Source organism: Eublepharis macularius, chromosome 2 (genome assembly GCF_028583425.1).
Source record: "Eublepharis macularius isolate TG4126 chromosome 2, MPM_Emac_v1.0, whole genome shotgun sequence".
In the NCBI taxonomy this organism is placed as follows: domain Eukaryota; kingdom Metazoa; phylum Chordata; class Lepidosauria; order Squamata; family Eublepharidae; genus Eublepharis; species Eublepharis macularius.
In genome coordinates this window covers 96,764,412-96,836,500 of record NC_072791.1, presented here as the reverse complement: position 1 = coordinate 96,836,500, position 72,089 = coordinate 96,764,412, and the positions used below count along the sequence as shown (strand labels likewise).

Here is a 72,089-nt window from a genome sequence, read left to right as displayed (position 1 = left end):
AGGCACTGCCGGGAGGGGAGTGCTGGATTGAGGACATGTGAGAAGATGGCAGATGTTGGCAAATGGGGCAAGTGGTTCAGTGTAGTACATCTACAGCAGGTAAAGGTCAGTGAGGCACTGCAGGGGGCTGGCAAGAGGTTGGGCTGTTAAGGAGCAGCACCAAGACAGAACCTATGCCCTCTCACACATGCCACTTTCTCTCCTCTCACTTTTCCGTAACAGCACCCACCCAATTCCCAGTCTTCTCCCCCCTTCTTCCATATACTATTGTAAAGTTACTAGTTGCCACACAGCTTCCTTCCCAGCATTATTGTTGCAAAGGTGGAGGGCAAGGAAAGAATGTGAGCAGCTAGAAAGGAAGAAGAGAAAGAGAAAGGTGCAAAGGGCAGGAGCTGCCATTAGGGATGGCTGGCCTATAGCTCACTTTGGGGTTCCAACCCAGAGGTTAGAAAACACTGCTGTTTAGGATGCTTTGCTGACTTTAATAGTTGCAGGGTGGAGCTAGTAACAATTTGCACTTTTGGCCTTCTGGGTGTTGGAATAGGTGACTCAGCATGCCTTGGACATTGCGGGTGGGGTGGGGGACTGCATATCTCAGTGTGTGTATGTATAACTCTTTTGATAGTAAGCTGCTTCTCTTTGTCTAAGATGGAAATGCCTCCTGACTCCTCCTCTGTCTCTGTGTCTCTTGGGAGATTTCTCTCTCTCTTGCCTCATGGTCTTCCAGGAGAAGGATGTGATCCTCTCAGCTTCTGCCATGAAGGCCTTACCCACAGACCCACATCTCAGCCTTACTGCCTATCTCAGGCTGTGGTTTAGTGATAGGGAAAGTGACTCTTTTGATTAGGACTCTTTTCCTCTTCTCCAAGATGTTGCTATGGATGGAATCAACTTCAATAAAACTAAATTATATCTTTCTATAATTTGTCTGAAGATTAATTAATGCACGTTTGGGGTTAAACGCTTCTGACTAAGTAATTCTATTGCTACCATAAATGAAATACAACTAATTCCTAATACTGGGAAGGAGCAAAAAAATGGAAGCCATCAGTTTTTTTTTTTAAAGACCAGTATGGTTGGGCTTAATAAAAGGAATTGCATGACTTTTGTTGTTGTTTTGCTTTTGTTTTTGGATTTTGCTATGGAACAGTAGCTATCTACTTTTTGTCTACTTTGAGAATACTAGAATGTAGCTGATGAAGGTGGACATTTGACCTGGGGGAGAAAGAACATAGAAAGCTTCACTAGGAACTAAAGTTTGACTTACATTAACTCTTTATATAGTGCATAAACTAAAATTAATTTCCAGCAGTGTTAATATACTCTGGCATGAATAGCACAGGCTAACCCTACCTTGTCAGAGCTCAAAAGCTAATCAGGGTTGGTCTTGGTAGTAATTGCATGAGAGATCACCAAGGAAGACCAGGGTTACTATGTAGAGGTCGGCAGTGGCAAACCACCTCAATGTCTTTTGCCCTGAAAAGAGTTCTAGAGAACTTGAAAGTTTAAACTCTATGTTGTATTATTTTGGATGGTATTAATAAAAGATATTAGATGACTTTTTAAAAATGTATTTTGCTATGGACCAAGATGGTTACCTTTTTTAATAATAAAAACCAGTAATTGGCCAAATGAGGGCCACCTTTGAGGGATCACCTGTGTGTCAGACTATGCTACTTCAGAGTTGATAGTCTGGTTCACTCCCTTCAGCAAGAAGACCAAATCTTTCTATTTCCAAAGGATTTATTGTGAAAGACAGCATTCATCTCTGAGCATACACATTCCAGGATAGAGATCCTGGCCGACCAAAGAATTGACAAGAATAACTCATGAAAAGAAAATGGTTACAGTTCACACTCCCTAACCCAGCCTCCCCCCCCCCCCGAGTTCACATAGCAAAGCTTCACAAAGACACGATGTGCTGGCCAAGGACGAGTAAACTGATAAGAGAGTTTCCTTTCCCATGGCAGCAGCTCCCAGCAGGTGTTGAGGTCTGGGGAAAAAACTAAATACTACAGAGTTAAACATGGCTTCACTCAGGTTAAACAGGTTCTGACATTCTGGCCCCTTTAAGACCTTTCTCCCCCCGGTTTGTGAGGGTATGCTTGATGAAATTGTTTGAGGAGTCTGGGTGTTTTCACATGGATAGCCTCTACCCATTCGTTGTACCCTATTTCAAAGTCTTTCTAGCGAACTAAGTAAAAAAGCTTATTATATTTAATTTTTGAGTCCAGTATTTCTTCCACTTCATAATGTACTTGATCATTGATTAGTGTGGGAAGGGGAGCAGCGGGAACAGGATGCCAACGGTCTGGCGCAGGGGCCTTTTTTAAAAGGCTTATATGGAAGGATGGGTGTATGTGGTGAAGGTTTTTTGGCAGAGAGATTTCCACAGTTACTTTGTTGATTAGTCGTTTAACAGGAAATGGACCCAGTTTTTTACTGGCTTGACTCATTCGAAGATTTTTCGTTGAAATGTATACTTTGTCCCCTGGTTGTAATTCCCATTCTTTCGCACGATGGCGATCTGTGTACTTCTTATAATCTGCTTTGGCTTTATTCAGTGCTGTTTGTATAGCCGCCCATTGTAAGCTAAGGGAAGTCCACCATTGTTGTAAGTCCCCGGAGGGTTGTTGTCCTGGGGGCAACTCGAAGGGGAAAGCTTTTCCATCATATCCATGTACAATTTTAAAGGGAGTTTCCCCTGTTGAACTGTGGACTGCGTTGTTGTATGCGTATTCGGCGAAATGAAGAAGGTCCACCCAATTATCTTGTTGGAAATTAATATAACACCGAAGGAACTGTTCTAATATTTGATTAGTTTTTTCCGATTGTCCATCACTTTGAGGGTGGAATGCTAAACTGATTCCTTGCTCCATCTCCGTTAATTGAAGCAATTCCTTCCAGAAATTGGCAATAAACTGTCTGCTGCAGTCGGAGATCACCTTAGAAGGAAAGGAATGTAATTTAACAATGTGTTTCATAAATATTTCCGCTAATTTCTTGGCGGTGGGTATGGTTGTGCAAGGTATAAAATGTGCTTGTTTGGAGAAAAGATCTACAACCACTAATATACAGGAGCAGCCTTTGGAGGCAGGGAGATCTGTAATAAAGTCCATAGAAATTACTTCCCAAGGTCTGCTTGGGGTTTCGAGTGGTTGCAAAAGTCCCGGAGGCTTTCCCTTCCTGGTTTTAGCACTTATACAAATAGGGCAGGAGGAAACATATTGGGAGACATCTCTTCAGATGCCCGGCCACCAGAATTGTCTTTGTATTAAGTGGAGAGTTTTTAAATAGCCGAAGTGGCCGGCTGTGTGAGCATCATGACAATGCTGTAAAACTTCTTTTCGGAGACTAGCCGGTATGTACAATTTATTTTCTTTAACCCAGTCTCCGTCCTCCGTTTGAGACATTCTCGCTTTGGGCGCTCCCTCCCCTTCTTTTTCCATTTCGCTTTTCACTTTTGCTCTCCACCCCTTTTCGATTTCTTGCTTTTGCGCAGATTGACTGTGAGTGGTAACCACTCCCCCTAATTGGGTGGGGGTGAAGACAGTATCAACGGTTTCCTCCTTTTTACTTTGATGTTGGAGCATGAGCAAAAGAGCGTCCGCCAGAAAATTTGTTTTGCCTGGCAAGAATTTTAGAGTGAAATTGAATTTGGAAAAGAATTCTGCCCAACGAAGTTGTTTAGCATTAAGACGTCTAGGACTTCGCAGGGCCTCTAAGTTTTTGTGTGCGTGTGTGTCCAGACTTCGAAAGGGTGCTGAGCCCCCTCAAGCCAGTGACACCACACTGTGAGAGCTACCTTTACAGCAAAGGCTTCCTTTTCCCATACATTTCAATGCCGTTCTGCTTCTGTAAATTTTCTAGAAAGATATGCGCATGGCTTGACTTTCCCGTCCTCCCCCTTCTGTAGAAGAACACGCCCAATAGCTGCATTGCTGGCGTCAACCTGCACAATAAAGGGTCGGTGTTCGTCTGGGTGTTGTAGGACGGGTTCTGAGGTAAATTTGAGCTTGAGTTCATCAAAGGCTGCTTGGCAATGCTGGTCCCACTCTAATTTAGTAGTGGGTTTCTTTGCTTGATCTCTCTTCCCTTTGGTTTTCAAGAGTTCAGTTAATGGGATGGCTATTCGAGCAAATCCGTCTATAAAGTCTCTATAGAAATTGGCAAACCCCAAGAAAGATTGCAATTGTTTACGAGTACGAGGTGTCTGCCATTCTTGTACGGTTTTAATTTTGGCAGGATCCATTTGTAGTGCCTTGCCTGAAGATGCGGTAACCCAGATAGTCTAATTCGGACTTATGGAATTCACATTTGGACAGTTTTATAGGGAGTTTGTGGCACATTAACGTAGTTAGTACCTCCCGTACTAATTTGACATGTTCTTCTTTTGTTTTTGAATAAATTAAAACATCATCTAGGTACACGACTACTCCCTTGTACAAAAATTTATGTAGGACTTCATTAATCATGGACATGTACACAGATGGGGCGCCAGATAAGCCAAAAGGCATGACCAGGTATTCATACTGCCCTAAAGGCGTGTTGAACGCTGTTTTCCATTCATCCCCTTCCTTAATTCTGACATGGAAGTAAGCATCTTTCAAGTCCAATTTTGTAAAGATCTTACCTTGCGCCACGACGTTGAGAAGATCTCTGATGAGTGGAATAGGATAAGCATTGGTTGCTGACACTGCATTGATCCCTCTGATATCTGTGCAAAGTCTTAAGCCTCCATCCTTTTTTACAAATAGTACAGGTGCTGCATGTGGGCTATTTGCTGGGCGGATGAATCCTCTTTCCAAATTTTTGTCTATGAATTTTCTTAATTCCTCTCTTTCCAGTGTTCTCATAGAATATAGTTTGCCTTTGGGTAGTTCCTCTCCGGGCAAAATTTCAATGGCGCAATCTGTAGCGCGATGAGGGGGAAGACTGTCAGCCTCCTCTTCACTAAATGCTTGCTGCAAACTTCTATACTCCTTGGGGATACGGTTTAACTCCTCTTTGGTTAGAAGTGCCACATCCATTGTAGGAGGTTTTGTTTTTCCCCATTCGGGTTGCCATTTATGAGGTTTGCAATTCTCATGGTGAACGTCTATTATTCCTGTCGCCCAATCTATATGGGGGTTATGATCCCATAACCACCAACTGCCAAGGATTAGGGGATATTTGGCTGCTTGACTGATTACAAAACATCGTTTCTCCCAGTGAGTTTTTATACCAGTAGGTACTGGTTCAGTCTCTAACATCACTGGAGGCATATTGGAACCATCCATTTGCTCAAAAATAATAGGGTTCTCCAATTCTTTAGCCTTGAGACCTAAACCATGTACTAAGGCTGGGGCTATAATATCTCTGGAGCAGCCAGAATCAATTAACGCCTGTACACATATATGTGTCCCCTTTTTTGGGTTTACTAACGTAACTGATGTAAATAAGACAGACTCTTTTTCTCTCACCTCTCGAGGGGAGTTATCTTGCCTGATCTGCCAGTCGGGTCCGCTCACGACAGATCCATCTCGTTTCCCGACTGGGGACTGGCTGCTTCCTCCTCCTCTTCAGTAGGTTGCACGTCAAGCTCCATCAGAATTTCTTCAGCCTCCAAGCCTTTTTCAGGTTGGTTGCGTCTTGGCATTCCCCTTCCTTGGCTTGCTCTTGGGGCTGGGACAGGTCGTGTCTGAGCGGAAGGCAGAGGCGGAGGCAGGCGGTTGGGGCATTGCGCTGCGAAATGCCTGCTTCGGCCGCATTGAAGGCACAGTCCTTGTCGCCAACAAGTATCTCTAGATGCATGGGTCGGGGGTCCCCCCCTTCCTCCTTTCTGGATTATTGAGGTTCTCCGGGTCCCCATAGCTTGTTGTTGTTCTACTAGTCGCACTTGTTGGATACGACTTTCGACTTCACAGGCTAGCTGGATCCAACCGAGAAGGGTTGGCGGGTCGTCTTGCATTAATGCCCGATCTAGCAATCTGGGATTCATGCCCCCTTTGAACATTACTATCTTAGTCCCTTCATCACAATGAGAGCATTTGGCTGCTAATTGCCTGAATTTAGCAGCATATTCTCAGACTGGTTGCGTGCCTTGCCGCAACATTTGTAACTCCGTATGAGAACGGTCCTCTTCCAGAGGATCTTCATATTGTGCACGTAATGCCGCCATAAGAGATTGTAAAGTGTCCAACTCCGGGGCTCCGGAGTCATACAAGGTTACATACCATTCAACGGCCTTGCCTTCTAGTCTCGAAGCGAAGTGATCAATGCAGCTTTCTTCGTCTGGAAATAGGTGTCCCCATCTATTGAAGAATTGAAGGGTTTGAACAATAAAAAATCCCAATTTCCATGTATCTCCGTCAAACATGGCTTCCAATTTAATCCATCCCCACGGTAACTGGTTCATTTCTCCTATCCGGCAACAGCTGCAGCGGAGAAGGTGGTCGCAATGGTGCTTGTTGTATTCCCCGTGGCGGTCCCCGCGGTACCCCCATTGATCTGGGCCTTGGTGGATTCCCTCGTGGCGGTGCTCCTGGGGGTGCCCCTGGGGGTGCTTGTAATGGCTGGGGCTGCTGAGTTACCAACTGTCTGGGTGTTGGTGGAGGCACTTGTCTTGGAGGTGGAGGAACTTGCTGTCCTGGAGGAACTCTTTGGTCTGGAGGTGGCTGTTGAATCCTTGGAGTGGTGGACGTTGATGGAATTGGGGCCGGAGGTGTTGGCAAAGATGTTTGAGCCACTTGCGCAGCGGTGTGCTGCTGTTGCAGGGCGGATGTTGCTCTCAGTGTTGGGAGACTAGTCGGTTGTTGCTGCGGCAGTGGAGAAGGGTGCACGCTAGACCCCGGCGTGGATTGCATAGCTACCGACCTCAGGGCATGCGACGGTGCTTGTTCCTGCGCTATCGATAGCGAGCGTCGGGCATGATCCACCGCGGCTTGTTCTTCTCTCTGCCCTCTCACCAACTCATCGATAAGATATATTCCTCTTCCATCGCCTCCATTCGCCTTTCCATGCGGCGGTTGTATTCAGCAATTTCCCGCACCGCTCTGCTCCCTCCTCATGAACTGGCCTCTGAGGTCGATCGTGATGAAGGCGGGACAACATCCGACGGCCCTGGTTCCATAGGCCTCTCTTCGCCCTCGCTCGAGTCTTCTTCTTGGGGACTCGGCCCTAGGGTACCATCCGGAGGTATCAGGCTTGACGCAGTGTCTTCCTGCATACGTTGTTCCTCTTCTTCAGTCATGCCGGCTAATATTCCCTTCGCTAGGCCGGTGATGGCCGAAATTCCGGTATCCACCGCCCGGGTCCAATATTCTAATTGCTGCGTACGGCGACGCTCCCATGCTCTGGCTGAGTTCACATCTGAGTAATCCCAACTCATAAGTTCATGTCTAGTGGTTTCCCAATCCTGGAGGCTGTCTTTGCCCCGGGGATCCCACTCTTCTAGGTGACCCACCGCTACATTCCACTTGTACCAAGGCTGTGTACTAGCCCGCGCTTCCTCGGGCATTCGGGTAGCCCGTCTTAGATCCCATATGATGCTGAGGCCCTCTGGCTCCGTCGACCCGATGGTGCGTCGAACATCAATCATGGAGCGAGAGAACATGGTCCCTGCTCTTCTCTCCCGCGCTTCTCTCAGCTGGGAGCCCCACTGCTTCGGAGTCGGCAGTGAAATTAGCTGATCCTGTTCTGTAGCCCCTCGCACTTTTGGTCGCGCTCCGGCTATCCCTGGATCAGGTGGTTCAGCTCCTCCATCCAGCACCGTTCCCGCTCCGTCCTCAGGAACTCCCTCTTCAGGGACTTCGTAGGGTGCTTCACTAGGTAATACAGTAGGGTCTGGGATTTCCCCCGACCCACTCGCTGGTAACAATGGTGAGAAGCCTTCCTCCTCCTGGCCAGGGACTGGGAGGTCCAGTAAGGATTCCTCGGACTCCATCTGCCCCGGGTGAGGTGGTTGTCGACTTCTAAGGAATGATTCTTGTCAAAATGTCAGACTATGCTACTTCAGAGTTGATAGTCTGGTTCACTCCCTTCAGCAAGAAGACCAAATCTTTCTATTTCCAAAGGATTTATTGTGAAAGACAGCATTCATCTCTGAGCATACACATTCCAGGATAGAGATCCTGGCCGACCAAAGAATTGACAAGAATAACTCATGAAAAGAAAATGGTTACAGTTCACACTCCCTAACCCAGCCTCCCCCCCCCCCCCGAGTTCACATAGCAAAGCTTCACAGAGACACGATGTGCTGGCCAAGGACGAGTAAACTGATAAGAGAGTTTCCTTTCCCATGGCAGCGGCTCCCAGCAGGTGTTGAGGTCTGGGGAAAAAACAGAGTAAATACTACAGAGTTAAACATGGCTTCACTCAGGTTAAACAGGTTCTGACACTGTGAGGGGTCAGATGAGGGGCACTGGGCCCAGCCTTGACATCTTTATGTTCAAAAGTCTTGTTTGCAGAGCCTGTGCATGTTTATGGGTAGTATGCACATATTTATCATCTGTACTGTGGAAATTGAGATTGCATTGTATGGCAGGCATATAGAGGTAAGTCCAGTCTCAGTAGACTTCACTCTTATCTTTAGGAATAATTGTTCTTTTTATATAGAGCCATTATTGTACATTGAATTTGAAAGAGTAACTTGAGTAAAAAAATAGAAAGGTTTATCTTGCAATCTTAATTGCTGGGAAGAAAACATAGAAAGGGAAGAATAGGGAGATCTAGCTGGGTTCAGCAGTATTCAGTGGCAACCTATGTATGGAGAAGCTGGATCTTTGGATCTACTCTTCTCTCATATAAAGAAGGATCCAGAGACTATACAAAACTTAACCCCCCCCCCCCGCATGGTTCAATCACCCCACCCAGTGAAGTAGGACTAAACTGAACCAGCATCTAAAAATCTCAATTGCTCTTTGAGAAGCAAATACAAATGGTGGCCAGCAGTGCCCTTTTCATAGTGCAGTCCTAAGCAGTTACACCTTTCAAATTCCATTGGTCCATTGGGTTTAGAGGGGTTTGTTTAGGATTGCACTGTTGTGAAACTATCATCCCTTCTAAACTCAGCTGATCGGGCCATATTGAGGTTAGATTACTGCTATGTTCAGTATGTAAAACTGTCTTTGAAGATAACTCAAAAGCTTCAATTCATACAAAATGTGACTGCCTGATGACTGGGGAAAGGCTCTATGACCATGCAGTGCCCTCTGGGGGCAGGGGAACATCAGGAGTCTATGGTGTCTTGAAAACACCAGCTCAGGTGCTTCTTTCTGGAGAAGGGAGCTCTGACTCTCGAAAGCTTACATCCTGAAAATCTTGTTGATCTCTAAAGTGCCACTGGATTCAAATCCTGCTTTTCTACCGCTGACCAATAGGGCTTTCTTGCACAGATCCTTTATTGGAAGTTGACTAGTTAGAATTGCCAGGCCAAGCCTGGCAACCAGTGGGAGGGCTGGGGGCACAGACATGGGGGGAGAGAATGTCACCGACATCATGACATCGCTTCCAGGGAAAACCTGGAATTGACAGCAGGCAGCTCTAGCAATTGCCAAAAACTCTATGGTAAACCTGTCACACCTGCAAAGCTGCTAGTTTTTTCCTCCGCTACCTCTTGGAGTTGCAGTAGTAACAGGAGGTCAGGGTGGGGAATCTCCTGCCCTGACCAGTGGCTTGGCAGCTCTATCCAAACACCTGAATGTGTGGCTAACTTCACTCACCCCAGTGTGACAATGCATTACATGGGAGAAGAGCTCCCATGGGGAAAGGCTCTATGACCATGCAGTGCCCTCTGGGGGCAGGGGAACATCATAACTTGACTCCTTGCCTGGGAAACCCCCTGAGACCTCACTTCTCTGCTTCTTCTGGCTTTTTCCTTTCTGCCTCTGGTCCTGTACCCTCTCCCTCCAGCCTCCTACACTGCTCCATTCAGTTGAACCTTGCTGGTGGGCACAGGGATGAGTCCTTTCCTGCCAGATGGATTGTTGCCAAGTAGCCCACCACAGAGCACACAACACCAGTGCTTAAAGCACTGGTTATCAATTTGCTACTGGGTTCAATTCAAAGTGCTGATTATTGACCTATATGATCATAGCCCACATATCTGAAGAATCACCTCTCCTGGTATAAACCTATGCACCTCTTTTACATCCATCCAATAGACCTTGTTTTCTGATTTTGACTCCTAGATCACCAGAAATCTGCTGGGTATGGAAAAAGCAAACCCAGAGTGTTGGACCCGCAACACACTGAAATAGTCGCATGTGTGCTACAATGCTATGGTGACCATGAAATCTGGAGTGCAGCCTGAGAAGGTGATCTTAGGACTAAAGTTGCATAACACCAACTAGTTAGTTCATAACACACTAAAGAATGTGAATGAAAAAATTAAAATAAAGAGGTAAAAATGCTTGGGAGTCTTCAACACTAGATATGAGACCACTTCTGCCACTAGTAAGGTAAACTGATGGTATGCCAACAAGATCTCTAACCTGTCCCTGATACTGAACACAACGTACATATAATCACAATCAGACAATCTCTGTACTGGGAAATTGCAGAAGGAGAAGACTCATGGAGGGCTACCGCAACCCACTCCCCAGTCTCCAGTTCAGGGTTGATAAAGGACTACATACCAGCTGGGACCAATTGCAATAGCAATTCAGCATCATTTACACTTGCAAGTCTCAATGTCTCTCCAGTATCAAACCATTAAGAATCATTATCTTATTTTTCACTGTCATGGAATTACACAACATCAAGTTTGCAGAGATGTTGAGTCTCTCCATCCCTTTTTTAACTAAAGAAATATCCATATCTCACTAATACAACAGGCTAATAACCAAACCAAGTTATTCCATATGCCTCATACCATATACCTCCCCCCCCCCTCTTTTAAACCATCCCAAGCTAACTTCAATCACAAGCAATCCTTCAGTTCTGGGGGGAGGGCATGGGTCTTTAGTCACAGCATCTGCTTTTCATGAAGAAGGTTCCAGGTTAAATCCCCTGTTTTTTCTCTTAAAAGGCTTCGGTAATAGGTAATGAGACAGTGCCCTAACCTGGATGGTCTAGGCTAGCCTGGAAGCTAACCATGGTCAGTCTTGATTAGTACTTGGATTGGAGAGCACCAAGGAAGTCCAGGGTCTCTATGCAGAGGCAAGCAATGGGGCAAACCACCTCTGAAGTCTCTTGTCTTGAAAACCCTACAGGGTCACCATGCCAGATGCAACTTGACAGCACTTTTCACCACCAATGAAAGAGAAACGGGATCTTGCCAGTCAAAGCAGACAATACTGGTGTTTAGGCAGACGGTCTGAATTAGTATAAGAAAGCTTTATGTATTCATTCTAGTGAACAATCCTAAAATATTTCTTGCCAGACACTGGATTAACTTTTCAGGGGAGTGTCTTGATGGTGATGCTGGCAGAAAAAGAGACCCAAACTTAGTAGAAAATAACATACCTTTGAATTAACCATGAGATTCTTATTTAGCAGTTGTTGTCACTTGTGAACTTATACCACAGTATGAACACCATCAGTATCGCCATGAAAGACAACAAGTGAAATAACATTATTAAGATTTTAATCACAGTAATCTTTTCATGATTGGTGGAAGAAGAAATAATTATGCTTTGTTTTGTACTCAGCTAATTACCATTAGTGTTGTTACCTTCATCATGGTAACATATAGTTTAATTTTGTGAACTAAAGGTTTTGCCACACTCAACTGTTTTCCCTGTTAAAATGAATCATACAAGCTCCTCAAAACCTGTTGATAATTTTGACTCGTGTTTAAAATCTGATGTTGAGTATTTCTTACAGATCAAAGGAATATTGGCAAAGAAATATTAACCAACTAGTAACACAATTTTTGCTGTGTTCTAGCCTTGCCAGTTTTTCAGTACATTGGCCACGGAAGAATGAAGGCCATGAAGAAAAATGTAGTCTTCCATTGTTTTTTATTTTCTGCAAGGAAACTATCTTGCAGTCTTGCATGTCCAACTTATATCTGGAGGGATTTGCTTATAAAGATTATAAGTTGGGGCTTTTAAAAAAGTGTCTGTACCTAAACTGGAAAAAAATGCAGTTAGAGAACAATGTAGGCATGTGTTTTTAAACTACTGTTCATGTAGTCTGGTCAGGACTGTGTGACACAGTATACAGTGTTTTGTCATCCAAGGAATGTCTTTGATCAAGAGTTTATGCAAGAAGGGGGGAAAAAGCCATGAAACCCTAATCCGTTCCCACAGTCCAGTAAACGTGAGCTGGACAAACACTGGACAATAGCAGTAAAGCTTGCTGTTGGAACAATAGCAGCAACTAAAAAAATTAAAGGGCTGCTGACTCATAGTTCCTACTTTCAAGAAATATTCCATGTAATATTGATTAGTCCCTGGATTCTGAAAGGGCCTGAAGAGTATACATTTCAAGTATACCTACATAATATTTAAAGAAAGCCTTCAGTTATGCTTCTAAACTAAATAAAAGCAACAATAATTTATTATCAGTCCCTATATTGTACAAGATGCAGAGACTGTTTAGGAAACATACAAACACTTCCTAAGCCAAGATCTTAAATTTAGGCAGCCGTATTTGAAACTACAGGTGGCGTCACTGCTTTTAAAGTCCCAGTACAGTATTAAACATATCTAATTTCTATTCTTCACAGAGTTTTCTTCTTTTTCAAACCAACAAGATTAATTCTGTTCCCAAAATTGTTCAAGAAGGCTTGATATGTAAGGAATGTATATTTATTTGACAGACTGGAAGTACTAGTGTTTTAAAAAGCAAAGAGTTTTTAAATGAAGCAGATCAGGGTCCAGTCAGAGCCTAGATGGGAAATATCATAAGAATTCTAGGTAAACCATCTTGAATCCATGAAGGAAGAAAGATGTCTTATAAATGCAATGAACAAAATAAACAAATAAAACATAATGGGGAGAGGGGATTCCTAACTGGACATAGGTCCAAGATTGATTAGCAGGGGGTTGCCTGACTGCTTCTTCCCTTGTCTCTGATGGCCTTATCAATGGCTAATGGAAGCTAGAGAAAGAACACTGATGTGAAGCTGGGGCAGACACAATAGAAAAGTCTCACAAGTAAAATCACAGAGTAGTGTGAAATAGGGAAAGAAATGCTTATATGGAAAAACCAGCCATAGGAATACAATCAATACTTGTACTCTCATTTCCATTGTTTATGTACTTTGTACTTTGGAATTTTCCTTGAAGTACAGAGTGACTTTTTTCAGCCTATAGTAAGTTGTCGACTGAAGCAAGCAGCATCTAGTCAATCTGCATTCTCACACTAACTTTGTACTTTATAATATACGTAATTTTCCCAATGCACACAATTGTGAGTAGGGATGTGCAATTTGGGTTCATTATTCCTTTAAAAATACCAAATTTTACCTGATTTGATAAAATTCGGTATTACTGAACTCAAAGATTTGGTATTTTTTACCAAATTTACCAAATTAATTCAGGATAATTCAGTAAACTTTGGTAAGAGCAGCTGAGCTGTCCCTTTACTAAGGAAAAGCAAAGGAACTCTGTTTCCTGCCTTTTTTACCAGATGGGAGGTAGGAGGGAGGGGGAAAGAGGCACAGGCAGAAAGGAGCGGGGAGGGGGGAGCGAGTGGCCAATTTGTTCAGGAGCTCTCCGTCTCTGGCCAATGGGATTCTCTAGAAGAAGAGTGACTTTAAAAAATTTCCCTGCAAAGAGTTAAATAGGCAAGCTTGCCTCTGAGTAGCATCCATTTTGTGTGCTCTGGCTGCACACAAACAGTGATCTGAGACTGTTACCAGAACTGCTCTATTTGAATGGGGAATTAGCTAGCAGTCTGGAACAAAATTTAGTGCAGATCTTTTAACCAATATATACCGGGGTCCCTCTCCAGACACTCATGTAATAAAGAGGCAGACTAAATAAAGATACGTGTTTTACTAAATAATGTGGCGTATGCCTGAACTAGCACATGCATACAAGAGCTAGGTAAACAGAGTAGGAAAACAGAGACAGTTGCATTAGTGGGATAGCCCACTCGAGAGCGATGAAGTTGGGTATACTCACAATCCTGACGTGGAGCAAAGATGTGGCAGCGAGATGAGGTGGTCTAATGCCTGCACTAGATCCGAAATAGAGTGGCAGCAAGGAGTCTGGATAGGAATGGCATGTGCACCATATGGCCTGGGAGACCAGCTTAAATACCCCAAAACGTACCCTGGGGCTGGTGCAGTTTATAGTGGTTCTCACGGGTGAAACAAAGGTTTTAATGGCTCTACAACTACCCTAGATGGGCCACTTTAGGAATCTGATTATATTATTGTGACACCTTGGGAAGAGGGGACAAAGGAGGGAGAGGGAGATCCGGGCATGTTGAATGGATATTCCAGCAGACAGGGCTTGTCCCGACGTCATCAGCTCTGGAATGCGGAGGCTGCTTTGAGATGCATTCTCTAAGTGCTTGGGATGGTCAGCACTTAGCTTCTTCTCCGGGGCGGCTATTAAGATATGCAGAGCAGGGTGAGGCTTGCTGCTGCAGATGTGGTCTGCTCGCTTCTCTGGAATGGCTTCTCTCAGCAGGCTGCTTCTCTGGGTCTTCTGGCTGCCTGGGAACATGACTGCCAGCTGGGCATGGCTGGGGCTTGCTAGCAGGCTGCCCGGTAGTGAGGGCAAGCTGGGTGACCGGCCCGTGGGAGTCTCTAGCCGGGAACTGGCCAGGGGGTGCCTGGTCAGGCTTGCTGGAGGTTTCCCTGGCTGGCACCTGGCTGCTAACAGCGCGGCTTGGGCCCGGGTGAGGCAGGCTTCCATGGAGGCAGGGAAACAGCATGTACAACACAGTCCATAGCAGGAATAGGGCACAGGCACAGTCCGTGGTCGATAGCAAGCAGGCAGGAAACTGACACGTGAAGCAGAGTCCAAACAGGCAGGGAAGTCAGGATACTGGCATGGGCAGTGCTGCCCAGACAGAGAGTCCCTATTGTAGTTTTAAACATGCAGGAGATAGACATATGTGTTAAAGTGTACACGTGCAAGGCAGTCTTTGGTATAGCAGTAAAACAGCAATGCAGGAAACTCTAACAGAGTTCATGGCAGGCCTTGATGCAGGAGAGGGGGGCTCCTTGGCAACAAGACCCTGCCTGCTGCTGCCTGTAGATTCTTTCTCTGTGGTCTGGCCTACTTTGAACTTGATGTGGACTGTGACTGGATCCTGCTGTCCAGTGGATTCCTGCTGCTGCTGCTTTCTGAAATCTGCTGCTGCATCTGCTCCCAGACATTGTAGGACAAAGGGGGCTCCACACTGCCCTGCAGCTGCAGGCACTCCAGGAAACGCCTACTGTGAGGTGCTTGAGCCAGACATATTGTGTCTAGGTTGGGCAGAAGGAGATGGCTGAGGGTGAAGGGGTAGAGATGTGGAGATTACCACTTCCATAATCTCTTCCTCTTCCTCCACCATCCTTTCCTCCTCTCTTGCCTGGAAAGGCCTGCAGCTGGCCTCAAAGGAAACTGCGGAAGGCTCACCAGTAGTGGGCCCCTCCACCAATTCCTCCAACATCCTCTGGTTCCCTAGGGTGAGCACAAGGGATGGAAAACTCGCATCCCCAACCCCCCCCCCCGAATCCTCATGCTGCCCTTCCTCCCGCTGCTGGGCCTCAACAGCTGGAGGAGGGGGAGCATCAGCAGCAGGCCCCTGCCCAGTGCCAGTTCCTGCCTCAGGCACCTGTGGTGAGGGTGGAGTTCCTGCAGCTGCCTCATGAAAGAGGGCCTTGTGAAACCTCTTGTCACCAGAAGCCAGGCTGGTGAATGGCAGCTGGGCTGAGGTGGGCCTTCTCCATGCAGGAGACTGTTCCAGGAGTGTGCATGCTCGTGATAAGGCTGCAACAGGGCTCACATCCCGGCTGCAGCCTCTCACTAAGGAGTCATACTTATTGGTGACCATATGCAATCCGCACATGAAGGGCACCTTCACTGAGCTGACCAAGCACCTCACCGGTGTGAGGTGATGGGAGAGGGGTCCCGATTATACAATATAGCAAAAATCCTAAATTATGGAACAATGGATGGCTACTATGATCTGCTAAAATCTAAACCACTAGATTTTATCTCAGAGTACTGATGAAATGAATGAAAAGAAAAAAGCTCTATAAGGATGACATTAAAGCAAAATTATCAGTAACATACAAGCCCTTAATTTTGCTGAAGGTTTTTACTGGATAGTTAAATCACTAGGCATGCAAATATCAACAAGATATGCCAATTCTAAAAAAAAAACAATATGAATGAGCATGAATGAAAAAGAAAGCCAACAAATTCCAACTTTTAAAGCACCAGAAGCACTTTGGATTCTCAAGGGTACAAGACAATTTACATATCTCAGTAAAAGTACATATAATTCAATAACATAGAAGAAAATTTACACTGAGGTCCAAACTACATGCCAATTTTTGATCAGAACTCCTGACTTTCCACTCTGACATTAAAAAGTAACCACGGGGAGGGACTTGGATCATAGTCACAGTATTGGGGAAGAAATGTTAACTAGTTCCTTCCACACCATTTTCCTACAGAAATCACCCACCCTGCTGTTAACTATAGTGGGTAAAAGAGTGATGTGTCATTTTTTCCTACCACAGCTAATAATAGCTCACATGATGAGGTTACTATCAGAAAGATGGCACAGTAGTTAAAAATAAACCCACTACTAGAACCACTGTCACAAATCCAAGCCTCCCCTGCTGCTTTTTTATATTAAAGAAAGTATTTGTCAATCTGGTTACATATCTCCCATGTGCAGTTAACGTAAGATGCCAACAACTGAGACATCAAGAATGGATGGGAAATTCCTGTGCCAGATTTAATGTCTCTGATAATAATGACTAAGAATATTCATAAATGAACAAGTATTGAATTGTGGGTTTGTATACTGTTCATTCCATGAGTCTTACAGTTTAATATTTATTTTTATTCTTCTTTATTTGTTTCTCACCTTTCTCACTCAGACTGGCTTACATAATTCTCTTCCATTTTATCCTCATGACTACCCTGTGAGGTAGATCAAGCTGGGAGGGTGGGACTGGCCCAAGGTCATCCAGTGCGCTTCTATGCGGAGTGGGGATTCGAACCTGGGTCTCTGTCTCCCAGATCCTTGTCCAACACTTTAACCTCTACACTATTCCTGTTCTGTAACTGGTAATTGTTGAACTTTATAACAGAGATCATCCTAACACGAAAGTTTGAAGTTATTTCCTCCCTTCCTAAATTTGTCCTGGATCATTCTCAATAATTAGGGTTGTCAGGCCCCCTCAAGCTTCCAGCGGGGGGCTCGGGGCTGGCTCTTACCTCTGCCCTGCTTGGGGGTGCGCACGCACTCCCGCAAAGCAAGATGACATCACTTCCAGGATGTGACATCATCACACTGTGCACGCCCCCCCCAGCGCACCCACTCTGCAAGGGCTTGCGTTGGGGGCTGCTGTGGAGCACAGGAATGCTCCTGCACTCCACAGCGGCCCAAAACACACCCACGGATCGGGCCCGTGTTGAGGCGCTGCAAAGCGCAGGAGCGCGCTCCACAACACCTCAAAACGGGCCTGTTTTGGCCCGGATTGGGCCCATTTTGAGCCGCTGTGGAGCACGGGAACGCTCCTGCGCGCCACAGCACCCCAAAACGGGCCTGATCCATGCCAAAGCGGGCCCAATCCACGGCCGTTTTAGCACGGATCGGGCCTGTTTTGGGGTGCTGCAGTGTGCAGGAGCACTCCCACGCTCCACAGCAGCTCAAAATGGGCCCAATCGGCCAAAACGGGCCCATTTTGAGGTGCTGCAGAGCCCTCAAAGGGTGCGTGCCCTCCTGCTGGCCAGGTGAGTGGGGGTGGGGTATGGGGAGCAGGGGATGCCCCGCCCACACCAGGGGTCTGGCACCCCTATCAATAATAGAGCCAGATAGTTTGGTCCTAGTATAATTGGAATGGTTAGACAAAATGGAGTAGGCAGAAAAACAATTTCCTCCCTCTTTCAGAGAAGGCCTTTCAGATTTTCATGGAGCAATTGCACGTAAAGATGTATGTGTAATTTCTCCTTCTAAGGGGGAATAAATGAAGAAAGCTGTCCATTTGTTTGTCGATGTTCTTTTGACCTAGTTTTCTACACTCAATGTTGTTTTAATATGAGAAAACAGTAACAAACTATCAGATACTACTAATCTACCAGACTAATCTAGAGGAGGAGGAAGAGGGAACAGGTCACAAAAGCTCTGCCTCTCATGGCAACAGTCTCTGCCCAGTCATGTCCTTCCTTCCAGGAAGCAGCTTTGTAATGTCTATTTTTGTTGGTTACCAGAGATAATGCAAAGGTAAAAATAGTTGCATACTGTTGAAAACAACATCTGATGAAATTCTAATAGTAAGAAGTGTGTTGTTGTAGCAGTTGCTGTTTGCTGCTATCACAGAACATTACTCATGACCATCCTTGTTTCTCTTTGGACTCTGTAGACAGTATAGGTGCTGCTGACACTGGGGTCTTTGAACAGGAACTACTCATCTATTTAATATTTCTTGATATCATTCCTGGAAGTTAATCAGATATACTCTCCATTAAGCGTTCCATTTAAAAACCCTATGGACTTTTGTGATATATGGTTTCACTATTTAAAGGACTGCTTACTTTCAAACAAAACTGCCCTTCAGCTCTTATCAACATTAGAGGCCCTGCCTCGGAGGCTTTGCCTGTTCAAGGTATGGTAAATGGCAGACGGTGATAGGGTCTTTGTAGTAGCATCTTAGTTGTAGAATGCCCTCTTCATTGCAAGATTCAGGTCCAGTAGCACCTTAAGGGCCAACTAGATTCCCAGGGTATGAGCTTTCAAGACTCAGAGCTCCTTTCATCAGATATCTAATGATCTAATAAAGCGTTAACTCTCAAAAGCTCATACCCTGGAAACCTGGTTGGTCTCTAAGGAGCTACTGGACCCGAACCTTGCTCTTCTACTACAGACCAACATGGCTACCTGCCTGAAACTCTCTACATTGTAGGTATACACCACCCAGATGTTCTGCTGTGTCCCTCCTCTTCTTCCCCACACATTATTGGCTGATTTTACTGTACCTGATTTTACTGTAAACTAATTTTATCTGCTAGTTTAACCTATTTCTATCTACTGCTTTGACTGATGTTTACATGTGCTTTATTTGTTTTTAGCTATGATATTGTGTTATCTACTATGTTGTGAGTTGCCTTCGGCATTTAATGGAGCAAGCAGCCAGGAAATATTCCAAATCAGTAAGTGGCAGCAAGGCACTGACTGAAGATCAAAGCACAAAGGTCATTTTTGTCCGGTGTCAAACATCAGTGTAAGATCTTGTACAAGGGACACATTTTCTTACACATTTTAATGGCCCAGGTTGTGTTACTCCTAAGTGTAGACTCCAATATAATTAAATCTTTACCTTAAAAGCTGCCGCCTGGGAAAAGACATTCCACACTTGGCATGGTGTATATTTAATTTGGTAGCATGGAGAACAATAGACATAGACATAAAAGAGTTTATAGATCTTGGGTTTCAAAAACCCTGCAAACTGAGATTAATCTAATCACTTAAATGTAAATCAAATCCCATGTAAAAGAATCAATGGCTTTCTAAAGCATTCTCTAATATTAGGGTGCTGGTAGATTTATTGCTAATTTATCTCCATTCCTGCAAAAGTGGATGTAATACATACAGCTGGACTGTAAGATATACACTAAAAGTCTTAAGCAAGAGCTCTTAAAAACAGCTTATCTAATATAGAAATTTCATTAGTTGACCTTAGAAGTAGAAGGATCTCATGTAACTTTAAAAATGTTGCTGCATATGTAGAAAACCACATATGGTTTTTAAGAGCCACTTACAAAGTTATCTCCAAAATTGAGTATGTGTTTATCTATTCCACAATAAAATAATCCAGATTTTGTGAACTGGCACTCAATTTATTTGTTCTTATATAATGGATGTCACGGTGTTAGGTGAGGTCTCCTTGGGTGCAGGTACCAGCTAGGGGAAGCCTACGATCTCCTCCACAGACTTCTGCTTTGGAGTCCTAGACTACCACCAGTCTCTCCCTATCACTAAAATACAGAAAGCCATCATGCTAGCCCTTTATCTTGGTTAGAAGGACACAACCCTGCACCTCCCCCTCCTCTAATCTGCTTGTTCACAGGTTGTAGATGAGAGCACACATTGCCAAACAAACTGGCAGATCTGATACTCAAACTACATGTGACACACATGATTTTCTTAATCTGTTGTTGCAAAGCAGCCACTGCTATCTTCCAGTTTGGTGTAGTGGTTAAGAGCAGCAGGACTCTGATTTGGAGAACCAAGTTTGATTCCCCACTCCTCCGCTTGAAGCCGGCTGGGTGACCTTGGATCTGTCACAGCTAGGGTTGCCAGGTCCCTCTATCCTCCCAGTGTGTTAGGACCTGGCGCTTACCTTCTACTGGCTCTCTGTTTCTCCCCAATCCAGCCCATTTGGGGCCCAAATTGGCCTCAAATGAAGTATGGGAACATTCCCATGGCCAGCAGGACGTCACTTATGGAAGTGACGTTGCCGTGCCAAGTGGGAGCGCATGCGCAGCGTGTGCTCCTGAGGTGCCTGCTGGTGGCGAGCATGCTCTGGGAGCTTGCCCCCTCCCACTGATCATCCAGCGAGCGGTGGACGAGGGGGGAAATCCTCAGGAGTTTGCCCGCCACTAGCAGGCACTTGGAAACCCTAGTCACAGCTCTCTTAGCCCCACCCACCTCACAGGGCGATTGTTGTAGGGATAACAACACACTGAATGGGCATTAAGTTGTCCTGAAGGGCAGTATATAAATTGCATGTTGTTGCTGCTGTTATTCCCAAGACTCTGCCATCAGAAGTCATTCACTTCTAATGTTGCTCTGACCATATATTCCCCCCTCCATAAATCCCTAGCCTAACTTCTTGTCCCTTCCCACAATCAACACAAATTCCTGACTTTCAGAGGCTTCTATGATCTTACTCCTCTGGTCTCCCCACACTCGAATCTTCTTTGGCTCCATCATACTCAGCTGCCCCAAGCTTTCCTGCTCCCTCAAATGACTGTAGCTTTTATCCCTTACTGCATTATGCATATAACTATTTCCCCCAAATACCTGCCTGATGCCATCTCCAATATCCTTCATGCCCCTACTAAAAGGAAAACCCTTTCATGCAGCTGCTCGCATAATTCTTTTGTTCCAGCCCCAAACTAAAACTAAGTACAGATAAACAAAATGAATGCATATTTGCTGTTTATCCCCGCTTCTATCTCCATCCCCTTGTCACCCTTGAATCTTTTTGGACTCCTCAGAGTGGAAACATGTAGTCTTAACCAGTGTAAAGCACTATGTATATAAATAACAAACAATAATATGGCGTCTAAGCAGGACTAATGCAACTCTTTTCTTCCTTTACCCAACAAAGCAACACCATGTCAGGAGCATAAAATATTGAAGGATGCTGTGCTCCCCATTTTTGATGGGGTTCAGCTGACCCTTGCAGACTCAGTTACAAGCCCAGGGGTTATACTGGATCTAGTACTGCTGCTAGGGAAGCAAGTTAATATGGCTCCAAAAAGGCTTTCTCCCAACTCACACTCACCAGGAAGATGGCCTCCTACTGTCAGGCTATGGATGACAGGATATGGTAGGCAGGTCTCTGCACCATTGCAACAGGAAGTCCAGGCTCTTGGTTAAATGGTTTTATTCAGAAATCCAATCATTTCCATATATGTGTCCACTGAATTACTCAGAGGCAAGTAAGCATCTAAGCAGTACACACTTCCTTGATAGGAATAGAAACTTGAAGTACAGCTCTAAATACTCAATCATTTCCCCCATCCCACTAAACCACAGGTTTGCGCAGGAAAAGGTCTGGGAATTTCCTCTAGGGTTTATACATCAGCCTAGACAGGAAAAAAGGCAGAAGAGTAAACTGTAACATTTCAGACAGCGTAAGGTCACTTCTGTGAGCTTCAAAGGAAAGAGATAAGACAACAGCTCAGGCTGCTTGAGAAACAAAAGTGATGGTTAGAGCATTTGCAAAATGAAATTAAGGTATAGCATTAGCAATGGTTCACCACCTAGAACAATGATTAGGATGTGGGGGTACATGACACCTACCTTGACATCGCCAATCTGGCCACCTGGATTCAAACTACAGTATCATTGAGACTAGACTACTGTAATGTAGTCTGCATACATCTCCTTTCACAGTCATCTTGGAGACTCTAACTGGTCCAGAACACCACAGATAAATTATTATCAGGAGCTAGGCAGAGCATGCATTTTACTTCCATTCTGCAGTCACTTTGTTGGCTGCCCATTAGTTACTGGGCTCAATTCAAGGTTTTGACTATTCATGGGCTTGGTCCCTTATATCTATGGGACAACCTCTCTCCCTAAGCTCTGTCACAGCAGCTTCAATCATCTGAACAGGGCCTTCTGCAGATGCCACTCTGCAAATGGGTAAAATCAACAACTGCCTGTATATATGCATTCTCTGTAGTGAATGGAACGGGCCGCCTGAAGAGGTCAGTAAAGCACCTGGTCTCTTGGCTGTCCACAACCTGAGCAAAACTAAATTATTCAGGAGGGCTTCCTTACACAGGTAATAAGGCTGTGCTGTGAGGAAATGAGTCAAGGAGATGCTTTGTTAAAGGGATAGGGATTGTACTACTACTATACATCATCTGTTACTGTTGTTAATTATGTCATGTCAAATTGCCTAGGTTTTCTTCAACATGTTTCAGCCCTGTATGCAATTTCTGCTTGTTTTCAAATTACCTAGAGACGAAGGGGGGGTTCCTCCCACTACAAACACAAAGATAAATAGGACGCAGCCTCTTGGAGGAAACAAAAATGGTTTAGTTCCTTATATATAAATTTTAGTTTAAAGTGCAAAAGTGCAAAAAATTATATTTACAATTTATAAGCTAGATACAAAACAAATTTTGACTTTGAGTTCAGAAACAATTTACCCAGCTATTCAAAGCATACAGGAGAGATACTTATAACAATAACTCAGAATATAAAATACAATGCTTATACATATGATAATGAAAACTTTGTTTTTGAAAAATATTTTTTCTTCTTTCTTTCAGATTGTCGGGTATATATAGAGAAGTTCAACCTCAAACTCCCTTTGTACAGGGGACATACAGAGTCAATAAAGTTTGCAGTTTTCAAACTTGCATAATCATTTCTTTACACAGATGTGATCATATAATAAGTAGATGAGGTCAAGGATGGAGTGGAGCTGATGGGCATGGGCCAGCAATATAATCCCATTTCGTGTGAAAACACTTTGTCTCAGGCTCTTAGTACCACGACAATTTCTACAAAACAATGCATATTTTTACAATACATATATGAAATCTTTATACAGTTTTTAAAAAATCAATGTACTCTCAAAGAGTCACATTCTACTTACAATCACAAGACTTCAAAATTCATCAACCAGTGTAGCAATTTTCGATGGAAAGTACCCGTGTTAACATCTGACATCAACACTAATTTATATTAAACACTGTTATTAAAGTGACAGTACTCATACGAAAATAACAATACTGGAAAATAGCCTAACTCTATAAAGACTCTATAAAAAACATGTGTAGTCTATATTGCTATTTAAACCATCAGGCACCAATGTTCCAGTTCTGCAAATCCACTCAGATTCTACTTGTAATAATTTACGTTGAAGATCTATACCCTCTTTGGGATTGATCACTGCTAGTATTGAAAATTTAAAGGTACAGATTCCTGCGTGATTTTTGAAAAAATGGGAGACTAAAGGCGCTTTTTCAACTTTGTTTTTAATCCTAGATCTATGTTCCTGGATACGGATTTTTAATGGTCTTGATGTACTCCCAATGTATAGTTTTGGACAGGGACACAAACAAACAAATAAAACATATACTATGTAATCTGCCTTTTGATGAGAAAGATGAACTATACATAACACAAATAAATAAAATACACTATAACCCAATGGTTGAATTATTGGAGTGAATTCTAGGGTGGACAGCATTTCTCCACAACACATATTTCTTGCATTACTGTGGAGTATACCTGAAATGTACTGTGAGTTGATCCTAAGATATCTGCCGACGAGGGAAAGATCTCTGTTGTTTTTTAATTGAGATCTGGCTGACAAGACAACAAACTCCAAAACTGAAATTCAGATTATTGCAAAAGATGAATCATAGCAACAGTTCACTTTTAGGATTTTTTTTCAACGATTTGCTTGTTTTTAATTTAGACAGCTAATTTGAATAAACCAAATGTTACAAATCATTAAATTAATCACAGGGCACAAACTGCTTGGTGATTCATTTTACAGTTATGCCTCCTTACATATATACCTGTATGAACAGACACAGAATTTATTTGTAAACTTCTTTTTCTAGGTTTCACATTAGATATACAGCTAAGGCATTATTTCTTCTTCCTGCTGAAAGATTTTCTTTCTGCTGAAAGATTTTCTTTCAGCATGCTCCCACATTAATTTTAGTTAATTTTTCATTCTCTCACAGTAAAAGTTGAATAAGCAAACAAGTTAAGTTGAAGCAAATCTCATGTGTTTGTAGTTTAGGCAGTGGATTTGATTGCCAAAGGAGTCTGTTTGAAGAAAAATAGTATTTTAATACAGGAACAGAATATACAGAATATTTAGAGATCATGCAACACGATACATCTCAGGCTGTGGATGTGCTCATAGCACACAGAACCCTGAAAAGTACAATCAGCATAAAGAAGACATTTCAGTAATTCTTACAACTACACAATCCACAGTGAAACTCAGAAAGCATGATCAAAGAATGTTCCAAACCAAAACAAATGACAGGAAGAAAGGATTCTCAATTACATTTTTGTGAACTCAAACTGCCTCCCCTTGAAATTAAAGGCATCTTTAAATTTCATGACATTGCACCTAATTTCACAATAGTGACTGTTCAACAAACTGTAAAAATAGGAAACTGCAACATGAAACAAGGCATTACTTAGAAAAGCTGGTTTCAGAAGAATGTAGGAATTATTGTCTTGCAGCTTACCCTATAGATCTGAGTGCTATCCTTAGCACAGCCTTATTCATTGAAAGGTTGGATTCTGAGGAACATATGTTTTTATTAACCTGTGTTTCAGGAGATTGTCTAAAAATCCCTTTCTAATTTCATGGAAAACTTAAGTTACATTATTTTCTACTTGACTTAATTAGTTCCCATCAAATGATCCTAAATGAATTGTTTTATCATTCTGATCTATTCAGTCATTGAAACTAAAAGGGACAATCTTTTCTGTATATAAACAGAACCTGTGTACAAATGGATCTACATCAGGACTGACAGAACCACATTTGCACCTTTCTCTCCTAAAATGCATACAGACAGTATAATGAGAATAGTTTAGGAAGCTGAGCAACTCCCATAGTCTTGTCTAGCTTTCTATTTGATCACTTGAGCTCTAGAGAGGGACAAGAATCATAATGGCTTGCATCCTATCACTATGTCCTGCTAATGATAATACATTCCAGCCAAGGTGCATTCTGTGGATGTAAGAAGCTCTTGCACCAACTCAAATGTACCTAACATGCCGATAGAACACACTGCCTATAACAGATGTGGACATAGGATATGATGCAACACTATTCACATAACAGTCAAGCAAAAGTACATAAAGACATAGCATAGCCACTTACTAATGAAGTGATATTCTAAGCTGGTTACCCTTCCAGGTGTGTGTGTGGGGTGGGGGGAGACTTGGAGGACTAAACTTCTAGAAAGGTTTCTTCCTGGAGCTCTTAGGAAAAACCTCTCTGACCTGTCCCTTTGGTCTGTCCAGAGGTGGGCAAAGGGAGAGACTAAAATCTCCTGGCACAGGGAGGAGGGTCTATTTGATTGATTTGAGCTGGAAGCTGAAGGAACTAAGAGCTAACTCCTTGCAGGCAGCAGCAATTGGCCATGTGGAGGGTGGAGGCCTGAACCATGAAAGCTATCAGGACACAGTAAGTTGGAACTTCCTAAAACAGAGAGTCTGCCTAAATAGAAGATCTAAGTTAGGCATGTACCAAGCAAAGGATAGAAGAATTGCGTTTTTACCAATTTCTTTTTGAGTTCCCTTGCTTGCTTTGGTGCGGTGCTTAGAAGTGCGAGTGTGAACATTTTTTCTTTAATAAATGCTTTTAAAAAAAAAATCTTAAATGCTGGTAGCTGTTCTCTGTACCACACAGACTCCCACTGCTCAACCATGGTACCTAAAACAGGTGCCACAGGAAGAGGGTAGTTGTTGGCAACTAGCTGATCCTCCAGTGATGCACAGGTGCAGTAAACAGTCCCTGCAGTAACCAGGTGCAGGGTAGCAGGAGATCCGGCAACAGGCAAGGCTCAGAGTGGCAAGCCTGCCCAAGGAAGGGGGGTGTTGGCCCTCCCCATAGGTGATCTCCACAAAGGCCAAGTGGTGGCAGTGGACATGAGAAAGAAGGAACAAAAGCCCCTCTGAGGGGGCACCATGTGGGTGGTATGTATCAGGTGGAGACTTGATCTACCACTAGTGAACCCCAGACACCCCAGAGGGCAAGAAGGGGCAGTGCTCACAGGTCAGCGGGACTATCAGCTAGACTTTTACAAGCTGGTTGTAACTACAGGCATGAATAAAGAACAAAAGTGAAGGCTACAGATGTCTAGGGAAAACACTGGATCTTGAAACACAGCAGCTTGCATGAATCTTGCCTCAGAAAACATATCAAAAAGCAATATACCATACCAACTGGGGCTGGGCTTATTGAAAGAAAATGGATAGCTGTTTGCTTCCTCTTAGGAGGAGGAAATTTGACTCAGGGAGAAATGTAACACGAGGGGGGGGGACTGGGCTCAGAGGACATGTAAATTTTTTCCCCCTTGGGTCTTCTTGTGTGTCATTTATTTTGAAAACAGCTAGATTATATTTTTCAAAGATGCCTCTTACAGCCAGATGTTCTTTCCAGACTTCTGAACAGAATGTGTTATTTCAAGGGAAAATGTTGCCTTGCATGGAACATGTCTGACTGCCTACAGACCAAGCATCTAGGAAGTGCATAGCACTGTAGTGGTGAATGTTCAGAGACAACACTGCCTTCATGAAAAACACTCATGTATAAAATCTTACTCCTGGATTCCACTAATATAGTGAATCTTTCAAAAGCTATGTTCAATTTATGAATGAAATCTTTAAAAACAGCTTCCTAAGCATGCCTAAGAACTTCAAAATGTTAACTACTTAATATAAGTGGCACTCCCAAAACACTGTTTTGTATCTGATGTTTCAGATTTAGGCAGAATTCAGATGTCATGATAAACTGTGATTAAACAGAGTTTTGTTGGGGCACAAGAACAGTTTGTCTGCTGTGTCTGTGCACTCACTTCTACCACATTCTCTTGCACAAGGAGCTTGGTTGAAAATTCCCAGTTTAAACAAGCCCCAACTCACAGGACCAATGCACATACCTGTGTAGAGTAAGCCAGGATCCCAAACCTTAGTTGAATTTCACTTTAGAATCCTAGCTTGTGAGGCATGAATCAGCTTTCCTCTCTGACAAAATACTTTCTCAGCCTTATGTTGCCCTTTTTTACAAGACTCAACCAGTTCTTAAATTCAGTTAAAGATGTCTTCTCTGTTCATGCCGATTTCAAAATGAAAGTGCAGATCCTTCCCTACTGAGTCTGAAATCAGATGGTACATGCAGCAGGGAGCAAACCTGAAAAGAAAAATAGACATTGTTTACTGTCTATTTCCACCTTATCTGTCTATTCCTCAGCTATGTAATGTTATAATTAAATTCTTATTCCATTCAAATAGTACACAAGAGCTGATGTAGAACAGCTACAAGACTGAGCAGCGAATCAGAAGCTCCTGGTGTGACTCTTGCTGCTGCAATGAACTCAGCAAGTGACCTCACGCAAGCCACATTCTCAGCCCCAGTCCCTCATCCTGCATATAAGGATAGTAATCCAGACTTGCATTATTTTATCATTCTTGATCAAATTCTATACAGTGATGCCCTTTGAATACCTGGCAAGTGCCGCTAGTGTTACTAAGAAATACCTCTGATTCTATCCTTAAGGCTGATTACCAACCTGTTTAAATTTTCCTCTCATTCTTTCGAGGTCTTCTTGAAGACTGTCATAAGTTGGGTCCTGATGAGGAAATCTCTGGATCGTTTCTATTAAGGATTCTAGCACCTTAATTTTTTTACTGTAAAAGCATAAAATAAAATCAGATCTCTCTGAATTTGAAAATTTCCAATTCTCAAAGCTCAGAGCAACATTCTTGGTCCCCACCCCTGTTTCCATTTTCACAACTGGAAAATATAGATTAGGATGACAAAGGATGATTGGACCAGGGTCCTTTCCTGTTAGACATTCTTAAGGCAATATACATAACATCGATCAACTCTCCACTAAATCATAAAGAGAAAGACCCATTCAATATTCAGTATGCACCCCATACTATCTTGAAACAATGGCTTCAGTCATACCAGTCCCTTCTACTATGGCTACTCATTTTAGTAAACTTATCATATGGACATGACAAACAACTCAAAACTATTTCATCACAGCCAATGATAACCATTTTTTGCCAATTCCCACATCATTATTGCACTGTGGTTATGTCTGACATACCCTGTTCCTACATGGCATCATCGATGTCTATAAAGAAAAACTATGTAAGGTGGCAAAATACTAGTACTACCTTACTCCAGTAAGAGCTGGCACAGAAAAGAGCTGTGCCATCTGCCCAATCATCAGCATTTCACTTTACAAACGGAATCAGAGCTCCACGAGATTAGCCATGCTAACTAACAGGTTTCTTTTTAGATGTTTTATGGGACGCTCTTGATATCATTTTAGATTGCTCTGTTTATTTTATGTGTTTTAATGACCTGGCTCTTTTAATAGGCTTGGCTTGTTTTATTAGCCTATTTTTTTATTTATTGTACTGGTTTTGCTGCTTTATTGACTTATTTTGTTGTGTAATTTGCTTTACTAAATGATTGCTAAATTATTTTACTGGCTTGATTGGTCTTGTTTTATTGTTATGGCCTCTTGGAGCAGGTCTGGAGAGGCTGCATACAAATTTCCTAAATAAATACATAATGCCATTATCAATCAGCTCCACAGCAATCCCTCTCAAAACCTGACCCACAAAACAGCCACATTTCTATTTGTTCATCACTAACTATATATAAACATAATCACAGCACTAGTTCTTTACACTACCTCTTAATGGATAGGGATGTTTTCCACCACATATTAAGGGTACAGAAGCTAAAAGGCTCTTACTAAGGAAGATGCTAGTGATTCCAGTTAGAACTGAACAGAGATAACCAATGTCCCATCCTTTACTGAACTACACTAGCCTGGACATGATGGCATGTATCCTACTAGTCCACTCAGCAAAGCTTGAAGGTTTCTTCCATCCCAAAGAGCCTTCCTCCAATTTCAGTGGCTCTTCCTTTGGAGAAAAAAAACACACACACAAGCTGGATGGTGGCCCCTTAGGCTGGAAGCAGGCTTTAAACTTCACTGAACAGAATGGTAAGCAACATGTCGTTCATTTCACATTTGGCAAGTACAGCATCTTCAGCATTAGATCTATTTTAAGTCCTTGGTCATGTATTTATATGTTTGTTTAAACTTTTAGAATGTTATTTTTTGTCATTGGTTACCTAAAAAAACCCAGAGTAAAAGGTGTGTGCCACATTTGTATAGTGTTTTCAAAGCACTGACTACTCATAAATAAATACCTTTACTTAGCAAGCTGCCACTCGCTAGAACAGTGAGGAACACTTGCATGACGCAGAGCCCAGATAATGCTCCTCTGTTAAAGAGCACTGACACTCTTCTATATGTGACTGCATCTCTCAAATGTCTAGCAGAGGATTCCTGACAATTAAAAATCATCCCATGTCAGAGCGGAAAACAGAAACTATATTGGCAATAGAGCCAGAGGAGTTAGCCATGTTAGTCTGTAGTAGCAAAATGGCGGAGTCCAGTATCACCTTTAAGACTAACCAACTTTGCTGTAGCATAAGCTTTCGAGAGCCACAGTCCTCTTCGTCAGATGCAGTTCTCTTTGTCAGACTGCATCTGACGAAGAGAACTGTGGTTCTTGAAAGCTTATGCTACAGTAAAGTTGGTTAGTCTTAAAGGTACTAGTGGACTCTTTGCTATATTGGCAGTAAGTTCCAAAATGCTGCACATACGTTGAGATAATTCTGCCACACCAGCTTGAGTGAGACCATCTTTTTAAGAAGCTGAAGCTTTTCATAATCCAAATGGTACTAGTTCTGATGTCAACAAACATCAAAAACGGAAACCAGTAAGAGTCATCTGAACAACAAACTCAAGCATTCTTGTTCATTTTTACTGGGTGTTTTTAAGAGAACCAAGGACAACCAACTATTATTTATTTAGCACATTCTTATTCCAGCCCTTCTCCAAGGAGCTCAGGGTGGCAAACACTGATCTCCCTTCCTCTACTTTACCCTCATAGCAAACCTTTGAAGTAAGTTAGGCTGAGAGTGGCCATCCCAAGGTCAGTCAGCAAGATTCCACAGGACAGTGGGGATTAGAACCAGTGTATCCCAGGTCCTGGGCCAACACTTTACACCAAGCTGGCATTCCAGTTTCTTAACCACTCATCAAAATGACAAGATTTGTGACACCATGTAGGCAGAACAAATATGATTTTTTTTTTACCTTAAATGCTGATACCATAAGCACTGGTGAGCAATGTTGCCCATTTCCACCAGCCTCTTCCACCTTCCACTAGCAATATGGCTACTTTACTATATATCTGTTACTACTTGCCTCTTGATCTTCTATTGTGAAATCTTTGCTTTATTTTAGAAGTTTGACCTTTTTTTGATCCCTCCACATTCATTCATTCATTCATTCATTCATAGTCCGCCTTTCTCACTGAGACTCAAGGCAGATTACACAGTAAGAGATTAGTACAATCAGTATCAAGTACATTTCCATACAGTATCAAGAACATTTTCACAAACAATGCCATTGGGTAAATAGATACAAGTTCTATTTACCTAGCATTAACAAGAATCCAATAAAGAGTAGAAGAAATACTGAAACAGAACATAATCAATTCTAGGATTGACGTAGGACAACACAAAGCATAGGTAGTACATAGGAGTACATATTTAAAGCAACAGGTAGTATGTAAGGCAACATAATGGTGAAGTCTACTGTCCCTAACTTATTAGCAAAGCATCTGAGACCCCATCCCTACCATTTGAGTTACAGTCCTACCATTTGAGTAAAAAGCTTTTTGAATAATTCGGTTTTGCATTGTTTGTGGAATGCCAGGAGAGTGGGGGTTCTCCTGACCTCCTGCAGTTGATTTCACCCATGTGCAGCCTGGCACCTGCAGGAGACCCTGTTCAGATGAGCAAAGCTGCCGTGGAGGGACATAGGGAGGGAGGGAGTCCGGTAGGTATGTCAGACCAAGGCCGCAAAGAGCTTTGTATGAAATAACCAATACCTTGAACCGAGCAGGGTAACTGATAGGTAGTCAATGGAGTGACTGTAGGATGGGAGTGATATTCATGTTCCTGCTCACTCCTGATAAGTCGAGCTGCAGCATTCTGGACTAATTAGAGCCTTCTAAACTTAGATGGGAGGCCTATGTATAGTGCCTTACAATAGTCTAGCCTTGATGTTACCATAGCATGGATCCAGGTGGCCAGGTCGGCCATGTTGAAATAAGGAGCCATCTTCCAGGCTACAGTGAGGTTGTAGAAAGCATTTTTTGCAGCTGCCTTAATTTGTTTTTCTAGTAGTAGTGCTGGATCCAGTATAACTCCTAGGCTCTTAACCGAGTCTGCAAGGGTCAGACAAACTCCATCGAAACTGGGGAGTACAATATCCTTCGAGAGCTCTGCCTTCCTAACAAGCATCACTTCAGTCTTGTTTGGGTTCAATTTCAATTTGTTGTTTTTCAATCATTTCACCATGGCTGTCAGGCAGCAATCTAAGATTTCTACTGCATCCTGTGGGGACCTGGATAGCAAGATATAGAGGTGGGTGTCATCTGCATACTGATGACATCCAACTCCATAGCTGCAAATGAGTTCTCCTAAAGGCTTTATGCAGAGGTTGAATAACATGGGAGATAAGATTGCGCCCTGTGGAACCCCGCAAGATAGTTCCCATTCTGTTAGAGATCAGATAGCTGATCTCCAACAGCAATCCTTTGAATCCGTTCCATGAGAAACTATTTAAACCAGTCCAGGGCACATCCTTTGATGCCCACTTCTGTTTCTAAACGCCTCAACAGGATGGCATTGGTTACTGTGTCAAAAGCTGCAGATAGTTCCAGGAGAAGCAATAAAGAGGCACGGCTTTTGTCTATATTCAGACAGAGATCATCCGCTAATGCTACTAGGGCTGTCACTGTCCCATGCCTTGGTCTGAAGCCTGACTGGAAAGAGTCCAGAGCGCTAGAGTTATCCAAGAAGGACTGGAGTTTGTCAGCTACTGCTCTCTCAATCACTTTACCCAGAAAGGGCAAATTAGAGACTAGGTGATAATTGGCTACGTTATTTTTGTACAGGGATGGTTTTTTTAAGTAGCGGACGGATAACTGCCTGTTTGAGTGGCCGGGGGAAGGAGCCCTGAGTTAGTGATTGATTTACAATAGACTTCAGTGGCTCACTTATGTGGTCCTTACGTGATGTTAACAGCCAGGATGGGCAAGGATTGAGTGCACAAGTAGTGGCTTTCATAGGCATCAGGATCCTGTTAATCTTGTTAATCTGTCATTGTAATTGGTTCAAGGCAGTCCAAATGTAAGCTAGATGGTGTATTAAGCATTTCTTCCATCTCAATTGCATTGCAGCTAACATCTAGATTAGAGTATATTCATGCTATTTTATCAGTGAAAAACGTAGCAAAGGCCTCACAGCTAATTGTCTGTTCTGAGATTGTAAAGAATCAGATTTGGGGGTTAGGAGGTGTCTGAATATCTTAAACAATTGGGATGGTCATGAACTAGCTGATGCAATGGCTCCCAAGAAATAACACTTCTTTGCCAATTTCATTTCCACTTCATAGGTCCTCCAGTGAGCATCATCCATTCTACAAAACAAACTAAACCAAACCCTTGAAAAGTGAGACCACATGTAACCACTGGCTTTCTTTCTTAATCTTACCTGTGTTTATCATCCGAGTGTTTTTGAAGCAACCTCAGCCATGTCATCGAAAAACCAAGGTATGATCCAATCTATATATTTGGAAAGAGGTCTGTTTAATTTTTTCTTTATTCTAGTAAGATATTTTCCTCTTACGACAATACAGAAACATATTGCTGAAAGGGACTCCAAAGATCATCTAGTCCAAGCTCCTGTACAATGCAGGTAATTCACAGCTATCTCCCCTCCTCACCCCCAGTGACCACCGCTCTACACCCAGAAGAAGACAAAAACCCTCCAAGATACCCAGCCAATCTGGTCTTAAGGTAAAATTCCTTCCTAACCCCAAAGTAGCGATTGGCATTACCCTGGGCTTGTAAGAAAGGGTTGTGAGAGCCTAGCACCTGCTAATCCTTTCATGCCTTCCCTCTCCTGAGCTGTATAAGTTCACATCGAGTCACAGAATTATCATTGCTGTCAGGTAGCCATCTAGTCTCTTCTTAAATACCTCCAAGGAAGGAGAGCCCACCACCACCCAAGGAGGCCTGTTCCACTGAGTAACCGCTCAGGAAGTTCTTCCTAACATTTACCCAAAGACTCTTTTGCTTTAACCAATTGTTTCTGATCTGTTTCTCTGGGGAAACAGAAAACTTCTGCTCCATACTCTATGTGACAGCCTTTCAAATACTTGAAGAAGGCTATCATATCACCCCTCAGGTATCTCTTCTCCAGCATGAACATATCCAGCTCTTTCAACCTTTCCTCATAGAACCTGGTCTACAGTCTCCTCAACATCTTCGTTGCCCTCCTCTGGACACGTTACAGCTTGTCAACATCCTTTCTTAAACTGTGGTGCCCAAAACTGAACACAGTACTCCAAGTGAGGTCTAACCAGAGCAGAGTAAAGATATACCATCACTATCCTTATGTTGATACAGCCTAAAATTGCATTTGCCTGTTCTTTATTCCGGTAAGAACATTGGATACAGAAAGCCCAAGAAATCCAACAAGGGCACATAGACTTTATTGGAGGACAGCTTAAGCCTCATGCTCAACTCAAATATAAATTAAACTGTGTCATCATGAGATTGTTACTGCAGTAGAGTGCTCAACTACAACACTCAAATTCAATTTAAGCTCCTTATACCTCAGAGTAATTTAAACATTGATTTTAGTTTTGTCACATACTTCTAAGCCAATTTTGGCACCCTGTTGTATTCCATATTGTCTTCCTTCAATGACACCAGCATGAGTTCCTTCAACATAGCCCTCTTGATAGCCTTCACCATGAAATCTGTAATGAGAGAGGCATTCTTTTTATTGGCCTATTTGCCCAGCTAAGCTGAAAATCCCTAATTTAAACCACAGGCAGATAACATAAACCCCATGGATTGTATTTATTTTTATGTATGTGTTTATCCTGCCCTGACCCGGATAGCTCAAGTGAGCCCGATCTCATCAGATCTCAGAAACTAAGCAGGGTTGACCTTGTCTGATAGTCTCTTGCCATGAAAAATCCACTAGGGGGTCGCCATAAGTCAGCTGTAACTTGAGGGTACCACACACACGTGTGTATCCCACTTTCCTGAGCATCAGTCCTAGGAATATAAACTCTCTTTACAGCCCAGGCAGTCACAAACTACTGCCATAAGGAGATTTGTCAACAGGTGGCTTGTTGGGTGAAAAGAACATTATAGGGGAAAGCAGCTTTCCCACCATAAGCTTTTCCATTCAGTGACTGCCTCATGAGACAAAAAAAAAACCTGCAGCAAATATTTCACTGAGTAAAGGCTTTCATCTTCAAAACTTTTTCCAAATTAACTACTTAAAGAAAACTTAAGCTTAAGTAAGAACAGACATTTAGAAAGGACTACTGGCAAAACAGAGCCTTTCAGACATTTCTAGTTTTGTTGCCTCAGCACTTAAGTGTCTGAAATAGCCACATCAAAGGTTACAAGAGTACAACTTTACACACTGTGACATGTAGCAACAGCGTGCAACACCATGCAGCCATTCCAGAGCAACTTGTTCACAATATTTCATTCTCTTTCATTTCAGCTTACTGAAACATATAGGTTAAAATACCCACAGAGCAGCTTTACTAAAGAAGTCGCTTGAACTATATATTTAATCTATGTCAAAGTCTTACAGTTTTTGAAAATGGTCTGAAACATGATAAATCTCAAATTGATCAGGATTAGCTGGTAAACACAGTATCTGAAAGTTTATTTTTAATTCAGTAGACTTATATAGGTGTCACACTCACATAGCCACCTGAATCTTTTCCTTTTTTCCTTCTCCTTGGTTTGCACCTCTTCTTTCATTAATTTGTTATAATAGTTTATGAAACTTATAAGACTGAGAAATATTCAAAACGTTCTTATTGATTTACAGTAATTTAGCCCATTTTATACTGCTATTATTACTGAAAATGGGAAGTCAACAAATCTCTAAACAAGAAGCAGCAAGTAATTTACTATCTTTGTGACACAAATCACTAGTATTTTCAGTTTACAAAATGAGGGACTGAGGAAGGGAGGGGGGTATGTCCAGACCAGCCGTGAGTTCATTATGAGCATGTTCCTGGTTTGTCACCTCTGTTTTTTTTAAAACAACAGCATCACAGGCAGAAATCCTAAAAGTAAAAACTTTATCTTCCACAATAAATTGTACTTGTGTAATTTTTGGCACGAATAATGCCAGGAAATCTGGTAAGAATAAGAAATGCAGCTGCCATCTGAACCCAGTCCTCCCAGGCACCATTCTGCCTTTCCCGAAGAGGCCAAGGGGCATCAGTCGCAAATTTCCAGGGTGAATATATTAAATACGAAGCTGCCTTACGTCGAGTCGGCCACCGGCTCGTCCATCTGCTTCTAGAGGACTCCAGTAGTAAGCAAGACCTTTCTCCGCCATGAGAGGCCAGGAAGACAACTTTCTGCAGCCGACGCACCCGGTCTGCGGCCTCTCCCGCGGTGGTGGGGGGGTTAATGGACAATATCACCTGTCTAACGTTAGGCCACTGTTAATGCAACAAGGCAAACGACGCCCCGTAAAGCGAACGCCACCTGGCCATTAAGCTCAGTGCGCTCATGTCATTCTCTTACAGCCCAACCTGCCTCACGGGGTTGTTGCGACGATAAAATAGGGAAGGGCGAATCACGTACAGATTCTTATCGCCATTCTCACCCCACCGCCGCCCGCCCACTCCAGGTTCGGCCCCACCTCTCCCACGAAGGATCCGGGCCCCGCTCTGAGGCCCTACCTCGCCTCCGCCATGACAATCGCATCAAACGCGTCCGTTTCTCGCGCCGCAGCCATGCCAACGCGCACTTCCCCCGATTCTCAGACCGTCATCCCACGCTCACTTTTCAGAAAGGACGGCAAGCCGAAAGGACCAAGACAGAACGGTCTCACTACGCACGCTCCTAAGGGCTTTGTCTCGTCATTAAAGGGCTCGATCGCACACTAGGTGGCGCTCCAAGGCTATTCGGACGACGGATGAAGAATGCCCAGATCGTCCGCTAGAGAGAGCAAGGACTTCGTAAGAAAATGAGCGTCTGGACTGTTCGCGCTTTTTGTGTTAAGTCTGCAAGACTGCCAAGCTAGAAAGTCATGTTTGGCAGTCGACATCTGACATTTTCGCATTTCTGAATATTCTGCTTTCCAAAGTTTCCAGATTCTGTTTGGTGATGTTCAATTTTCTCTGATCGTTTCGCTCAGAACCCCTCTGTCTTCCGCACATCTCAACAGCTGGAAGTGTAGTGTTTAGTTTGGTCCCAAACTGATGCAAATGTTAACCATCTTCTTTGGTTGTCCTCACCTTTTTCCTTTCTTGTCATCCCACTTTTGTCACTCTACACACCACTGTAGTTTAGAGTGCGCTTCTTGCTTATTTTACTCCATACATTGTTGTGCTTAGTGATTATTATGCTACAGAAATAGAAGCAAGAACATTTGGGGAAGCAGTAGGGGATATTACAGGAAATCTCCAAACAGCAGCAGATTAGTCAAGTGTACTTTCTGTAACATGGTAAATAGCATAAGACAAAGTATCTTTCTTGATTTAATTAGTTTTGTAGCAAATCTGCTCAGAACAACATAAATATATACTCTTATATGTAACTGTTTCTTAATCAAAATCCAAATTTCTACCCATTAAAGGTTTATAGTTTAATTCTTTTTGTTTTACTTAAAGTGTGTCCATAGTATTTTAAAAAGAAAGAAAGCAGAAACATTTGATTGTTCCAGAAACATCTGATGCAAGAGCAGCTGAAAGGAAGAGGGAAGAGAAAGGAGGAGAGAAGCAAAGAAACAGCTTTCAGTAACAGTGAGAGAAGAAAGTGGCTGAGGAGTGTGGACAAAGGACCTAAAATTCTGCATAAAGTTTACCACATGTATATAAAAATTGTAAAAAGTGGTTATCTATGGAAAGGGTGCCATATAAGAATCAGTAAAATTATGAGACAAAAACACACTGATTTTATTTCCAGAATTGTTTTCTAAGGCAAAGTTGTGGGCCTGCCAAGTAGAACTGTTCCATTGTAACTGCAACCAAAGGAATGGTTTTCTTTGAGGTGTTCTGGAGTCCACCTTATATTTATATAGAGGATAGAAGGATCCAAATAAGTCACAAACAAATGGTACATTAGTGGGCAAACTACTCACTTTCATTAATCTATTGCTAAGACAGAGTAAACATACCAGTCAATGACTGGCTGCAGGGGTCTGGCCAGACAGAATAAAAGGCCAGACATAGCTTGCTCAGACCCAGTGAGTGAAGATTGTTTGAAGAAAGGTAGCTTGAGGTCTGGTAGTGGGACTCAAGAAGAAGCCAAAGAGGGTTAGCTGAGGACATGGTACAGCCTTCCTAGAAGTGTTGTGGTGTCCTAATTCCACTGTTGTCAAAGAGCAGTTCTGACTAGCAAACAATTGCTATCTACAGAAGTTGTGCTCATGACTTTATTATCTTGAACAGACAAAGAAGAATCTGAAAAAGACAAGCAAAGCAAGAAGGACACTGTAAAGTACTAATTTGGTATGGATGCTAGAGTGAGGAAATGAACCTAATTATATTTGATATATAATTAGGTTCATGAATAGTGTTAGTACTTACCTTAATTACAGTAAGTCAAAGATCCAGAGGAGTTCGCCATGTTAGTCCGTAGTTGCAAAGTAGTAAAAAGTCCAGTAGCACCTTTAAGACTAACCAACTTTATTGAGGCATAAGCTTTCGAGAACCACAGGAAATCAAGAAGCTATAACTGCATTAGAAATGTCTAGTTAAGCTCTTAATTAAAAAGCACATAGAGCTTATTGGTAGCATAGTGCTTAAGTGGTTGGAGTCCAAGTCAGCACTCTGCTGGTTTGAATCTCACTACTCCCATGAGCTCAGCAGGTGACCTTAGGTAAGCCACTCCTTTCAGCCCCAGTTCCCCAGCTGTATTGTAGGGATAATAATAACACTGACTATGTTCACTGCTCTGAGGATCTATTTAGAAGGACAATGCATAAGCACATTGTTGTTATTATTAAAAAACTTCCTAGTATTTTGGTTCTTATCTCATGGTCTCAATGCCTAAATAATATTAAGATAGCAGAGTATATGTGTTTTTACCATTAAGGGTAAAATAGTGGTAGTAGAATATAAAGGATATTTATTTATTTACATTCCACTTTTGTCCCCAATGTGGACCCAAAGTGTCTTATAATGTTCTCCCCTGCTGCATTTTATCCTCGCAACAACCCTATGAGGTAGGTTAGGCTGAAAGTGAGTAACTGGCCCAAGATCACTTAAACCCCTTCTGTACGGGTCTGTTTCACCAGTTCCATCAGGAGGGCTTCTCCCTATGATCTTAACTCCTTGGCAGGAATGTATGCACGAGAACAGTCATTCAGTTACCCTGGTCCCAAGCTATGGAGGGCTTTCAAGGACAGAACCAACCCCATGAATTGGGCTCAGGAGTGGCTCAGTAGCCAATGTAATTGCTGTAATATCAGGATCACATGTTCCTGGAAGTTGACCTTGATCAGCCACCTAGCCACAGCATTCTGATCCAGCTGCAGCTTCCAAACATTCTTTAAGGGTAGCTTAGAATAGAACACATTGCAATAGTCCAGTCAAGATGTAACAAAGGCATTCGATCTGACTGAACCAGGAACAGGCACAACTGGCACATCAGTTGAAGCTAGGCAAATGCACTCCAAGTCACTGCAGCCACCTGACTTTATAAGGTGACTGCTGTGTCAAGAAGTACTTCTAAACAGCGAACCTGACTTTTCAAGGGGAGTGTAACCTCAGCCAAGACTGAAGAGATCTCATGTCACTGGTCAGCCCTTCTCCTAACCCAGAGATTAAGCTTCAGCTTGTTCACCTTCACCCAACCCATTATGACCTTAAGTACCAGTTCAGAACATCAATGACATCCCCTGAATTAGATGGAAATGAAAAGTAGAGCTGGGTATCACCCACATATTGAGACATTTTCATGTAGCCTCTGCCATTTTTAAAATTCTTGTCTCTCAGTTTTGCTCTGTATCAATATGTTATATCAAAAACAGCTTAACTGTTTAAAAATATAGAGTAATGTGCTGTAAAAATAAAGCATCTCATTATGAAGTTGTACAAATATTTCTGATAGCTTCTCTTGTGACTCAGCACAACCATAGAACAAAACCTGAAGCAAACTGGTTTTGCAAAAAAACAGATCATATTTTCATTAAAAAAGGTAACATTTGCCCTTTAAGATGCCTTCAAATGAAAAAATAAACATTTGCCATTAGATTCAGCAACAGTTTAAAAATCCTATCAGTCTCAAATGCAAAAAAACCCAAACAAAACCCAAACCCATTCTCCACCAGATATCCACTCCCCAAAATGAATTAAAGAGCATGTCTGAAAATGATCTAAATGTCAGTCATGTTGACAGATGTATTGTAAGCTCATGCCAGTCAGGTTAGATGTAAGTATAGTCTCATCAAATTATTAGGCAGCTAATTATTTCCTTTTAGGAGTGAGCATTTGCTTTGTGGTTATTCTGGTGGTGGATTTTTTAAATGCCTTGTTAATTTTGCAAGCACTGAGTGATCCAGATGTGATTTATTCAGGGGCAATATTCAATCTATTTAATCTCACATGCTGAAACATCCTCCCAAAGTTATCCATTGGATTCTTCTTTTGTAAACAGCCACTTATAGATATAGTATATATAAGAAATCTTAAAGTCTTTAACTTTCACAAGGTGGTAGTAAATAGAAACAAAGGTTTGGACTGGCAAGTTTTCTTACATTTTCCTTCAAGGATCCAAATAGATCTGGCTCATTTCATGGAACTTAGATCAAATAAATATAGTCTTGCATTTGCAGCTAGGTAGCCCAAGTATCATCTTTGTTTTATCTTCTACTGCATAAACATAGGGCTGCACTATTAATAGTGTAGTGGCAAAGTATCTCACAAGTTAAATTCATTTTCAAAAACAGAAATGAAATCTTAAATAATCTTGTGTTTAAATCAGATGTTTGTGTAATTGTATGCATAAGAACGGCAGTTTCTTTTCTAGGATCTGACAATTAGAAAGTCAAACTTTCTATTCAAAGTAATACACTCTTTGATTAAGGAAAAGAAATAATATAGGATGTGGGTATATCCACAGACCCTTCATCAGCATTGCTCCAAGACAGGAAGAAACTTCCCTTCTGCTATAGGGAGAAATTTCCCCCATGTTATTGTATTGCACAAGTGACTGATCCATTGTGGATGTTCCTGCCTTTCTTTGAAGTGTGTAGTCACTTAACGGCCAGCTAGATAAAGTAGGCTGATTTAGTATCATGTTAATCTATAGCTGCATTCCTCCACATGTAATGGCTTGGGGTGGTAAAGTCTCAATAAACTCAATGGAACTTCTGAGTTGCTGTAAGATATTCTTCTGAGAGAGATATTTAGATATTTGAATTTCTCTGATGCAGGACTGTATTTAATATTCTGATAATAGCATTATCCTTTTTTAAAAAAAAAACCCAAGTTTTTAGTCCTTAAGGATAAGATAGTAATGAAACTACTCTAATCTCTAATTGAAAATAAATTAACCACAACAATAATGTAAATATCTGATTAATTTGCTTAATGCTTACAGGTCAGGAAATTCAACTTTTTCTGTTATTGAGTATGAACAATCTGGGTACAGAATGTTATCATTCAAGAAGAGTCAAAGAAAGATAAAAACTGCTCAGTGTTTCACTATATTTTGTTTTATTAAAAACATCACACACCAAAACTACAACTATTTTATATACAAAAATTAGTTTAATTTCTACTCAATGTTATCAAGATTACAAAATTTACTCAGACTTTTTAAAAAAGACCGCATTGGAATACATAAATATAAATTTAAGTATAAATACAGTAACAAAATAAGCAGGTGTTTGTGTTTAATAAATTACTTATAAATATAGCATTGACAATGAAGTGCTAAGTCAAAAAAATAACATTTTCCTTTGTTTTCTGTACATAACCATACTACTTTATACAAAGATCTTTGGGAAAATATGGTACCCCATGATTAGGGTTGCCAACTGCCTGGAAAAATGCTTTAAGAAAAGTTTTAAAAGGAAAAGGTGCAAGAAGAGATTCATTACTGACCCATGGGGACATTGTTGGGATGGTTTGCCATTGCCTTCCCCAGTCATCTACACTTTACCCCCAGGAAACTGGGTTCGTTTTACAGACCTCGGAAGGATGGAAGGCTGAGTCAACCTTGAGGCAGCTATCTGAACCCAGCTTCTGCCAGGATCGAACTCTGGTCATCAGCAGAGCTTGAGCTGCTGTTCTGCAGCTTACCACTCTGCACCACAGGGCTCCTAGGTTTACTAGGATGTTATTTACCAGATGGTATTATATGCCTCCATGCCCTGAAAAGCTTTCAACTGCTCATTTCCCCCCATTAAGCCTCTATTAAAGGGACAGGACTTTTCTCCCAGGCCAGCTGACAACCTCTACCCATGATCCCTTTTCTAACTTTTCCACAAGCTAGTTTAAAAGTGTTTATATACAAAATATTGCTCACTACATTGTATGGCATGCAAATCAACAGGACTTACAACAATGTCAGAAAGATCTGAATATCATCCTGAAATCCAAAGGCAGAATTCATGCAGTATACTATAATTAGTCAACTGGCATTAGTGGCATTAACTACAGTGGCCTTGATTAAAAGGCTTGCAAAAGTATCAGCCTAAACGCTTACGATTTTTTTAAAAAAAATACTCAATAGATGGTACAAACAAATACATTTTGTTTGATTAACAGTTCGTTAAAGGAATATGCAGGTTCTAAGTTACACAAAATTCTTCATCAGCCACTAAATATATTTAGATAGTTTCTGGTGGGTAGCAGCATTGGTCTGTAGTCAAAGAGTAAGATCCAGGTCCAATAACACCTTAAAGAACCAAACTGCTTCAAGTGCTATTAGACATGGAAAATACATCTAGTTTTTCTTCTTCTACATAGCAAAATAATTTATAATTGCTAATTCCAGTTAGACAGCAGCCTAATCATTTTTACTCTTCCAGCAGTTTAGGGCTTCAGATAATTGTATGTGTAACAGTACAATCTTAAAAAACACTTTTCTGGGAGTAAACCACATTGAATCAACCTGAGTAGGATTCTGAGTAGAGGTTTCCAGGATGATTCTGTCAACCTTTTCAGTGTCAGGAAATAAAAATTACTTTTTGTTTCAACTTGTTGAAGATAACTGTGAAAATTGAAAAACTGGTTACTCCTTTAGCATCAGATATTGGGTCACTGAAAAATAAAGAGTTTATCCCATTCATTAGCACCTAATGACCAACATTAACTCTTTATCAGTCAACCACAGGATATAAATTGTCTTTCAGTGGTTAATGTTCCTCAAAGCATTTGCAGAGATTTATGAAAATAATTTTGAGTTTATTGGGTTTTGTGTGTGTTTGCTTATTTAATTGTACCAGTTTTATTTCTTATAGATTGACAAGTTTGAACACATTAAAGAAAGTAAGTTATCCTTCATTGGGTGCTACTGTCACAAGGACTCAAAGGTGAATGAAAGAATAATGAAGTAGTAAAGTAAAATATTCATGATCTTATCCTTCCAAACATCCTCCAAGGCAGAAGAAATTCCTGCACAATGTGCATGTTTGTCATTCCTGAATTAAACAGCTTTTCTTGGAAGGAGGTTTTTCAAATACCATTGTGGGGCTGGTTTTTTCCTGAATTTTTGCAGAATTGTTAGGAAGTATTTGTGAACATAGGTCTCTTGTTAGCAATTTATAGTAATTATCCGTTTGATGAACAAGGGTAATATCACATCTAAAGATGTTTCCATACTTTAAATATTACTGCCAGGTATACTATAGTAGATTGTTGGTAATGTTTTGGGCAAGCAAAACTAAAGCAAAGGAACCCTGGTTATTTGCCAAAGCTAGGACTTTGCACTGACGATACATCTGAAGTGATGCCAAAGGGGTCCGTGCTGTCAATTTCAACAGGTGAATTGAAAATATCAGATTCAAGAGGTTGTCTAATATCACCATATTCTCCAAAATCCGTAGACTCCACTGGGACAGTGTTGATCATAGGCAAGAAATGAGACAATGGGAGAAAATCTTTCCCTTTGAATTGTTGTCTTTGTTTGGCACTACTTAAGGAGACTAAAATTCCATATTTCTTTGACTTGTAGACATTGTAGCCGTCCGGACGCATCTCCTCTTCAAACGAACAATCCTCTGTAGAATACCTGAGCTGAAGACAAATGAACACTTGGTCAATATGTGTACAAGAAGAGAACCTGAAGGACTTTCAGGGGTCACTTCATTTTCCTCTGTATCCCCTTCCTCACATCATTTTATATTTCTCTCTTCTGTATCCTTTCTCCTTTCTCTGCTTCCTTCTCTCTTCCCCACTCACCAAATAACTTTTCTTTTATCTGTCACCCCAAGTTCTCAACTTTATTATTTATTTACTTCATTTATACCAAACCTTTCCTCCAGTGGGGACTCAAAGCAGCTTACAACATTCTCCTCTCCTCCATTTTATCATCACAACAACCCCGTGAGGTACATTAAACTGAGAGGGTGACTGGCCCAGGGTCACACAGCAAGCTTCCATGACAAAGTGGGGATTCAAACCTGGGTCTGCCAGATCCTAGTCTTACACTCTAACCACTATACCACACTGGATCTCAGCTTTTCTTCCTTTTCCCCCTTTGTAGCCTGTCCCTTGAAAAAGTCTGGACAAGTTGCAAAACAGTGGTAGCAAGTCAGTCAGGTGAGTTGTGTTGTGGCTACTGCTGGGTCTGGCCAAGTCACACAAGTTGTATGGAGGCTGCTGCTGGGTCCTGGTGTATTGTGTGGCATCAGGTCATAGCCACTGCTGCACCTGGGTGAGTTGCACAATTTGTATGGTAGCAAGTTGCTTAGTGGTTGCTTTTGGATCTAGCTCTGATGAATCCTCCATCCAGAGCAAGAGGTAGGGGAGCAAGGGTGGACTGGGAGACTGAAAGTGCTTTTCTCAGTTTGTGGAAAGATCTGTCTTGTGTGTTTATGGCTCCAGACTCTGGATTTAAGTATCCACTATTGGTGCCATGTTGAGAATTAGATACATTGATTTTGCAAAATGTTTAAATCTTTAAATGGTGTATGATACAATATTATTTATCCATACAACTTGTATCTGAATTTGTATTCACAAGGCTAGGGAGGCACAAAGTCAATTACAATAAAAGGAAGCATTCATGTCTCAAGTATGGACCATAAGAATATTCAGCAGAAACATAAAATCTCATTAAATGTAGGAGATATTATATATCAGCTAAGGCCTTTGCTATTCTCCGATGCATTCTAATTATTGTAGCCTGGGAATGTTCAGCTACTAACATCTAGCCAAGGTGACTGACTGGCTTGGTCCTGGAGGTAATGAATGTTGCTAAGAAAGAGGTCAATCCTGCCATTCTGAAAAAAAATCATTATGAGCTGACTCCTGAAAAATCCCTTTCAGATTCTCATTATGCTCACATATACCAGTCGCTAACATCTTCTTTCTAACGGATATTTGTTGGCGGCCAATTTTAAGCATTCCTGGATTGACTCAGAATCCATTGTAGTCCAGACTTCCTGCCCAGTTTTCATACAGAAACTGCTTTTGTTATTCAGATTAGTAATCTTTGCCAGGGGATGGATTGGGGGAGTGCAGCGCTATACCGGAGCTCTCAGTGACTGTTGATAACACTAAGATTTTCTTCTGGATTTCCTGTCTGGAATGGGAATTACTCCAGCATTTTTTATCCTACATCACAAGCATATTTCAAAAGGTAGTGCTAGAATTCTTTTTATCCACCAACATGGTTCCTGCCTGTCTCCTATATTATTTAACTTCCACATAAAATTGTGGGGAGAAAAGATCTGAAGATTAAAATATGGTGCTGTCAGGATGTTGATGATATCCATCTGTATTTATCCCTTTCCTGATACTCAGATACGACATTGTAGTATTGATATGACATCATCATCATCTAGATATGACACCAACTGGTGTCTGGAGAGAGCAAACCTCTAGAAGTCTGTTCATAAACACTATCCAAACAAAAAGGAGATGCTGACAGTAATTCGTTCATGTGACAATGGAGGTGGTGTTTGGCCTATTCTTGATGAGGTTGTATTAATTCCTTAAGATTCAGGTTTACAGTTTTGGAGCGCTATTAATTCTGTCTTTGTTCACAGATGCCACAATGGTTCTAAAGCCAAAAGCATCATTTGCCACCTTAAATTGTTATGCCAGATGGGTTGCTGATGATTGAATTTTTAATGGACAGTCTTCCCTGCTCTGGATGCTCCTACCTTTAGAAGTGACATGAGTGGCTACCAACATTTCCAACATTGGCAAACAGACTGCAGAATTGTATCCTTAGTTATTGTCACTTAGCATATACTCTCTGTTTATGTTGATGCCAAGTTAAAACTGTTTTTTGAAAGATGCATCAGATCATTGGCCATAATTGACGAACGGCTAGAAAACATTTTGAGGCTGCATCAAAGCATGCCTCAGCGAAGACTAGACATTACAAAAGCTGCTTTCTTTGAACTTCCAAATGCCTTCTTTCTTCACTCTAAGGCTGCTTTTACTACAATATAGTTTGCTTACAGACAAAAATTTGCAAATGATTGTGTGAGTATAATTCAGAAAAACTGGTACATCAAGATTTTGATTATCATTTCAGGTTGTTCTGGGCCCTTTATGTCACTGCTGTTTCCCTTACAACTGCTGTTATTTCTGGTTTGGTCATTAGAGGTGACTGAACTCTTGGTCAATAAAGAAGGATTGTTGATTGCATCTTGGGCTTAGCTGATAAGCAAAATGTTGTTCCTGTGTGAACTCTTAACTGTGAAGTTCCTAAGACTTACTTTTTTTGTGCACATGTACCCTGTACATGTACCATATTATACTTCAACAAGCACTGTCAACAAGTAGAATAGATTAACTCTATGGAACCTGTGGGCACTTTAGGAATTTTGAGAAAATATAGTGGGTACCATAACAAAATGGCTGCCATGAGAGGTGAGAACAGTCACAAAAAGACTGAGGGGGGGACTGGATTACAAAATATTTGAAGGTTCTGAGCCAAGCATCCCCCAAGGATGGGGGCAGCTGTTTCTGAATCCCTGCAAATGTGGATGCCTCCTATTATGATCTTCTGAAGCACCTCCAGCGTTACTGGCTTCATTGGCTTGCTGGTTTGGGAGAGTGGTTCTTTGGAGAAGAAGCAAGTTGATGCCAAGGAAGACATCAGCAGGCATTGTGGCACCCATGGGTACCATGTTGGGGATCACTGGACTAGAACAAAAGCCTTCTTGATAAAACTAGATAAGCTTCAAGTGTAGAACTTGAGATACAGTCTAGATTGCCAGGCATCTAGAAATACATTTTGCTTTCTGTCTGAATTAGCAAGATGTCCTTAATACAACGATGCTGCAATGCAGGTCTTCTCACTGTCTTGTTTTGACTGATAAATTCATCAATTAAAATGAATATGACAGGACCAGAGTTCACTACATATTTAATGGAGATTACAGTGTCTTTCTCTTGCTAAATGACACATATTAGCTATTTTGTGCATTAACTGTACTTTTTAATCAGTTTAAAACAGATTGCCAGTTTATAACTCCTCCCTTATAGACAGCTGCTTGGATTAAACCTTAATTTAAATCCAAATTTTTAATCTGTGATTAGTATTTTTAAAGAGCTTTGGACATAGGTTTGGTATACAGAAACATGCATTAAGGAATGGAAGTAGTGATAGTGTTGTACAGAATTCTCTACTTTGCCTTTTTAAACTGCTTGTAAGCTTCCATTGAGGCAATTAAAGAGCATTTTCAAATTCTAGCTTGCAGTATTGAGCTGCCAGATCAAAATGTGGAACTAAGGATGAAAATAGGTTGCAATGCTGAACCCATTCTCTCACCTATTAGCCTCACTGATTTCTATACCTATATTTATGTGATCACAATATTAGTGAGAAGATATATCATGATTAATGGTGGCAATTTGTTGCTACTTTAAAACCGATTGGATACCAATGAAAGCCGTGCAATCTCCCCATTAGGTCCCATTTCCTATATAGTGCAGTATCACAGTTGTCAGACTCCTTATGGAACAATAAGCAAGGTATAAAAGAGGCTTTTAGTATCTGATTTATAGATACTATAGGGGAGAAATGTATTAATTAGTCCCCATAAAGGCTGTCTGGGCTTTTAAATTAGGTATGGTCATGGTACCTTTTTGAAGCCAAGTGATTCAGACACACAACTGATTTCATTTCAAGAGCAGCTCAAAACTCACTGAAATCAATGGCAAATCTACCATTGATATGTGTATGCTTGCTTTGCTTATGCTCTGGTCTGAAAACTTCAAAGATGTCCTTTTGTTGATGGCAATCCTGACTGACTGAAATGTACAGACAAGCTTAACAACATCCCAGTTCCAGATTCAGTTGTGTGTCTATAGACACAATAGCCATCAAATTGCAAATCTGACACAGGTGCACTGGATCTTAAGAAACAGTTAAAAGTTGGCATTTCTTTTGAATCTTTTCTTATCTACTTAAACAGATATCAGCCCCTCCCAGATTAGATTTAAAGATAGCTGGCAGGGCAATATTAAACTGAGCTCCATCCTCTAAGACCATTAACATGAATGAACTTAGAAGAGTTGTAGCTGTTCAGGACAGCATTGTAGGTGTAGCTCCTTCAAAGAAGCAATCTTATACAATATGCCTAATCAGAACAGTAAAAAGATAATATACCAGTATCAGTTATAGTTCCATGCAATAAATATTATTATGATCTAGCCCAGTTTGTTCTGTTTGCCCCAGTAGAAGACTGATTCAACAGTCCTTCAGCTTTTTGATTCTAACTAAAAATCAGGTCAAAATAGTAAGCTCTCAGTGTGTAGAGCCTCCTGGAATCCTGAATGTTGTTGTATGACAAACTGCTTAGACAGTTGGATTTGGGCATGGGGAGCCCAGGCTGAAATCCTTGCTTAGCCACCTTACTGGGTGGCCTTGGCTATATAGTTATCCCTTTGCCTCATCTACCTTAAGGGACGTTGTGAGGATAGATTGAGATAAAGATCAGCTCTTCAGCTCAGAGCCCCTTGAAACAGGTCAGAAATTTAAACAAATAGTAGATCTTGGTATTCAATTTTCTGGAATGTTGCTTTGCCCCCTCCTTTCAGTCTGGTTCTGCCTCTATTCCTTCCATTAAAGGCGGGGGGGGGGGGAAGGACTCCTAACTGTCACGGTGAATAATGACAGAGCTCAAACTCTTTGATTATGCCGTCTTTTGTTCCCAGGCTTAATTATACCCTCTCTTTAATTTTAGTATTCCCTGTCTTGTTCTTGTAAATAAAGATCTGGCATGTATTTGCTCTGCTTGAATGTTATTATTAACCAAAGTAGCATCTCCAAATTTCTTCTTAATTTAATTGAGGGAGTTGTTTTTTGCAGAGGGGGTGTTCTGTCTTCTCACCACTGAGAGGCTAACACACACTCATTTTTAATGCAACACTCCCCGCCCCCGCCCCCGCAGCACGTTTGTGTTTTGCTGTGTGTGAATAACAGAAATTTGGCGGGCTGTTATTGTTTCGTCTGGCTTGGGCTGACCCAGATCAGATCACCAGGCGCAGTTAGGCGATTGCATGCAAGACATCTCCCAGGGGCTACCGGCAACGATTACCAGGGTAGGGGCCCCAAGCCGTAACTTACAAGCCCGTGCAGCCTCCCTTCCTCCTCCATGCAAAGGTAGCGAGAGCTGTGCACACCCTTGATCGCCACCGTGCGAACTGACACAGCTCTGATTTCTAGCAAACCTGTGCAGCGAAACAAAACACAAAGTTAAAGACTACCTGGGCGGGATAAGGAAAAGATCGCCTTTGCACGCATCTCTCTCTCTCTCTCTCTCTCTCTCTCTCTCTCTCTCACACACACACACACACACACACACACACACACACACACACACACGAGCACGGAGAGCAGGCAAGGGAGGCTGCCTCTGCCTCCCGTTGCAAGATTCTCCTCGTGTTGCTCTGCCGAGGTGGTACTTACTGTGCAGACTCTGCGAGCTGGTGCCGTCCACTCGTCCGTCGCCGTTGATCCTCAGGAAAAAACTGAACAGCCCGTGCCTGCTTGCGGTGTAGAGGTGCCTCAGCCTTACAGACTCCCCCCAGCCATAGTTGACATGTGGTCCAGCATCAGTGAGAGGCAAAGATCTGGCCACCATTGCGAAGCAAAGTCCCACCAGAGCCAGAGACGTGCGGACTTTGCATAGCTTCTGCCACATCTTGGCCAGTTGCAAAAGGATTCCCTTCCAAGCAAACCCAGCAATGCAGATCGAGAGGCAAAGGTTCCTACGGGGGAGAGAGGGAGAGAGTGGTGGGGAGAGGAAGCTTCGTGCTTTTGGAGCTAATTTCTTCAGGAGGGGTGGTAGGAAATGCAGAGCCAGCCCGCTGCCTTATATACGTCTCTGTTATCAGTCCAATCGATAAGGCTAATTCCAATTCCAATACAGACACCGCTCCGTAGCGGGACCTGGGCCAATACCCGCCCCGCTGAATTGATCAGGATTACATCATTACCCACGGGACACCCTTCGGGCTTGACTCTCCAGCAAGCTTTGTCGAAACGACGGGCGAGGCGTTTATTTTAAAAGTTGGAATATCAATGCTTATCTATAGTACCTTGTTAGGAAAACTATGCCAGCGCCCGTGATAGCAACCTAGAAAGTGCTGGATCAGACTTTTGAGAATAAGGGTGTCGGGATTCACTTTCCCCTCTCCCGCACATCCTCGGTTTACTTCCCGAGATGTAAATAATAGACAAGAGCTGCGTGTTGTGTTTAAACAAATCGATAATTCGAATTAAATATAGGCGAAGCGAGAAAGAAAATTACTCGTGAATTTCCAGCTCTTTCCATTTCGGGGGTGGGGGACGACTTTTATCTCCACTTTCTTTATCTTTCCAAATACATCTCGACAGGGTCCCCTCTCCATGCACACTATTAGGTTTTGGGAAAGGCTTGTGTTAGGTTTTATGTGCTTATACACCTCCACACACTGAGTGCAGTACACACACCACCGTTTTCATTACCATCTTTCCAAACAGCATGAGCAGCACAATCCCTGGTATTCCCTATATCCCACCAGAAATCCCAGCATTTAAATTTAATTATGAATGATCTGAGAAACCAACTATCTTTCAATATATTGTCTTTGTTCTACAAGGAGCCCAACCACAGCCACTGATGCAACACCTCTCATAGGTGACAGGAAGAAGGTTGTACAACAAGGATAACTTCTGCAGCCTACCTGCGAAGGATAATTTTCTGGTACCAGCAAGACGGTTTTCAAAGATTCTGTCAAACATATGAAAGAAATGCAAGTTATTGGTATGATATTAATATATGATATTAATATATTCCTAGCATTGTACTATCCATATCAATATCTACATTCACATATATGGGATCACATTTATATCTACAGAACACATATATGTAACATGATCACAATGTTTTTAGGATGTGTGATATACACTGAGTACAAAAATACATTCATGTACAATGTGCAAGTAAAAGTGACATACTAAACCTCTGGGTGGCACTCCAAGGCAAATGGGGAAGGAAGCTGTATACTGCTAAATTACCACTCCATCCATCACCAGAGCTCAGACTCTTGAAAAGAGACCGACTAGTCTTTCTTTCTTTGTGGATGAATGCAAGTGAACCGTACATCCTGAGAACTTCTGATTCAACTGTGTGTATCTAAAGTATATCCAACATATTCATGAGGCTTCCTTCAAAGCTTCTAAAAAAAGATTTTCAAGCCTGCATTTAAACTAATTTATTCATTAATTAGTCCTATTATTTCAGTGGAACTTCCTTCTAAGTAAAAATGCCAGACTGTAGCTCAAGGAAGTCTGTTAACACGTTTCTTTCTGCGTTTTGTATCTAAAGCTCCATTTACAAGTGGAGTTACACCCTAAGTTAATGAATAGGCTTGGAACCAAGTGCAACTCTGCTTAAGTTAGTTTCAGGTGAGTAGCCGTGTTAGGATGCTTATGATAGCACTTTCCTCAGACTATCTCTTGTACAGTTATTCTCCCTTTTCCTTCTGTTTTTTTTTTCAAGTTTGAAAACATTCAACAAGTTTTTCCTTAAGGCTGCAATTCTAGGCACACAAAAATAAATTCAAGTGAATTTAGTAGGGCTTACTTCTGTGTAAACATGTATAACATTGTGCTGAACTGACCTATAAATTAAATGGATTGTGTAAGAGCAATAACATTTGTATTTTGTATAGAAAAACACCCTTAACAGCCTTAACACTATTCTTTCATTTGTGCAGAAAAAAGCATGTGCTTTTGGCATTCTCATGTACTCAGTACAACATGTGCTGGTTTTATTGCAAGCATTTTATGGCAATATCAGAAAATGTGGCAAAAGAAAAGGCTCATTTCACATGCTTCCCCGGTGGAAATTGTTTCCTCAAAAGAAAAATGAAACGTATTAAATGTTCCTAAGACCCAATGAAATGCTTACTGAGTTGTTAGTGAGTTGTTACAACAACCCTTTGTTTGTTTTTATGAGCATGGATCTGGAAATAGATCCTTCCATGGAAAGCTTTGTATCAACCCAGAGAATTCTGCACAGCCCATCCGGAACAGTCATGCACAAATTCTTCAGCTAATCTTGTTATTCTAGTTTTGGCCACTAGATAGAGCTTTAGACCAAATAGAGCTTGAAACTAACCCTTTGGTTTTTTCCTTTACATCTCTCTGGAACTAGAAAAAGAAAAGGAACTTTACATGTTAGCTTATTGAGGTTATCATTTACAATTATTGGTTTTATCCTTTGTGTTGCACAGCAAAGGTTAAGTAAGCCTGATCCATCCAAGTCTGATGTCTCTATCATTGCCTCTGCATGATTTTAAACAAGCCAACTTATGTTAGAGCTGGTTCACTTACATAGTATCTGCTAACTCAGACATTTCTTTCAACCCTGGGTTTCTATATGCAAGCAAAGAGAACTCAGCTAAATAAAAAGATGATAGACTGGGGAAGTAAACATAATGAGTTCCAAGAAATCAGACCCAAATCTGTATTGTACCATCTAAAAACAACAACAACAACAACAACATTCAATTTATATACCGCCCTTCAGGACAACTTAACGCCCACTCAGAGTGGTTTACAAGGTGTGTTATTATTATTCCCACAACAAACGCCCTCTAAGGTGGGTGAGGCTAAGAGAGCTCTGGAAGATCTGTGACTGACCCAAGGTCACCCAGCTGGCTTTAAGTGGAGGAGTGGGGAATCAAACCCAGGTCTCCAAATTAGAGTCCAAAAATTAAAAGCACAATCTAATCAACCAAAGCAGTCTGAAACACGTTTAGTGGAAACACCACAGGGTTAAATCCTTCCTATGAAATTAATGGGATTTAAATGGGATTATCTTTGATACGAATGTGTCCTACTTAATTTATTCTTGGGGCATAATTGTTTGCAGGCAACAGCTTACTTTTTGAACAAGTGAGAAGATGACGAGAAGTGGGTTGTTACACGAAGGAGCCTATCCTAACAATGTATTCTTTACTGAATACATTTTGTGATGGTACTGTAATTTGGAGTTATAAATACCTTTTTAAAAATCAATACAATTAGAATAATAATTTAAAGTCATTGACACTGTGATAGATCTTTTATATAACCAAATCTTAGGGGTGTGCACTAAAATTTTTGTTTGTTTGTTTTGAATCGAAGGATTCTGAACAAACTCTGTTCCATTTTTGTTTTTTTCCAGGTGGAGTGTTGCCCGTTCATATCTAATCCATTTGGTTTTTATCATGAATTTTGGCCCTGTTCTTTGCAATGAGAACTTCAAGGCTCTTTGAGGCAGTTGTTTTTGTACAGAATGCAATCCTTGCTCTAAACCATCAACCCACCAAATTGAAGCACACACAATAACGGGGTTCTGTGCTAATGGACCCCAAAAATTGTTTGTGGAAGGCATCAAATTTAGGCCAGTGTTGGGTGGCTGTACATGTACGCACTGTTCTTTTCAACAGGGAGTTGGGGTAATGAGGCTTTGGAGCTGAGTTTTTTTGCACTTAACCAAAAACTGCATCAACCATTAGTCCCCCCCCCCCTCAAACCATCAATCCATCCACTTTTTCCTCAAGCACAATACCCTCACACACACAAAAATGGACCACAAAGAAAGCAAGTGATGGCAGATGCAGAAGGAGACTGGCTGGCAAAGGGGCAGTGGGCCAGTGACAGTGGTCAGCAGCCAAGCGGGAGATCATTCTGCCCAGCACAAAGCAACATTTTGAAAAAAATTCTGCGTTATGTTCACTTTTTTCTTTTTTTAAGTGATAATGATAGTGCCAATAAATTATTTACCTTTGGGTCCTGCTCTTGCTGCCATGTTTCTTCATGCTTTGCAGTTTCATTCCCACAATGAGGGGTGAATCTGAATGCTTCCTTTTGACACTGTTGCAAAACGGGAGGTTTCAACTGATCTCCATCACCCAAGTGCAGGCAGGCAGCATGACTGTCTGAACCCACCCAACCCCATCTATGTTTTTTAGATAAGCTTGCCTTTTGCTGTAAGTAGGCAGGATTGTTTTTGAAAGAGAGGTAGACCAATGCCTCATGGGGGCCTTGACTTCAACTTGATATAGAGAATTTATTTTTAAATAATGTTTTGATGCATGCTGGATGGAGAGAAGGTCTATTCAGATTTAAGTTTCATGTTCTTCAATAGTACTTACTCCCAGGGCAGTATCTTTAGGATTGCAGCCTATGATTGGTCTTACAATTATAGTTTAATTGATTGAGTGGTTGGTTTTTGCTGCTTATTTGTCAACTGGCCACCCTGCTACATGGGTTTGTTGATGTTGATGATGGAGTGTTGTACAATATGTACACTGCTGTCTCAACAAATTATTTATTGATGTTTTTATATTTTATGCTACCATGTTTTTATCTGTGAAATGTGATTCAATCTGAGCCTGTTCGCAGGGTGAGCGGACTGCAAGTCTAAATAAATAAATGAAACTGCCCTGATGGGGTGGGGAAACAGATCAGTGCCTGGGTAGTGTTGCCCCCCCCAACCCTAACAAGATGCACATTCCTCCTTCTGAGCATTTCCAAAGCCAACAGGCAGGGAGAGGTCTCCCCTTGTGAGGATTCACCTGGTTGGCAGGGAGACAATACTGTTGCCCAGATAACACTGGGGAAAAATGCATCCACAGGAATTGCACACGTTTCCCCTTCCTGTCAATGGAGCCTGCTGACTGCAGGATAGCAACAATGACAAAAGCTGCACTCATATGCATTGCACAGTTCCCCTCCCCGCCAATGGAGTTAAGTAAAGGCTTGTCTTTCTCCCCTTGGGATCCAGTTGGCGATTTGCCATTGGGTAAAACAAGATGCTGCCAGTCCAGTGCCTGTCTGCCTGCCTACCACTGCCATTGTGCAGTAAGAACCAAAACAAAACACACAAACTTTTTGGTGGGAGGGTGCCATAACTTGGTTTCCTGAACTGGGTTCACTGTTCCAGATGCTGTTTAACTAAATGGAAGAGAGAATGCTGGGTGTATTTCTGGCTCGTTTGGGTTTTTTTTTTTTTTGCATGTCCCTAATATATTCGCTGGCAGCGAATATATTCCAAAGAGACCTACTATTCTTAAAACTAATCAGAAACTTTTCTAATTAAATAGGATAGCAACTTTTAAAAAGTCAGTACTGGAAGATTGAAACTATTTTCATTTACTTTCCCAATCTTAAAAATGAGGTTCAATTTGTAAAAACTCCACACAGTTGTGCGTGCTTTCCTTGAGCACTATCTTTCTTTTATAGAGAAGATACAAAGATCTTCTAAGCATTGGTGGAAGTGAAGATGAGTAATAAAAATTTAGTTTTAACAAACGTTTGTAAAAAAAAGTCTATTTTTAAATGTGGCATTTTTTCACTTACTATATCATTTTTTAAACTACCCTAAAATGAAAAAAAAATTGAAATATTTCTGTAGAAACCTAATTCTTGTTTTAGAACACTTCAGCTGCAGAGACGTTCATGGCATAAGAATTCTTTCCTGGCATGCAATGTTGGTACATGTGTGCTGATGGTGCAATGTTTAGCTACCTTATTGTATTGCCTCTTGGGAATTGCAGTTTCCAGCGCTACTCAGGACAGAGAACTACCTGGAAAGTCACACACACCCCTTCAACAAAAGCATTCAGGAATAAGAGAGAGTTTTCAAAGTAGAGTGAAGACAAAAACAACATAAAACGTTTACGAGAAAATCAAGAGAACAGATCCAAACCGAGAGAAGATATTCACAAGACTGCTTGTGATGTGGTCATGATAACCACCTCTGCGCTGGGGACTTAACTCCTTACTATCCCAGAAGTCAAGTCAAAAGGCATGGAATTAGCTTGTCTGGGCCATTTCACACCTTTCATATTTGGTCAGTGTGGTGCTGTTCTTTTTAGTCTGCACCATATCGAAATGCGTTGGAATCCATGAATGCTGGCGCTTTTGTCACTGATGCCATCATTGGTGATGTCACAGTCCTTTCCTTCTTTTTTCTTTTGTGCATGTGCTGAATTGATGCATTGTTGGAATGTTAGATGAACTTATTTCCTGGATTTCTCCCTCTCTGCCCTCCCTTTGTTGATCCTGATTGGCTGAGCCTAGCTCCACTTTTGCTTTTTAAAGTCAGGATTTCTAGAAGCCCCCCTTCCCCTTGCCCACAGACAAGCCTCTGTGCCACACTTTTAAAAAAAACATTAAATCAAAGCATTGATGGCTTTAAAAACAAACATTAAAGACAAACAGAAGTTGCTCTCAAAGTATGGACCCTTCAGGGTTCACTTATAGAGAAGATAACCACCCCCTTCAGAAACCTTTGGAGAGGATAACAGGAGGGGGAGTGACCTACAAACCAAAATACTTGTTCGAAGGCTTAATTTAAAAAACACAAATAACAGCTGGGGGGGGATAAGCAATAAAAAGGCAATGGGGAAACATTCTCTTCCTGTGCATTTTCAAATCATCAGTGCATTCATCCAATGCTAGATTTTTTTTAAAAAAAATAAATGAGTGGGAAAGCTGAAAGGGAAGGGGGAGTGGCTGAATAGATGGTGGCCAATCACAATGAAGTGGGCTGGAACGAGTGGAAGGGGAGCTGGGTGGAACATTAAAAGAGGCAATAAAGAGTGTGCACAGGGAAACAACTGACCTGGAAACAGATTTTTTAAAAGAGTTGGGGTATAAGCATTCCCAGGAAAGCTGTGCAAAAGCCTCATAGTAGCCAGAGTGACTACTCGTGGCAGCAAATAGAGTGCAGCTAGTTATGAAAAAAGCTCTGCAGTATGGGAACTGAACAGGCCAAATTGGCTATCACAGAAGAGATTTCCATTAAATTTGGAGTTTCTATTCAAAAACTTTCATGCACAGTCCTACAAAGTAGTTGGTTTTACATGACTGATTTGTTGAATGCTGGTGAGCATACGGTGTCACAGACTCTCATTTTCCAAGAATTTTAGTGAAAAATGGTGATCATTTCATAGTATAGATGATTATGATGAGTTGGATAAATTCATATTCTTCATAGGTGGTACCATGCAAAGCTGGTAGCAATTGTCCAACCTGGATGTTACCAAAGCATGAATAACTCTGGCCAAATCCTGTAAGATAGGGCTGCAGTTTGTGTTTCAGCCAAAGGTCTTTAAAGTTGCTACTTGCCACATAGGAAATGTGTATCGTAGCAGTGATTCATATTCCAAAAAACATAATTTTGAACTTTTGTGACACCACCACTGGTGATAAGATGGTTCAGAATCTTTAAGTGGTTTAAAATGTGGCAGTTAGTCTGCTAATTGTGGCAAAGCCTGGGCCAAGGAACCTAAAAAATTACCTTCTCCCATATGTACATATTTATCAGCTGAGGTTGCTATTGAAGGTTCTACTCTGTGTGATACAGTATTCTGAATTTAGTTAGATGTGCAACAGTGATGGGACCTTTTTAGTTGTGCCTGTCCTTTGGAACTCCTCCCCATAGAAGCTTTTCTGGTGCCCAGCCTGTATTTCTTTAGGTGCCAGGCAAAACATTTTGATTTTTCTATTTCCATCATCTGCTAGTGGGTGAAGACTTCTTTGTTTTGTCTGGCATTCCCTTATGATCCCTCCTGACCTGTTTTAATTGTAAATTTTAAGTATGTGTATTTTATTGTATTCTATGTTTATTTTAACTTGGTTTTAGTGGTTTTAAAAATGGGGTTTTATTATGTGTATTTTAATCTCTAAGCTGCTTTGGTGGCCCTGATGAGGCCAGAATGTTGGGGTATAAATTTTGTAATTAAATAAGTAAATTTTCTCAAGACTTTTAGATATCTCATGGTTGATTTTAGCTAGCCCATTCTGTTCTTAATGATTTGGGGGTGTGATTTTAAAAGGCTTTTTGAAATTCTGCTGTTAGGATATTTATGATCTTACCATCTTGTAATCTGATGTATCTGCTTTTTGGCTTTGGTTATGTTCTGTTTTAGATGCATTTCTTTATTGGTTTTTGTTATATATATATATATACACACACACATACATACACAGAGAGAGAAAGAGAGAGAGAGAGAGAGATTGATATATATATTGTACTTGTATTCTGCTTTCCCTGTAAAACAGGTTCAGAGTGGCTCACATCAAAAATATAAAACAGGGCAGCATACTAATTAAAAACAATTTTAGTTAATAAAACATTGCGGCATTCCATTTGCACAATCCCTCAGTATCCAAAACCCATGGGGTGGGCGGCAAGCTGCCTGATGTTCAGCAGATCAGGGGGAACCATGACCCTCTCTGGTGGGAGGCTGATTGGTGGGGTGCTTGCCTCAACCACCATGTGCATGCCGGAACTTCTTTGACTTGCAAGCATGGCAGAAAGACAGTAAATTCTGCCGGGTCCAGATCTCTACATAGTACAGACAGAACGTTTCATCAGGTCAGTGCCAGGGCTGAGAAGGCCCTGGCCCTGGTCAAGACAAGGCACATCTCTCTTGGGTTGTGGACCACTAGCAGATGTTGGTCTACCGAGCAAAGGGCTTTCTGAGGGAACATATAGTGAGAGGTGTTCCCATAAGTATGCTAGTCCCAATCCATTAAGGGCTTTAAAGGGCCGTACCAAACTCTTGAACCTAATCTGGAATTCCACAGGGAGCCACTGCAGCGGGCACTGAACTGGTGTTATATGTGACCAGAATGGAGTCCCGGTCAGAACGCATGCTGCTGTGTTCTAGACCAATTACTGTTTCTGGATTAGGGTCAAGGTAGCCCAGCATAGAGTGAGTTGCAGTAGTCCAATCAGGAGGTGACCGTTGCATGCATCACTGCTGCAAGATTGGGAGCTGAAAGGTAAGGAACAGGCTGACTGATCTGACGAAGATGAAAAAAGGCAGATCGGGCAACTGCCGTGACTTGGGCATTAGTGAGAGTGACGCCCCGTCAAGGGCTGGGAGCCAGATCCCAGGACCCGAGAGCACATGGCCCAAGTATAGGACCTCTGTTTTCATAATATTCAGCTTCAGCCTGCTCTGTTTCAACAATCTATTCACAGCCTCCAAAGCCCTGGACAGATTATATGAAGTGGAGTCCGTCCATCCGTCCATCAGCAGATAAAGCTGGGTGTCATCAGCATACTGGTGACAACCCAACCCAAAACACCGCACCAGCTTGGCAAGAGGGTGCATATAGATGTTAAATAACTTTGGGGAGAGTATTGCCCCCTGAGGCATGCCACACACTAAGGGGTGGGGGTGGGGGGCTAATAATTGCTCCCCTAGTGCCACCCTTTGTCCCCATCTGAGGAGGAAGGAGACCAGCCACTGCAAGGCTGTGGATCCCCACATCGGTGAGGCGATGGATCAACGAATCATGGTTGACCATGTTGAATGCTGCTGTTAGATCTAGCAATATCAGCAGTGCCTACCTGCCCTGATTCAGATGCCTGCAGAGATTGTATGTGAGGGCAACCAACACCATCTCTATCCCATAGACAGGGCAGAATCTAGACTGGAATGGGTCCAGAAGGTCTTATTGTATGTTGCCTCAGACACAGCTCCATAGAGAGGCGGGATTCAAATATGTGTATATATTTAATGTTATTTATTAAAGCATTTTAATGCCACTTTTCTACATAGAGTGGGTTATAGAAATACAAATAACAAAAATAATTTAAACAATAAATAAAGGAAACACTAACAAATCTGGACAGGCACAGTCTGCCAAGTTGATTACCACAGGTCTCAGGCTGTAAGTTAAGAGTCCTTTTGCTCTTGTGCTTTGTCTTGTACCCAAGGGTTCACACCTCTGGCCCTGCACAGCCTAAATATTTGCTGGAAGAAGAGGGGAAGAGTCAGTCAAAAAAGAATTCTGCTGCTGCAACCTAGCTGCCAGCCAGCTGCCCCCCCCCCCGCCCTTACCTACACTCATGTATAGGTAAGTATCACTGACCTCAGTGAGAATGACCTTTTTGTAACTGGGCCATTGGACTACTGCTGTCCCAATGTTTTATGACCATACAAAACTTGACCTCTAGTATTGAAGGAAACAGCCCCTCTGTTCTGTTCTGTGTTTTCTTCATTCTCAAATTGTTTGCTTTGGGTATTTGACAACCAATTTCTGTTTGTAAGCTTACCTGGCTGTAAGCTTTGGCTTACATGTGCTCTTTTAGGTTGAACTAGAGATTAGTGACCCCAGATAGTGTTTTCCCAACTTGTTTCTGGAAAAAAAAGGAGACAGGTTTTTCTAGCTGTCCACAAATGGGCTGTTACCTGCTAGGTCAAAGACATTTTGTACACTTTTGACTTACTTTGTTCTTGATATTTGATTGTTTTAAAAGGCGTGAACCAGGTACCATTGAATACAATGGCAACCTACAAGTAGAAGCAGATTACTGTCATTTACTTTCTTGCCTGTATTTTCTTTTTCGGTAGTTGCTAACCAGCTGGGCTTTCTTCACATGTTACATGCTGGGCACCTTCTTGGACTAGAATGATGTATTTTTCCTATGATGCACATTAATTTTGCTTTCTTTCTATGGAAGTTTGTGAGGAAAAGACACCAATAGGCCAATCTTGAGGCTGCTTATCAGGCTCAAACTGATAAAGTGACAAATACTGAGTTTGACATTTTCACATTTGGTTTACTGAAAAGATTACGATTCAATACTACTCTGGCCCTACCCACAAAATGGAAATATAGTTTGTGGTCAGAATTATGCTGAAGCCTAATTTGACTTAGCATTAGTAAAACATACCTTGTAGAGACAGTTAATGACAATTGTGGTATTTCAATAACAGGGTAATCACAGGGTAATCACAGTAAAATCATAGTACTAAAATGCATGTCAACAAAAAGTAAGCTAAGAAGAAGGGAGTTTTAGCTCTCAAAAGGTTACACCCTAAAAAACTTGTTGGACTCTAAGGTGCCACTGGAATCAAATCCTACTAGGAAGATTAGGAAGGTGTAAACCTGTTCTCCCATATCCTGGTGTCAGTCTAAATGTGGCCTATTGTAGTTGCAATTTGCCTGTAAATGCTAAGAAGATCCAATGCTAGGAACATCTTCTAGCATCTTTTCTGATTTAGCCCATAGACATCTCTGCTTGTCTGAAATCTTGAAGGTTTCTTAAAGACTCCCTCCTACCAGTGAAGCTGGAAGAATTTCTTACATTTATGGCTAATCTTCCTTGGAAGGAAAAAGCCCAGCATGAGAAGGATATGTTCTTCTCTTTCTTGGAGTTGTAAAAGGAAAGGGCCAAGCAAGGATTTCTGTCAGCTTTCTTTACCAGTAAAAAGATTGTTTTGGGAAACTATTGATATTCTTAAGGACTATGTAAAGATGCAGCAAAGATATGTAAAAATAATTCTATGTAGTAAATATACCATACAAGTCACTCTAAGATATATTTTAGAATTATTTTTTATTTAAAGTATTTATAACCCTCATTCTCGCAGTGTTCAACATAGTTGAAACAAGTAAAATAACATATATCAAGTTAAAACTGCAACTCCTGCATCCTATATCATCACCAGCTGTCAATCAGTGACATTTATTAGTACTTCCACCAAAGATGAGTAGAAATAATTCAGCTTTGCACCTATTTCAGAAAAGAGAGAGAGAGTGGGCCCTTTCCCTACTATATCTTGCAGGATGTTCTAAAGTGCAGGCATAGCCACTGAACATGATCATGCATGGACTGTTGGTGAACAGACCTCCTGAACAGAGGGGACTGCTAAAAGTCAGGCACCTAATGATCTTAGTTGGCACATGTGATCATATCGGGATGGGTGGTCCATTAGATATGTGGGGCATAGGTTGTGAAGGTCTTTCAAGGTAACATCCATCACTTTGAATTGTGTCTGGAAACAAATGGATAACCAGAAGCTGCTGAAGCAGATGTCACTCTAGCAGTTAGACACAGGATTCCTGAAATGGGACTTTGGGGGGGACATAATTCCAGATACCTTAGTTACCACAAGTGTCCATTAAGCTGGGTAATTCACATGATTTACTTTCATATTAAGCTTAACTTGGGTAGTGTGAAGTTAGAATCAGAAGGAATCTTTGCCTGGGGGCTGTTACCAGTTACAATTAGATGCTTAAGTACCATGCAGTCTATGTAGTTCAGGCTGATAGCAAATCCTTTTATTTGAGTAGGGAGGGTTCCTTGTAGTGGTTAGTATCAACTTAGATCACATAGGTACTACTTCACACTAATTAGCTACCTGGCCAGAAGCCATCAATCAAAGGATTTTGCTATCCACTATTGGATATAACAAAGCATTAATGTAGTCATGTACCTGGAAGTGAAGCCATTTAGAAGGATTTGCCAAGTTAGTTATAAATCTGCAGTTTAAAAAGTAAATTTGAGGAAGCCACAAAGTTAACTGTGATCCCCCTGTACTGTTATGTCACGTTGGGTTGCACTTATATATTGACTCTTACCATCTGAATTAAATCACCATCTAGTTTGTGTCAATAGGACATGGGACATGTAAGTCAGCTATAAATCACTAGTAAATTCTATAGTTTTACAAATGACAGTCTAGGAAATGAGAGGTTTATATAAAAAGTCATAATTTTTCTAAACAGAATATTTGTTGCACTGTATTTTCAGATTGGTATAACAGAAATTAAAGCAATTCATTAGAAACCAGAAGAACAACATCATTTGCAAAAGATCTGAATCATGAATCAGCAACAAATATTATAGGAGGGATAATTGTTTTGCATAATTATTTGGGGTAAGGAAAATATTTATGAATGCCAATGCATTTGGGGACAACAAAATTATTAGACCCTGCATGTAAACGATATCAACTATCATAGCACTTAGATTTTGTGGTGAAGAAATCTTCACTGAAGGATCTTAAAAATGCCAGTTGACTATAGAAACCTCTCGTATCATTTTAATTGAAAGTGAGGGACCTAAATTAAACTAATATATGGTGAACAATTTAACATTTGTAGATTAGCTTTTGTAAGGAGTTACAAATGCAATATCCCTGATTACAATTTCCAAACTAACCTTATTGTGGATTTTGTCACTATGAGTAGTTGCTCAGGGACAGCTGAGGTCAAGAACAGAAGGTCAAAGGTCATTTGAAGCATCCTGCCAATGGCAGCTAGAATTGACCTTTATCTGACAAAGCAGAAGTAACTTAGGATCTAAAAGAATGGTAGTCGATCTGAACATTTTATCTGAAATGCATCTGAACATTGCATTTGGATTGATCCTAATCAGGCATAATTCCATAGTTTAAATGGTCAGTTAAAAGAACAGTTGAAAGTAAGATGAGCAGAACAGATAACAAAAGACTTAGAAAGAATCTAATATGCTTTGAAAGATCATTTGAGTCTGTAGAGGTTATACAATTTGGACTGGTAAGAAAATGGACAAGTAGATAACACATGTAGAGTGCCAGATTTGCTTCAATACTCTTGCTTTACCTTGTAATGAAAACAGCTCAAAGAGAGGAATATTTTGGGTTAACTAGGCAAAATATATATTTTGAAAAAACGTGAACACTTCATGGAGTTAAAATATCTTCACACTGTATTGCATATGTGAGTTTTATAGTTATGTCTATGTTTATAAATGCTTTTCAAAATTATTTACACCACCATCAAATAAAATGTGTACTTAATGATAACATTAAAACATATGCAATATTAAAAACATAATGCACACATAAAATAGGCATCAATATAACAGCATGAATAAAGCAACCAAAAATAGGGGCTCAGAACAATCAATGATGTAAGTCCAATAGATCTAATTTCCAGAGGCAAGCAAAAACAAACAAACAAACAATTCCTTATTCTGTGGAATGCTACCAGGATAGGTAACTAGATAAACTGCTAATGGAATGGTACTGAGAAAGCCCAGTACTTCTCTCTTTCTCTAATTTGCACTGATTTCCACCAATTCCCCTCCCAAACTTGGAAGAGTACCAAAAAAAAAAAAGGTTAATACTGAGTACCAGTGAGTACCACCACAAAAAAAGCCTCAAGCAAATCCTTCACCATGTTAAGGTGAATCTTGCCTTTGAGTCAGTTGGTACCTGGAATAGGACCTCTCTGTCTGATGTCTTACAAATGAACCAGTTTCTGTGATTCATTTTGTTAAAATAGTTTATGGAAATATGGACTGCTTTCCTGATTAGTACCTACCAATTTAAATTCTCTGTTGCTCCTGGGGAAAATCCTGCATAAATCATAACAAGATGGCAATAGGAGCGCCAGAAACATTTGCGAAGGATCTATTCCTCTTAATCTCTCTTGTGACTGCTCTTTTGTTCAAAGAACATTTCCAGAATACTACAATTGTGATTTCACAAAGGTTATATCACCAATGCTTCTCTGTCGAATAACCTAGATTTTTTTTTCAAATGTGTTATATGGGGAAATGTAACACATCACTGACTTCCTTACTGACTTTCCATCAATCGTAGTGTGTCCTTGCCAACAAGACTGGTGAGATCTCTTGCATTTATCCAAACAAAATGAAAGGGAAGCACACTTCATGGTTCTGCTCTTCTGTCACTCCATTGTCAATCAGCAAATGGGACCAAAGAGATAAGTGATCAGTGCATAAACTAAGTCTCCAGCTGTCATCAGCTTTCAGCTTTCTTGGTTGATCTTATCTGTTGCCAAGTGATTGAAAGTAATTTGTTTGGGTTGAAAGTAATTTGTTTTGGGGAGTAATTAGATTATCTCTTTGGGGGTTTCCTACCTGGTGACCCAGAGCTTCTCTGTGGCTTGCGGCTCATTAACATCAATTACCATAGAGGCCTTTATCAAAGAGAGATTTGCACTGCCCCAAGTAAGCAACCCATTAAGGAATATTCTTCTCATTCCTATTCAGAGATCACAAGCCTTCTGATGTTAAGCAATAATACAAGGGTCAGATATATATGAGCCCACTGGGACTAAGCCATTTTTTTCCATATCAGGGGAAACCTCTAGTAATTAAGCAAGTTGTCTATTTGTTTGGTCTGAAACAACATGGAATAGAGCACTAACATAAATGTGCCAATTTGTAACACTGATAATACTATTATACAATCAACTTCAGAGGTTACTTCATGAAAGAAAACATGAATGTAATTTTTTTTAAAAAAATCTTCCTTTATCCCCAAACCCTAAGATTTTAAATGAGATGTTTACTCAATATATTTACCACTGCTGATTGCCTTTTTTCTTATAGTGGGATCTTACAGAACATTTCAGAATAAACACAAATAGGACTTGCATGCAGATCTGTTGGAGTAAAACTTGTTTCTCTGATGGAGTGCCAAATCTTACTATGGCAGGCATCATATGCATGACCATTTCTGCAAGTGTGATATAGCTGTGAAATTAAGTGCATAGACCCATATGTATATACATTAGATTCAAGGTATCCTTCCACATATTTTTTAGGGGATGAATCATGGGAATTGTGTATATACATATGCAATGTATATTCTTTATCATCCATTGCATTCAATGCATGGTGGTTGGTGTCCGGTGAGTCCTTTGCTACATCTTGCAAGTATATTGTTCCATAGGAAACACACAGAAGTGTTATGATTTTAGAGCTGTCCATGTTGTTGGTTGCAGTTATTTTGATCATCTATGGATAATGTTTTTACATAAGAGTTTTTATTGCACTCTTGTCAATCACTGTTTAAGCTGGGTGGAATTTGTGGATAATTGTCTTGATGACATCTCATGCACACTGATGGATGGAAGTTTTACTTTTTCACAAAGCTGTTCAAGAAGATGCAATATAAAGAGTCTGCTACTTCATAAAGGAGACTAGGACTCTCCTGGGCTCACTTGCCGTTTTTTTGCAAGACTGACAAGGCTGATCAAGGCTGACAATGTACCCCCTTCTTGGCTCTGCCATGCCTCTGAATTGCATTCACAGTACCAAGGGAATCTTAGCTACAGCAGAAGCAGCGTGTTTGCAAGGAATTGTACTGAGTCTGGTGAACATCTCTTGAACTATACTTACAGTGAAATCCTAAGAAGAGTTACTGCAGTTTAAGCCCATTAAAGTCAATGGGCTTAGACTAGAGTAACTCTGTTTAGGATTTCAGTTATTTGCTTAATGTATAGTCTGCCTTTATTGCTGAGAATCAAGGCATACTTGCCTAGATAGTAGCCTTGTCTTACCTACAATTCAGGGTTCAAGAAAGTCAAAGATTTTACTCAAATCAAATATTTTATTTATTTATTTATTTATTTATTTATTTATTTATTTATTTATTTATTTATTTATTTATTTATTTATTTATTTATTTATTTATTTATTTATTTATTTATTTGTAGTCTGCTCTCCCTGCAAGCAGGCTCAGAGTGGATTCACAACATATAAATACATATAATAAAAACATAATAAAACATTGGTAGCAATCATATAATACTGCACTAAAATACTGCACTAAAAGCATCCTAGGCGGTTCATATTGCACCCCATGTCTCAAAACAACCTCAAGGTACTAAACTTTAGCCCTCTCATAGGGCAGGAGGGCTAAGGTTTAATAAATAAATTATACATTTATTATTTGGGGAAATGGAAACTCAGAATGCAGATGACTGATTTCAGTCTTTGTTGAAAAAAGTCAGTTGATATAGACATTGTGCAGTAACCCTTCCCTTTGTATGTCAAGTGCCTAATAGCTTATGTGTATATGAAGAAAATAGCCTTCATTTTTTCAGCATTTTAAAAGAAGTTATGTCTTTGTCTGAGAAAGTGATTGTGCCAAAGCAAGAATAATAAAGACCTTTGAGGAGTATAGTTAGCGGGCGTGTAAATAGGGTGAAAGAATGTAGAAGTAAAGTGAATAAATGACCTTTTTGAAACAGACATTCTTCCTCAGGCATCAATTTTTGTCTGCACTGAAACCAGTTAACTTTCCTGCTTTTTATAGTTATTTCCTCAATACTTCCTTTCTTGATAGAATGTATTTCTGATTTGTAATTAATGCATTGATAAGTCAGTGATTGCTTGCTTAGAATAGCTTGTTCCTGAAGTGTATAGTGATGGTTTCTGAACTAGCCACTGCATCTTAACCTTTGATATTTTCGCAGCTGGTGCTATGACTCTACCAAGAATTCAAAGTTAAACCTTTCTCTTAGATAGTTATCTCTGTCTGCAGTTCTTTATCTCTTTATTTTTCAAAATGGCTTTCTAAGAGATAAGCTTTAATCCTGAATACAAATGGAAATAGATTCCAAATACTACTTAATTCCAAATAATCTCATTTAGATAATAAATAATTTGAGTTTAAACCTAAAGATGAAATTAAATTTAAGCCTAATGGACTTTCAGTATGTTAAAAATGTAACTGAGAAGTGTAAATGAAACATTTTGAATTTAGAATCAAGAGGACATAAACTTAGTGGAGACATCTAGTAGATACTTTACTTCTACAGAGGATAAAGTACTGTCTTCACTGGCTCTCGATATTCTTACTCCATCTGTCACCTCCTTAGGTACAGTCTCTGCCCATGGAGTCGCATCCAGCAGCGTTTTCCTGCATAGTATCAGAATTTCTTTAACCTAGCTCTGGTCCACATGGGGCTGCAGAGCACTCAGTAGGCTACTGAGACAATTTGTATGTAGAGCATTTTGTGGATAAAATGATTCTGATCTTTTCCACCTCCGACTCCACTTTGGACACAGTCTCTAGTAAAAGCATCCAGAGCCTCCTCTTCTCTGATTTTATTGGAAGTGTTTCAGTTGTTAATTCCAGTGTATGTGGACAAAGTTCATTCCCCTACATATCTGATGGCCTACTACTATTAATCTTGGTACTATTAACCTATCAAGAAAGGCTACTGATATATTCTGGTTTGGTTATCGTTTCTTTGCTTGATGGATCAACATCACCAGTTCTTAAAGAAGGTTTGTGTTAAACAGAGTTTTCTCATCGCATTATACTAAGCTCAACTTCTCATTCCCAGCTGTAGCTGAGGTTAACTGGCATATCAATTCCTGGGTACTTTTAGATGAAAAGGATTGTCTAGATCTATTTCAGTCTGGCTTCAAACCAGGGTTTGAAATGGAAACAGTCTTGTTTGCCTATGCCAGAAGAAAGGTAGGAAATTTGTGACCCTTTTCATTTATCTAGATCTCTCAATAATTTTTGATATTATTGACTATGGCATTTCTGGGCTTCTTGCATGCAGATAGAACAGGAGAGTAAGAGCTGGAGTTACTGCTTTACAGTGGTTCCATTCTTGCCTTGTGAAACAGTTCCAGAAGTTGTTGCAAGAAGATAACTTTTGTTCCACAAGGGAATTATCTTAGAGGGTTCCACAGGTCTTTTAACATCTACATAGAACCTCTGGGTGCATTAACCAGCATGGTGATGATGACACCAACTTTATTTCTCCTTTATCCCAGTATCTGGTACAGCACATTCTACTATGAATGACTGCCTATAGTTAGTAATGGAATGGGTGAGGGTGAATAAACTGAAATCAAAGCCCTCTACATATGACCCCTCCACGTGTTGTCTAAATGCAGAAAGAAGGACAGCGGGCCTGAGCATGCTGGCCCCATGCCCTGCCTCCACATGATTGCCAGCTCATGAGCACAGTGCCTATATGCTAATGCAGTGACCAAATGTACATTCCTTTCCTGTGATCAACAACATTTCAAAAGCGACATCCCTTATCATGGGGAAGGAACATGCCTATGGACACTGCCTCCATGCTTAGGCACCATAAACTGGCAAACACATGGAGACAGGAGGCAAGACCAACACATTTGTGCCCACTCTACCTCTTTGTACATAAATATATAAAGGGGTCATGTGTAAATGCTTATAATCCTTAAAAGATTGAGATAGTGGCTATTCTAAATATAGAGGGTATTTTATTTATTTGTAGTCTACCTTTCTCACTGGGACTTAGGGCAAATTACATAGAGTGAGTTAATACAATCAACTGGATCAGCAATAGTTTTTAAAGTAGAAATTTGGAACCAACTAAAATCTTGAAACAGAAAATACGACTATTTTCAGTAGGAATGTTCATAGATCCAGCATTATATGCAACCTAGTGGTTGCATGGACAGGAGGATACATATTTCCAGCTTTGGCTGATTCACCAGCTACATTCCTGTATAAAGGCAGAGAATTGTATTGCATGTACTGGCAGCCTTTCAGCTTGACTACTGTAATGCCTTGTATTATAGAACTACCCTTGAAATCAGTTCAGAAACTACAACGGATAACAAATGCTTCTACCTATGTTTTAAAGAGGAGCTAATCGTAGGGCACATAGAGCACCTTTTTGTGTATGATATACTCTAGTTACCAGTTTGTTTCTGAGTTAAATTTAAGGTGCCACTTTTTACCTTTAAAGTACTAAATGTCCTAGTCGGAGGACACCTGAGGAAACACCTGTTTTCATATGTCTGCTCCCTGCCCCGCCCCCCATGCGTTATCATCAAGGGGAGTGCTGTTGAAGGAGCCATTGTTGTCAACAGTTAGGCTGCGTTCTACTAACAATTTACTGGTGTTTTAAATGCACTGGCTTTTAGTACTGCGTTTTTTCATATGTTTATTGTTTTATAGCCTCATTATAAGCAAGTGTTTTATGTGTCTGGAAATATTGTATTAATTCACACAAAAAGTGTTTAATAGGGGAGTAAACAGTGATCACTATATCTGGGTGAATAGCTCATGCTAGTCATGGAAGAAATAAAGACAGGTGACTCACAGACAAGGCTTTTTGCATACTCAGAGGATCCCGCAATTATACATAAAAATATAACATTGTAATTTAACTAAAAGAAAAAGGGGGAAAGGTCCAAAATACCCTATAAAGACTGGGCATAATCCAAGATGCACAGAATTCTCAGAGAGCTGCTGAGAATCAGTGAAGAGGGAGTAAGTTAAAGGGGGGGGAAGGGGAAAGATTGGTCTGCTTAAGCCCCTGAGAGTTATAGAATCCTGGAGGGAGAGATCTGGGGGAATGTATGTGTGGGGGATTTTCAAAAACCTCATGATTCTTCTTGAGCTCCTGACTTATTAATCCATTTATTAAAACTAGTCTGTGTAAGGTATGGCTAGGTATATTAACTAGACATTGTGGAGATGTATGTTGTTCAGCCTGTGAATATGATTCCGTTTGTAGCAAAGCAAAAATAAAAAAAAAACCAATTTGAAATTAAATATGGCTTAATAAAATGGTTGTGTTTGTCACCATGTCGTACTCAAATTATGTGTATCTGGTTATCTTAGCCAATTAAGAGAAATGAATACACACACAGAATGAAGTCTAATGAAGGATGTTGTAAAGAAAAACCCGATATATTTTCAAATATAGGACACACACACCGCTACTAGGTGAGCTCCGAGTGTGCCACCAGAACAAAGGATTACATGCTATTTTAAAGGCACATTACATCACATTGGAGAAACGAAAGTCACACACAAGGCAAAGCATCTGACCTCTTTCACATCTTTGGATTGGCTATTGGCTTTTTCTCCAACTTAGTCTCGTGACAGCATCTGCAATTCTATCCCTGTTCATACCTTCTTATCAATTTCCCCTTATATGGTCATTTCACATTTCCTTCAGACTCCATAGCCCATCAATTATGCTGCACGTATCCTCTTCCAGGGGGAAGAAGACCCTCACTCTTGTCTTATCTCTGTTTCTGCAGATGTGTCTAAGGAATATCTATGTCTCCTATGTTTCCTAAGCATTGGGAGGAGAATGGAGCCAAGAATTCTCCTTTGTGGCCTGCAACCTCAGGTTATTCGCCTTCCCATACAAAGAGAGAAAGGCCAAGGCTGATCAGTTACTTTAAAACATGCACAAAGAACACATTTCATGTCTCTTTTTCTATTCTTGTGTGATTACATTGTGATCTAAAAGTTACTACTAAAATTTGCTAATCCCACAACCATATACCCTAAAAAAAACATCTGTGCACTATTACTTGCTAATGCAAGTATGTGAAGAAATTTTTGTATCTGCCTTCCTGAAACACCATTATTGATACAGGCTGTAATAGTAGCTACTGGTGTGTGGCATGCTGACCTCCATGACATGACAAGGGTATTAACCTTTGTGATCCTGGCCCATGTCTGGTGGCAGAGGCCACCAACACTATAGATTGCTCTGTCACCACATGAAATCACAAACAAATTGGATTCTTCTGGAGGGGGGGAGCAAAGGGAACTTCGGCATTTGGAAGAAGGTAATTGCAGCGTACTCTCTGGCAATAAGAAGTTGTGTTGTGCCAAGTTAGTAGCTCTTCTCCAACAGTGTCTATATGTAAATGGGTATGCCAGGACATAGAAACATAGTGCTTAAAACCGTCAAAAAAAAGTTCAACTCATAACTGAAAAATCAGCGAGGACTCTTGGGAGCTCAGCCTTTAAAACTGTAAAAAAGCAATTTAGATGTTCCAAGTACAAGAAATAATAGGCTTTCTCACCAGAAATAAAAAGAAATAACATTTTAAAAATGAAACTATTTTTACCTTCTGACCTCCTGCAGAAAAGCTAAATGTCTCGGGCAGATGCCCAGCCTGGACTCATTGCAGCAGCCAACACCAAAACTGAGGCCAGCTCGCCTGCCACCACAGAAAAAGGCAGCACCCCCCCCTCCCAAGGCCTGTCTTAACTGCAGAAGAGAAGGAGAAGCTGGCACCATGCCTGGAGGAGAAGTGCCAGGCATGACCCAGGCTGAGGAAGAAGCTTGCAGCAGCTGTAGATGGAGCCCAGCCTTCCTTG

At 41.1% G+C, this 72,089-nt stretch overlaps 2 protein-coding genes across 2 annotated transcripts; both read right to left on the bottom strand.

The window, feature by feature from the left end:
• Positions 1 to 27,182: 27,182 nt before the first annotated feature.
• On the bottom strand, positions 27,183 to 36,563 carry LTO1 (LTO1 maturation factor of ABCE1). Its single transcript, XM_054972173.1, has 5 exons — positions 36,462 to 36,563; positions 34,388 to 34,493; positions 33,221 to 33,291; positions 28,128 to 28,245; positions 27,183 to 27,748 (listed from the first exon to the last, which is right to left on the bottom strand). Exons 1-5 carry the CDS (start codon positions 36,515 to 36,517, stop codon positions 27,680 to 27,682), a joined length of 420 nt encoding a protein of 139 aa, XP_054828148.1. The 5' UTR covers positions 36,518 to 36,563; the 3' UTR covers positions 27,183 to 27,679.
• Positions 36,564 to 43,637: 7,074 nt separating this feature from the next.
• On the bottom strand, positions 43,638 to 50,062 carry FGF19 (fibroblast growth factor 19). Its single transcript, XM_054972930.1, has 3 exons — positions 49,828 to 50,062; positions 49,486 to 49,589; positions 43,638 to 43,970 (listed from the first exon to the last, which is right to left on the bottom strand). The coding sequence occupies exons 1-3, from the start codon at positions 50,060 to 50,062 to the stop codon at positions 43,638 to 43,640; spliced, it is 672 nt and encodes a 223-aa protein (XP_054828905.1).
• Positions 50,063 to 72,089: the final 22,027 nt, after the last annotated feature.

Bases quoted from the DNA above. Each gene is read 5' to 3' on its own strand.
- LTO1 (XM_054972173.1), bottom strand. From the start codon at position 36,517: ATGGCTGCGGCGCGAGAAACGGACGCGTTTGATGCGATTGTCATGGCG. The intron at 33,292-34,387 runs GTATGTGACAAA...CCAAATATATAG, and splicing joins GTGCCAAAATTGGCTTAGAA to ATTGGATCATACCTTGGTTT. The intron at 27,749-28,127 runs GTTGGTAATCAG...TTTTCTTTTCAG, and splicing joins TGAGAGGAAAATTTAAACAG to GTTTGCTCCCTGCTGCATGT.
- FGF19 (XM_054972930.1), bottom strand. From the start codon at position 50,062: ATGTGGCAGAAGCTATGCAAAGTCCGCACGTCTCTGGCTCTGGTGGGA. The intron at 49,590-49,827 runs GTAAGTACCACC...TTCGCTGCACAG, and splicing joins CAGCTCGCAGAGTCTGCACA to GTTTGCTAGAAATCAGAGCT. The intron at 43,971-49,485 runs GTAAGTTACGGC...ATTTGTCTTCAG, and splicing joins AAGGGAGGCTGCACGGGCTT to CTCAGGTATTCTACAGAGGA.